This window comes from Phaseolus vulgaris, chromosome 5, assembly GCF_000499845.2.
Source record: "Phaseolus vulgaris cultivar G19833 chromosome 5, P. vulgaris v2.0, whole genome shotgun sequence".
NCBI lineage: Eukaryota > Viridiplantae > Streptophyta > Magnoliopsida > Fabales > Fabaceae > Phaseolus > Phaseolus vulgaris.
In genome coordinates this window covers 25,023,573-25,094,835 of record NC_023755.2, presented here as the reverse complement: position 1 = coordinate 25,094,835, position 71,263 = coordinate 25,023,573, and the positions used below count along the sequence as shown (strand labels likewise).

Sequence of the window (71,263 nt, the reverse complement as noted above, 5' to 3'; positions counted from 1 at the left end):
TTTGCAGGTTCTTGAGGTGGATCTCGAAGAGGAACGGAGGTGAGAAGCGGTGCGCACGTCGATCCTTTGACGAGGCAGTTTCCAGCGTTTCGGTCAACAGGCAGGATCAGCAGGCAAGATCCTCCTCTCCCTCTTCCAGAATTCTTATAAGAACTGGAAAGGGAAGTTCTTCAGGGTGTGCAGCGCCAAGCACGATCCCACAGCTTTGGATGGCTTCCCCCTTTACTGGACGGAGCGCCCTAAATTGCTCAGTGCCAAAACCCTGGAAGAGCTATCTCCTGCCGCTAGCGAGTACAATGCTCACGCCCTGACCACCTACGTTTGTTCCCCCGGACTCTTATACTCATTTTATATTGTGCCATGTTACTTGCATTTCACGCCTCCATGTGTGTTGTAATTTTGCATAGCTGCTTTGGTCCCAATTCTTGCTGTTTGGTCTGTCTTGATGTAGGATCGGTGATGGGCGCTTCCAAGAGAATGATGCTGGTGAAGGCAATGAAGGAGGCACGTGCCGCCAAGGCGGGCGCCTCCTCCACCCCTGCTACTGATCCGGTTCCCCCACCGACTCTGTCGCTGCCTCCTCCGATCACCGCCGAGGCTATCTTGAGTTCACCTCCGTCGTCTCCTCACAGCCTTGCAGCACTTCAGACTCCTCGCTCTCCTCTACCCATCGCCGCTGTTCCCCTAGCTGCGGCCTCGTCACCGGCTCCAACCCCCCTTGACAAAGGGAAACGGGTTTTGGAGATTCTATCAGATGATGAGGACTCAGAAGGCGTGGCTCCCTTCAGAAGAAGAAAATCTGCGCGGGTTCCTCTTTCGGTAGAGGCGTCGCCCCCGGGAGGGAACCCCTTCATGGATAACCCCCCGAGCGACCTCACTCCCTCCCATGACACTCCAAGAGGAAAGGGGGGAAGGCGCCGAATCTGCCCCGCCTCCACCGCCGGCAGAAACCATTGCTTCCCCTGCTTCCGTCGCTGTCGCCCCTGACTTCATCGCCATCCCTCCTCCGATTATGCATCTAATGAGGGGCTTCAACGGCGGGACTCTGCCAAAGGGCACCGACAGGAAGGAAGGCATGCCCTTCTACTTGGGGGCCTTCTTGGCGGTGGCCCTTGAATGGCCAGGCCAGAAACGCGGTCATGCAAGCTCAAACTCTCCAAGCCTTGGAGACAAAGGCGACTACTCTGGAGGAGGAAATGAGGACCCTGGGGCGCCAGAACGAAACTTACCAAACCTCTCTGAAGCAAGCGCAAGAGTCCAAAGCAGAAACTGAGAGGCAACTGGCAGAGGCATTGGAGCTCCAGGCTGGCTTTTTTACTCGTGAAGTCGCCCTCCAAGTCCAGGTAACGGGCCTTCAGGAATTGCTCAAAGCTGATGCAGAAATTCAAAAGGACCTGAAGGACCGTTGCCGTGAGCAGACTGACAAGACGGAGCGGAAGAGGGGGAAATGGCCACCCAGGCCAAAGCTATGGACCTTCTCCGGGCTGACTACGACAAACTACAGGTCGAGGTCAGTCGACTTCGCGTTGAGAAAGAGGCTCTGGAGAAGCAGGTGACCTCTGGGGATGCCGCCGTTGAGGAGCTGGAGAAGGAGAAAAAGTCCCTTATCCAGGAGATGGCGGGTACTTTCGAGGAGGGGTTCCAGGAGGCTCTGACCCAGGCGTCCTATGAGAACCCTGGCATCAATATTTCGAACTGCGACCCCATGCACCATGTCGTCGACGGGAAGGTCGTGCCCATGGACGTGGATGACTGAACCGCTGTCTCTCAACCGCCACCTTCACTTTCAAGCTTAATTCCTTTATTCTTTACGCTTGCTTTTGACTTTCTCTGTTCAAACTTGTAATTCTTTGAACTATCCGTACTCTTGCTACAAACTTGGGTGTTCGTATGATTGCTTTTGTGTCTTTGCCATATACGATTCTACTTGTGCGATCTTATTCTCATCTTTTGCCTTCTTATGCTTCGGTTGTTCTGTTTGTATCCCATTCGCTTCTTTGCTTCGTCGGGCGGCCTTGTGTGACCGGGAAAGATCGCGTGCCAACCCTCACGCCCATGGAGAGGCTCACCTAGTGACGCCGTATCGTCCACGGGGTGTCTCTAACACCGAAACGGTTCTCTCCCTGATTCTTAGCCTCCGGCGCCCACGCCTAAGGAGAGGCCTGCTACAGCAGTGCCGTATCGTCCCCGGGTGTCTAAAACGTCGAGTGCTTTGGGGGGGGTCGTTCCCTCTATGGTCTTTCCTTCCCATAGGTATCGGGGAACACCCTGCCAGCAATTCGCTGGCGTTTGGCGATCTTATCTCCCTCCACAGTCTTTCCTACCTGTGGGTATCGGGGAGATAACGCCAGCAACTAACTCTGCCTCCTTCACTTTCGTCTCCCTCCACAGTCTTTCCTACCTGTGGGTATCGGGGAGGCGACCCTGCTGATATTTGGGTTGGCGATGCCCGCGACGTCTCATGCCGGCGTCGTCCTTTATGTCATTCTAGGCGACGCCTCGGGCGTCTCACGCTAGTGTCGCCTCGGGCGTCGTCCCTAACTTGACATTGACTTTGACCTTGGGCTTGGTCGATGCCTGGGGGCGGCGAAGAGCTCAAGGCCCTTCCCGTATCTTCCACGAGGCGCTCCCTGTATAGCTGATGAGACGTTCAGTCATTCAACTTGATCCACGTGGCGCTTTCTGTATGGCTGATGGGACATTCAGTCATTTCACTGAGTTCTGACTCCTGCTGTGCCCCTGACCCACTTTCGACGGCGCATCGTACCCCTGGATACTCTATTGATACGACGCGCTCAGATCTTCACCAGTGGTGCCAGGGTCATCTTTTCATCTTGTGCCACGTGGATCAATCGTGCAGTGCATCCATTCGCGTCGTTTGACGCTCTAACCGCTTTATTTAACTCTTCAAACTCTGAAACTATCCTCATCATTTTCCCACTCTTCATAACCTACTTACGTTCTCTCTTCTTGCACCCTTCCCTCTTGCACCCTTTCTTTCTCACGAAGGGTTGTTCCGGCAATCGCTCCCCTCGCTCGACTCTTGCATTTCCGGCAGTCCCCACACCCTTGAAACCCCTGATCTTGTTAAAGAATGTCTTCTCATGCTGCTTCGTCCAGGGTCAATCCCAAGGATTTGTACCCCTGGGCTTCGAGTGAACTTCTTGATGAGTGTTCATGCTTACTCCCTACCAGGGCCATACGGGAGCACAAAGGGGAGTCGTGTTCTTATGACCACCGGGCCTTCGCAAGGAGGCACGATGACGATATCGCTGTGCTCCCTTGCACTCTAGGGGAGCCAGTATGTGGAGACGAACGGGCCAACGACGGGGTCCCTTTCTTTTACTTTTACCAGGTGGTGTTCAAAACCATCGGAGTGCGCCTACCCTTCTCCTGGTTTGAGTAGGAACTGCTGTCTGAGATCAACGTTGCTCCGGCCCAGTTATACCCCAACAGCTGGGCCTTTATCAAAGCCTTCGACATTCTCTTCGGGTTTCTGGGTTGTGCACCCTCGGTTGACCTCTTTCTTCACTTCTTCGAGGTGAAGAGGCAGAGACACAACCTCTGGGTAACTCTCAGTAATGTTCCCGGGAGAGTTCTCTTTACACCCTTCCAAAGCTCGTTCTCCGGGTGGAAAGGCCAGTTCTTCAAGATCTGCCGTACTGACCTGGTTCCCGACGCTCTGGATGGGTTTCCGCTATACTGGGTGGGAGAGACGAGGGCCCTCAAAACCAAACCCTTCAAGAAGCTGGCTCCAAGTGGTCAAATAGCTTGCCAGATTCTTGCTGAGGCGGGAGGTTTTGACTCTGCCACTTTGATCAGCCTGGAGTCCAACGCTGGGACTCTCGAAAAGTACATAGGTAAGAGTCGCTGCCCTAGAAACTCCAGCCCTTGTTGTTCTCTGTACGTGCATGTCTTGCCTCATGGCATCTCTGACACATTTATCTCCCTTGGCGCAGGTTCGAAAATAAACCGAGAAAGAAGGACACGACTTACCCGAGCTCTGCGGGCTGGGAAAGGGGCTTCGCCTTCCTCCAGTGCTGATTCTGATGACCACTGACAAGTGGCTCTTTTGTGATTTGCACGATTTGTAATATTCGCCCCATTTGGGCTACTTCAATTGTATTGATCATTGCTTGTAGCACCAACTTTTTCTATATCAATTGATTTTTTGCAACGTCACTTTACTCTGCATACATTTCACATATTACGCGCTTTCCTTCGCCCTGCTCATCAGCGGCGCCCGCCTCCATCCAGGCGACGCCTTCTTTCTTGACGACGCCTTGACCTAGGCGGCACCTTCTTTCTTGGCGACACCTTCTGTCTTGGCGACGCTTTCTTTCTTGGCGACGCCTTCTTTCTTGGCGACGCCTTTCCTTACTTCAAACGGAGAAAGATACAGGCTAAAAACCAAGGCACTTTTTTTTCTCAAATTGGTTTTACCTTTATTAGGGTGACCTCATTAAAAAACCCCCGAGAGGGAAAAAGAGCGTCCCCTTCAACTAAATTATTACATCACTGGTTACATAAGTCAATTGAAATAAAATTTTAAGTTAGCTGCATTCCAACTGCACGGAATAGGACCTCCATCTAAAGTTTCCAGGTTGTACGAACCGTTGCCCTTAGCCTCAGTAACTCTGAAGGGTCCGGTCCACTTGGGAGACAGCTTATTCTCCAACTCGTATGGGTGAGCTTTCCTCATCACTAGGTCGCCGACTTGAAACTGTCGCGGCTTCACCTTAGAGCTATATTGCCGCTCTACTCTTCTCTTCGTCGCTTCAGCCTTTATTCTAGCTTCTTCCCTGGCCACGTCTAGCAGATCCAGGTTTACCCGCCTCTCTTCATTGGATTCCTCCGCCACAAATTTTTGAAAACGTGGTGAGCTTTCATGTATTTCTACTGGGATCATCGCGTCCGACCCGTAAACCAAACTGAAAGGCGTCTCCATAGTAGAGGATTGGGGCGTGGTGTGATAGGCCCATACGATCCTTGGTACCTCTTCCGCCCACGCCCCTTTGGCTTTCTCCAACCTTCTTTTTAACCCCCTCAACAGAACTCTGTTTGCCGATTCTACCTGCCCATTAGTTTGGGGGTGCTCAACTGATGCAAACACCTGTTTAATGCCTACCTCAGCACATAGGTTTCTCAACTGTTGACTGGCGAATTGGGTTCTGTTGTCGGATATCAGCCGCCTAGGTACGCCAAAACGGCACACGATGTTCTTCCACACAAAGTGTTGTACTTTGTGCGCTGTGATTTGTGCCACGGGCTCCGCCTCTATCCATTTGGTGAAGTATTCGATGGCAACGATCAAATACTTCATCTGCCTGATCGCCAGTGGAAAGGGGCCCAGGATGTCGATTCCCCATGTATGGAAAGGCCACGGGCTGTATATGGACCGCAACTCTTCTGGCGGCGCCTTGTGCCAGTCGGCGTGCTTTTGACATTGCCTACACCGCTGGGCGTGCCGTGCGCAGTCCTCTTTCACTGTTGGCCAGAAGAAACCTGCGCGTATTACCTTGGAGGCTAAGGATCTTCCCCCTACGTGGCTCCCGCAGATGCCTTCGTGTAGTTCCGCCATTATCCTGGTGCACTCGTCGCCACTGACGCATGTTAGGATAGGGTGAGTGAAATCGTGCCTGAACAGCACCCCATCCACCAAAGTATATCTTGCGGCATTTCTTTTGACTTTTTTACCTTCTTCAGGCTCCACTAGGAGAGCCCCATCCGCCAGGTATCGCTTGTAGGGTGTCATCCAGGTGTCTCCCCTGGCCAGAACGCATACCTGCATCTGCTCTTCCTCAGGCACACTCGCGTACATGCTGATGCGGGGCGCCCTCTGCGTATCCTGGGTCAAAGAGCAATGACTCCTTGGCCTTCCCCTGGATGTATGAATCTGGAGGACGCCCACCCTGTTGTCTTCCACGAATCTACGCGGGGCTTTGAGAGTCTCCTGGATCACTGTCCTCTGTCTACCCCCCTTGCCTGAGCTGGCCAGCTTTGCAAGCAGGTCAGCTCTGGCATTCTGCTCCCTCGGGACATGTATCAGCTCAAGAGCGTTGAATGCTCCCTTCAACAACTGGACGTATTTCATATACGCCGCCATTTGTGGGTCCTTTGCCTGGAACTCACCCATCACCTGCCCCATAATCAGCTGGGAGTCGCTCTTCACCAAGAGGTTATGCGCGCCCATCTCCTTGGCCAGGAGCATACCTGCTATCAGGGCTTCATATTCTGCCTGATTGTTGCTTGCCTTGAAAGCAAAGCGCAGGGCCTGCTCGATCAGTATGCCGTCGGGTCCCTCCAAGACTATTCCCGCACCGCTCCCTTGTTGGTTTGAAGAGCCATCAACCGAGAGCAGCCACTGCGAACTCGCTTCCACCTCTTGCTCACCTCCGGGCGAAAGTTCCGCTACGAAATCTGCGTACACCTGCCCTTTGATGGATCCTCTAGGCTCGTACTGGATGTCGAATTCTGACAGTTCCACCGCCCAGCGTACCATTCTTCCTGCCACATCAGGTTTCTGCAGCACTTTCTGTATAGGGAGGTTGGTCATCACCACCACCGTAAAGTTGTGGAAGTAATGACGGAGCCTCCTAGCAGAGAACACTACCGCCAGCGCCGCCTTCTCTAGTGCTTGGTACCTCGTCTCAGCCCCCTGTAAGGCCTTGCTTACGAAGTAGATGGGCTTCTGACTCTGGTCCTGCTCTTGGACCAACACGGAACTGATGGCCCGCTCCGTTACAGTAAAATATAACTGGAGGGGCACGCCCGCTACCGGCTTGCAGAGGACCGGTGGCGTCGCCAGGTACTCCTTCAGCTTAATGAAAGCTGCTTCGCATTCATCAGTCCATGCAAAGCGACTGTTTCTCTTGAGGCACTGGAAGTACGGGTGCCCCTTCTCTCCTCCGGCGGAAACAAACCTCGAGAGCGCCGCCATCCGCCCTGTCAGTTGTTGCACCTCCTTCACTGATGTCGGGCTCCGCATGGCGATAATAGCCGCACATTTGTCGGGGTTCGCCTCTATCCCCCTCTCGGTGAGCAGAAAACCCAAGAACTTACCGGCCTCTACCCCGAAAACACACTTCTCGGGGTTCAACTTAAGGCGGTACTTGGATATTGTGTTGAACAACTCCTCCAGGTCTGCCATGTGCTGCACCCTATTCTGCGACGCCACCACCATGTCGTCCCAAGCATTCCTCCCAAGCATTGGCGCCAGGACCTTGTCCATTAGCCTCTGGTACGTGGCGCCCGCATTTTTCAGCCCGAAGGGCATCACCTTATAGCAGTAACTGCATGTCTCAGTCATGAATGCAGTCTTGCTCTCGTCTCTTGGGTGCATCTTGATTTGGTTGTACCTTGAAAAGGCGTCCAGGAAACTTAGCACCTTGCTGCCGGACACACTGTCTACCAAGGCGTCGATGCTAGGTAGCGGATACGAGTCCTTTGGGCATGCCTTGTTCAGGTCCGTGAAGTCAACACACATCCTCCACTTTCCGTTCGCCTTTTTCACCAAGACGACGTTGGCGAGCCACTCAGGGTACTGAATCTCCCTGATGTGGCCAGCACTCAGCAGCTTCTGCGTTTCGTCTTTCACCACCTGTTGTCGTTCCTCATTGAACTTTCTCCTTCTCTGACGCACGGGGCGGACCGTGGCGTCCATGCTGAGGTGGTGACATAGGAAATCAGGGTCGATGCCTGGCATATCCGAGGTGGACCATGCGAAGGCATCCAGGTGGCGTGAAATCACTTCTGCCACCCCTTCCTGTTCTTCTGGGCTTAGCGAACTTCCTAACTTGAAAGTCTTGCCGTCAATCTCCCTTTCGACGGCGTTAGCCGCAGGCTGCTCCCTGCTATCATCTTCGACGGGCGCCGCCTCTTCCGCCGGCGCCGCCTCTTCCACGGGCGCCGCGTCGTCAGGGCCTTCCTCCATTGGCACATCTGCTTCGGGCATCGCCCTCTCCGCTATGGCCTCTTCAGGCGTCGACCCAGCGAGCGGCGCCTCAATCATCATCGCGTCCACGCTCGGCGGACGTTCATACACCATGAATACTCCTCTCTTCGTTTTCAGGCTGTTTTCATAGCATTTCCTCGCCTCCTCCTAGTCTGACCTGATGACTATCACCTGGCCATTGAGGTCCGGCAGCTTCATCTTCATGTGGCGTGTGGAGAACACCGCGTTCAGACAGTTTAACGCCGGTCTGCCCAGCAAAATATTGTAGGCGGAGTTGGCGTTCACGACCAGGTACCGGATGCTTTCGGTACGGGAGGCCTCTCCGTCTGTGAACGTAGTCCTCAACTCCAGGTACCCCCGGACTTCCACCTGGTTATCCCCGAACCCATAAAGGCACCCCGTGTAGGGACTCAACAGATCGGGGGACAGCCGTAACTTGTTAAAGGTCGACAAAAACATGACGTCTGCCGAACTTCCTTGGTCGACAAGCACTCTGTGCACCTTCCTTCCGGTTGTGACGACTGAGATGACAACGGGGTCGTTGTCGTGGGGTACCACATCTCGGAGGTCTCTTCTCGTGAACACGATATCCGACTCCCACGGATCCCCTGAGAACCTCTCTTCAATCGAATTCACCCCCCTCGCGTATTTCTTCCGCTGGGAGGCGGTGGGTCCCCGCCGGAAAAACCTCCAGCAATGGTGTGGACCTCGCCAAGCACAGGCATCTTGTGTGCTGGTTCTTCCGCCGGCGGCGGCAAGGTGGCGGTCGTTGTGGGATCTGCGACATAGTCCTTCAAAAACCCAGTCCTCACCAGCTCATCTAGCTGGTAGCCCAACGACAGGCAATTATCAATTTGGTGCCCGAAAGCCTCGTGGAATTCGCACCAAGAGTCTTTACGGGGCCCTAACACCTTGTCGGTCTTCGCCGGTCGCCTTAGCCTCTCAGCTATGTTAGGCACGGCGATTAAATCCTTCAACTCAACCACGAAGTTGTACCTCGCCGGTCTTGCTCTTTCTCTGGCGGGGCGTTCGCCTCCTGCTGGACCCCGGGGCTGGGGCTTTTTGGCCTCGTAGGGGCGTCTCGCCTCTGGCTTCTTTCTCCCCGTCGTGGTCTCATTGACCCTGACGGGTTGAACTCGCGCCGGTCCCCTCGGGCCTGAGGGCACGGCGCTGGTGCGCTTCACACATACCTCCCCTTCAGAAGCAATATGCTCTACCGCCCTACGCCGTAGTTCAGCGAAAGTCCTAGGGCGATTGCGGATAATGGATTCTCCAAAGGGGTCGGGGCATACGCCTTTCACAAATGCGTACACGATCATAGGCTCCTCTGTTGTACCAACCTTCACGACCTGGGCCCCGAAGCGATTGATTTACTCCTTCAGGGTCTCCCCCTGATACTGCTTCACATCAAACAGATCGTAGGAGACCGGCGGCGGGGCCTTGTTGGCTAAGTACTGTTCCCGGAACAATCGCGACAATTGGCGGAAAGATGTGATATGACCCTCTGGGAGGCTAATGAACCAGTCCATAGCCATCCCAGTCAGGGTGCTCATGAAGAGCTTGCACTTGGCAGCATCAGAACCGCCTATCAGGACCATCTGTGTGTGAAATGCAGCAAGGTGCATCTTTGGGTCCTCCATCCCGGTGAAGATCACTTGGGTCCCTCGAACGTGTTCGGGATCGCTGCGTCTAGGATCTCCTGTGAGAAAGGAGTGGAAAACTCCCTCGGTGGGGAATGGTTCTCCATCTCGTCATGCCCAGGCCGCCTCCGATCGTTTCTCAGGCCCTGGCGCAACTCCTCATTCACACGGTGGAGCTCTTCGTTCCGCTCATGCGAGGCATCAAGGTCTGCCTGCATGCGTTCCTGGTCCATTTTTGAATCCGCCATGTCCTGCTGCAGCCCCCTCATTATCTCTAGGACCTGCTGCATGGATAGTTCTGCTGGGGCTGCGCGTGCTGTGCTTCGTCTGGTGGGGGCCATTGTCGCTCCAACCTCCTTCAACGTTACTGTAACTTGGTAGATTTCCTCGAACTTGTGATGGGACTGATGTTTTATATCGGCCCCACGGTGGGCGCCAAATGTTCCGTCCGGTTGACCGGGACGTCTTCGTGCGCGACCTCAACCGTCGGCTAGGGACTCCTTCCCACAGATTGCCTGTGGATTCCTGCAAAAAAGAGGACAAAGAGGCGCCCTAGCGGCCGTTTGCACTCCGACGCTCAAGTAAGCCAGCAAGAAACACCAAAACTATTCACCTCCGTCTTTGAGGACCGCGTATGGCACTCTGAAGGTGGTAAGAAATAACTGTGTACTGTGTATCTATGTTCTCTCTTTCAGGCAAAAATATTCCCCAGTCCCTTGTTCGTAACTAATGAAGCACGAGCAAGCAACTAGAGAGCTCTGGTAAATTTGCAGAAAGTTCGAACCCTTTTTCCAACATTCTCTGCGCTATTTAAACTACCCAAGCATTTAAAGCGCTTTTAATCACAAACGTAACGCACTCATTAAAGCGCTTAATTAGAAAACGTAGCGCATTTAAGACGTTGAAACGCTCGGGAGCCATTATAGTACCTGAATGCTCGAAAGGGAAACTGTATTGAATGACTTTTAATTACCTGGCACCTGACTAAAGGGTGTTTCTATTCTGGCATGGCTGTCGTACACGTGGAGGGCCTCACGACGCCATGACCCCATCTGGGGGCGTTTCTGCCCATCTGGGGACGTTTCTACGTGTGAGTCCTCCTGCTTGGGAGTGCTACTGCGCTAGGGGTGACTTTTTGGGTGCCAACTCATGCCCCCAAGTATCTAGTCACTTACTTTGAGAGCGTATCTGCCTTCCTCTTGTACCCTGCACCCGGTTGCCCTGGGCGTGACTTTCCTCTTGAGTCGTATCTGCCCCACAGGCGTCTCTGGGGCGTTTCTGCCCATCTGGGGACGTTTCTACGTGTGAGTCCTCCTGCTTGGGAGTGCTACTGCGCTAGGGGTGACTTTTTGGGTGCCAACTCATGCCCCCAAGTATCTAGTCACTTACTTTGAGAGCGTATCTGCCTTCCTCTTGTACCCTGCACCCGGTTGCCCTGGGCGTGACTTTCCTCTTGAGTCGTATCTGCCCCACAGGCGTCTCTGGGGCGGGAGGAGCACTTCACGAGTCAGGCTGCCCTACACTGGTACTATTACTATGGCCTTGAAGCCACCTTTTCCTTCTCTTTATCACTGCCCCGGGTTATCGGGACCTGAGGCCTTCCCACGGCATCGCTCCCTCAATGGTCTTTCTTACCCATGGGTATCGGGGAACCACACCGTGATTGCCTTGCTTCAGCACTGTTTGATATGGCGACGCCCTGGTTGGGCGACGCCTTTACCTAGGCGACGCGACGCCTGGCCTTGGCGACGCTTCCTCTTGGCGTCTCTCCACCTAGGCGACGCCTTGCGTTGACTTTGACTCTCCAGCCGTTGACTTTGACTTTGACTTAGTCAACGCCCCGGATACGGGACGGTACAACGACCATAAAGTTTTAAGTCCTCATCGCCATCCGGCGATTGGAGGCACAAGCATAATGTTTCAAACCCTCATCGCAACCTGGCGATCGGAGGTGAAAGTCAAGTTTTAAGTCCTACTCGCCTAGAGCGAGTATAGGCGAGAGTTCAGAACAAGATAACAGTTAAAATTCGGGCGCCTAGTCCTTGAGCAGGGGTTAAAGGATTCCTTCGGGACGCCCCCTCCTCAGGTATGAATAGCTAGCCCCGATACCTGATGAGTTAAAATCCGGGCGCCTAGTCCTTGAGCAAGGGTTAAAGGATTCCTTCGGGACGCCCCTCCTCAAGTATGAATAGCTAGCCCCGGTACCAGATGAGTTAAAATCCGGGCGCCTAGTCCTTGAGCAGGGGTTAAAGGATTCCTTCGAGACGCCCCCTCCTCAAGTATGAATAGCTAGCCCCGGTACCAGATGAGTTAAAATCCGGGCGCCTAGTCCTTGAGCAGGGGTTAAAGGATTCCTTCGGGACGCCCCCTCCTCAAGTATGAATAGCTAGCCCCGGTACCAGATAAGTTAAAATCCGGGCGCCTAGTCCTTGAGCAGGGGTTAAAGGATTCCTTCGGGACGCCCCCTCCTCAAGTATGAATAGCTAGCCTCGGTACCAGAGAAAGTCCTCCTCGCCCTCGAGTGAGTTCAGGCAAGATGAGATTAAAAGTCCTCGGTGCATCCAAGGAAAAGGTAGCCCCTGGGCAAGTTGAGGCACCAGATAAAGTCCTTCTCACCTCAGAGTGAGTTCAGGCAAGAACAGAATACAAGACCTCTTTGCTTAAGCAAATTGAGGCAAGTTCGAAAGTCCCAGTGCAGAATCAGGCCGGCCCAATTTAGGCGATGACCTGGAAATGCACATGTCACTTGGCAGATCAAGCAAGCGAGATTTCAGATACTAAAAATGACTCTCGCCTACTGCTCAGTAAGTAATTTCGTGTCAAATGTTATTGCTATAGACTAACCGTTTGTTTAAAATAAGTTGATTGCCAGAAAATTAAACATCAGTCTGCGCTAAGTTAATTGGGTTGAGTGAGAGCCCACTAAATTATCAAGTGATCGCACAACAGGTAAAAGATGAGCATAAGTTAACACGGTCCGAAGAAAAGAAGTCATTACAAACAGATTCGTTGCACATAGACAGAGGGCGAATATGTAAGTCTTTCAGAATGTTTCTAAACAAAACGTCAAATGAAAACAAATGAAAACGTTAATCTGAGGGTACAATTTTGCCGTCTACCACTTCATGGCAAATCGAGAACTAGGAGAGATCTAAGTCGGGGTAAGCACAAGCGAACTGCTCCAAGGCCGCGCCAAACCCGGAAGTCAGAACGTTTGCGGCGTTGAGGTCGAGTTCTTCACTTTGTTTCTTCAGCTTTTCGTTCTCCTCAAGCGCCTGGGCAAGTTTTGCTGCAGATTCGTTCAGCTCCTTATCTTTCTCGCTCAGTTCCTTGGCCTTTTGGTCCATGTCAGCTTTGATGTTACCCAGCAGATCCTCCCTCTCAATTGACTTGGCCTCGAGCTCATCCGCGTAGGCCCCTTTAGCCTTGAGAGTCTCCTCAAGGCCCGCTATCTTCTCCTGCTGATGCACGAGTCTGCCCTCGAGTTCAGTGACCTCTAAGAGTTTGGCGTTGAGCTTTTGGTCTTGTTCAGCGCTGTTTTTACGTTCGCTCCGCAACTCCTCCTTCAGAGCATTCTCTAACCGCGAAAACTCCAATCCCCGCATCGTAAGATCACGCTTAAGTTGTTGGACTTGGTCCTTCGCAACACCGGCTTCGGATTCATACTGGCTCAAGGAGTCCCTTAAAGCCTCGCCCATCATCTGGTAAAGGCGTTTCTCTACGCACTCGGTAGTCATAGCGCTAAGGTAAGCGGCGTGGGCTTTCAAGACCTCCTTGACAGGGGCTGGAAGAGCAGGGATTGGAAGAGGAGTCGGGGGTTGGTTCTCGTCGCCGCCTTCATAAGTATGGACGACCAGGGGAACATCAGGACATGGCGGCGACACGTCTGGCTCCACTACAGGTTGGGGAGACCACTGAATGTCCGCAACTTACTCTAGAACGCCCCCAGCAGCTGAGGTGTTTGATGGTAGAGCATCCCCAGCACTCTCAAAGGGTGTAGAGACGCTGGGGGGATTCTCTGCATAATCTGGGCCCGTACTCTCATTTGCGGGTAGCTCGGTGACGGTTGCCCTATTCCTTTTACAGATAAGTCCATCTTCAGTGCTCTCGTCATCCTCCTCATCCGACACCATTATGGGATTCTTCCTCTTGGCCCTCTTTGACGGCAGCTTCTTTCTCACAGGGACAAGAGGGGCGATAAGGGAAGATGAGCCCACGGGAGGAAGCTCGCCTCGGGCAACAGCGGCTTCCGCTACAGAATTCGGGACGGTTTGAGAACCCGCAGCGAGTTTGTGGCGTTTGACTATAGAACGCAGTCTGTCCATATGATCTTTTCCCAGCATTGTGTCTGCACGAAGTGATCAATGTTCACAAATCAATCCAATTACAGATACAGGTAATTAGCAGTGCAAGGGTAAGCGCAGGACATGTAATGCGAACTGATCCTGCTGACAACTGGAACGTGGAGGAATCGCTTTGTAGCACTCTCCGCCCCGTCTACACGACTGTGTTATCTGCAAAATCACCCTCAGAACCTTCTCTAGGATCTCCAAACGCGACCTGCAAAACACATAGACGGTGCCTCTAGCGGCCGTTTGCACTCCGACGATCAAGTTAGATCACAGAACCACCAAATGAGAAAAACTAGTAGTGTGTGTGAAAACTCTTGCTCTCTCTGTTCTATCTCCTCCTCCGACTCTCACCCTGATTCTCTCTTTTATGTCTCTGCCTGTATCTGGGCCTAACAGAATTCTGTTATGCCTCTCTGACATGTGCCAGAACCCTGTTATGCTTTTCTGCGACAACGTACCTCTAGAATCAGTAGAGTGAGAGCGTGAGTGTCTGTGCGTGTCTGCGTGTCTCTGCGCTTGGCTGCGCCTGTCTGTACCCTTAGCGGTACGGAGTGCACCTTTATCTGGACCGCGCCCTTCTCAGATGATGACACGTGGAGGCATGCAACTCACATCTAACCACCCACGTGTCACTTACTTGAAGGGCTCTAGCGCTTCTCTTTGTGCTCCTAAGTTATTCCCTTGCGGAGTAACTTAGGATATTTCTTCCACCTGGGTAAATCGCATACTCTCAGGAGAACGCCAGGTATGGCTGGTCTAGGCAAACTCACCAAGCGTTGCTCTCTGCGTAAACGGCTTACCCTTCACGGTGTCGCGCACGTGATGGGTTGAGGGAATCACCAATCACTGACCGGTTTACTAGCTCCCTCAGGCCACTCTCGTGCACGATTCCCTGAGATGTGCTCATGCGAGGTCCATGCGTAACGCTCTCGCTGGGAACCTCAGTCCCAGTTTAACTGCGTGTAACATGAGACCCCGATGACCATGCACCCGATGTTCTACCCCCAGGCGTTCATCTGGGAACTGGTCTGTTGGTGGCCACTTGGTTACTGACCACCGATCACCGTTCTGGGTGATCTGTCCCCTGACTTCGCTGCCGTCTGATCTGTCGGTGGTCATTTGGTTAGTTACAACCGATCACGTTCACCCCGATTTATCTGTCACCTGGTCCGCGTGTCACCCCGCGAGTGGTCCACGTGGTTCTCTGCTGCTGACGTCATCAACTACCGATGACCGATCGGATCACGAACAAACTTGGTAAAGAAGTAAAACAGATTTGGCACAGGAAGAAAAATCCAAGTGGAGTGGAGGGACAGACCTATGTAAAAGTCTAGTTGATCCTCGTAGAATTCGAACTTGATGATTGAGGAGGTAGGTAAGGTAGTATTGGTGGAGGCAACTTCCTTCCAGAAGTTGCACAAGTCTCTATCGAGCTCCCCCATCTTCTCTGGACTCCTAGCTTTCCGAAAATGATCCTGGGAATCCTTTTTTCCCTTGTCAACCCAGTACAAGGGGAACCCATCGAGAAGTGTGGGACTCTGATCATTACAGCAAACACGAACGAACTTACCCTTCCAATCTTTATAAGATTGTTGGAAGATGGAAAGGATGGATCTCCCAGCAATCCCATTGAAGCTTACCCATAGGCGGTCCCCCGGGTTTTTGGCTTCAAACAGAAATAAGAACACATCTACAGAGGCTGGATGGCCTAAATGTGCACAAACAATTTGGTATGCCCTGACAAACGCCCAGCCGTTGGGATGCAGCTGAGCAGGGGCAATATCAAGCTCGGTAAGGAGCTCCCTCTCAAAGCGAGTAAAGGGGAACCTGAGCTTAACCTTCTTAAACACGGTTGCATAAACAAAGCAGAAAGGGTGGCCATCGTTGCCATCGCTATCAGTACAAACAGGTTCCCCGGGAGGACAAGGACGAATAACAACCTTGTTGTCATGCTCCTTATGGAATGTGAGGTGGGTCTTATCCCTCAAGCGAAGAATATCGGCTTCAGAGTTAATCAAGGAAGTCTCGTTCAGCAGAGCTGGAGGAGCCCATGAGTACAACAGTTTGTAATCAGGAATGGGGCGGGCGGTGGCGCTAGTTTGTGGGGGAGTTGATTGCGATTGGTTGGGACGAGAGGGCGCAGGCCTCTGAGCCCAATTTGAAAGGATGCCAGGATCTCTAGGTGGGTTACGAGACGTGGAGGGGTTTCCTGACGAAGGTTGTTTGCGAGATTTTGAAGGAGGGTTTCAAGAGGGGGCAGGGGTGGCACCTGTATGAGCCATCGAGAACTGCAGGAAAGACGAAAGGAAAGTAAGAAAAGGAAAGCGGAGGGTCGCTAAAAGGAATGATTCGATTCGAAAAATAGGAAGGGAAATCAGCATGAACAACAGGGGTCGTAGGAAGGGAAAGAAAAACCTAAAAACGCAGGAAAAAAGCAAAACAGAGAACAAACAACCCACAACGTATGCGTCAAGCAGTTAAGGGATGATGCAAGTCGATCAAAATGCGGTGAGCACCAACAAAGTGATAAAGGGCTTACCTTTTTTATGATCGAGGGAGCGTGCGAGGAAATGATGATTAGGGAGACGAAGCGTTCACCAGAGCGTATCTAAAGTTTGAAAGTGAAGCAGGAAGATAATGTAACAGTGGAGTGGCGCGAGAAGTTTAGAGTTTCGAAGGTTATGGGAAGCGCAAACAACACGAAATAACAACCATCGATGAATCCACGTGTCATTTGATGGGAGGGGGTTGGTGAAGTGTCAAATCAGTAACCGGCGTGCGCATTAGCGCGCGGAGCCACGTAGATCGCCGAAGTTTAAACTCACCCTCCCCGAGTCGCCAAGGGCGATGACGTGATCAGGAAGTGCGAAGGGCGGTCTGCAAAATGTACACGACCACCGACGGGGTCGTCGTCAAACAAAAGACTAGGCGGTCTGACATCGCTACAAGCAGTACGTCGCCAACCATCCCAATGAGCTCGGGCGCGATAATGCTGAAGGTTCGAATAAGAAAGCTCAAACGGAAAGGCATCCCTCTTAAAAGCGAAGGCCGAGCAGAGCCATAAACAAGGCAACCAGAAACAGGATGTTTAAGGAATGGGAAACAAACAAATGCTATCTAAGAAATTCATGCCGAGCGTAAAGGTAATATCGGAGTGACGTGCGCGGCATGGCAAAGAACGCAAGCATGCTAGATAATTTGAACAGCATTCGACATAAAGAAAAGTGCAGAACCAATGTTAGGGTTACAGACGAAGTTTGTAACATTTGCAAAATGGAATTGTAGTCCTATACACATCCTAAATATCTGCACAAAAAGCAAGAACACATCACTCATTAGTGGCCCCAGGCTTCGAGCAATGCGACGAAAAGGCCCCGTCTCCGAACCGCAAAGCCCGAGTCAGAAGCGTCCTCTGATGATCGTTTATCTTTGAAACTATGTGAAAGAAAGGAGTAAAGTATAATAAGAGACATACGGGAAACAAAGTATTTCTAAGCGAAATCATAACAAGAAGTGGGAAGGTCATGAGAAAAGCCTCACACACATATATATCTTTCCAGATGCTCGGCATTATACTCCAAGCTTATTAAAGCAGCCGCATCAAATCCTCCAACACTCGCTAGGATCTTGCAAGCTTCCTGATCCCTTGAAGACAATTTCTTAAAGGGTTTAGATTTCAAGGCTCTGGCGTCCTTTGTCCAGTACAAAGGAAAGCCGTCCATGGCAGAAGGCACCAAGCTGGAACAACATATCTTAAAGAACCTGCCTTTCCACCCTGTGAAGGCTTGCTGAAAAGGAGTCAAAAGAATCCTACCAGGGACATTGCTAAGAGTTACCCAAAGATTGTTTCTCTGCCTCTTCACCTCAAAGAAGTGAAGAAAAATGTCCACAAAAGGCGCACATCCAAGGAAGCCAAACAAAATGTCAAAGGCCTTCACGAAGGCCCAACTGTTAGGGTACAGTTGGGCTGGAGCGGTGTTCATCTTTGTTAACAGCTCCCTCTCGAACCTGGAAAAGGGAAGGCGTACGCCGACGCACTTAAAAACTACTTGGTAAAAATAGAAAAAGGGGACCCCGTTATTGGATCGTTCATCCCCGCACACCGGCTCCCCTATGGAACAAGGAAGCACGACGATGTTATCATCGTGCCTCTTTGCGAAGGCACGATGGTGATAGGAGCACGCTTCCCCCACGTGTTCCCTCAGGGCCCTAGTAGAAAGTAAGCAAGAGTACTCGTCGAGGAGTTCACTCGAAGCCCAAGGATAAAGGTCCTTGTGACTCACTCGGGAGGAAGATGGGTTGGTGGACATCTTGGTGTGTGCTGGCAGTAAGGAAACTGGGGGTCAAGGGTTCAGTAACGCAACAAAGGGAAAGGTTGCAAAGAAAGAACGTGGAGCAAGGAGTTCTTGGGAAGAAGATGAATAGCGCAAGAAAGATACGAAAGAAGCAGAGACAATAAGTTGAGATGCGGGGTTTTCAAGATTCGAGCCTCATGATTGAAGCGGTAAAGCAAGCGCCTCGTGAGTGGGCCACATGTCGCGAGGTAAAGGTACGGATTAAAGTGTCATTTGTCTCACTCAGAGAATGTCACATCGTCAGAGCCCTTGAGGGTACGTTGCGCCGGCGATACAGAAATGTCACGTCAATCGATCGGAAGGTGGCATGTCATCAAAATGCCGCAAGGGCAGTAGGGGGGCAAGCTTTAGTCTTTTCGCTGAAAGCAAGTTATCAGATCAAGACTGGGGGGCTTGTGTACCGACCGGGTCATCGGGTGTGATGACATGGACAAAAGAAAGGTAGGTAGTCAAGGAGTCAACGTAGTCGCCGTATATAAAAGCGGCGGTCCACAGTATAAATAATCGGTTATCGCCGAGATGTGTCACCACCAAGACGGATCATCGCCCATCGCCCAAGAGAAGAGACGTCGCCTAAGTAAGACATCGCCTGAGTAAGACATCGCCCGAAGAGTCAACCCGCATGACGTAAGCATTTCACAGAGAGGGGGGGCCACACGATGGGATAACCCTAAGTTGGGTGGCGGCACTGTGGGTCCCTATGCACAGAATAAATGGTCAAGTCAAAGGGGCACGTGGCAATGCCCACGTGCTCTCTAAAGGTATCCAGGGAAAGCTGCATGCATGACACGTGTTTAATTAGGGCCCTCGAACAGTATGATGGCGCGATGAATACAGCGCTCAAGTTAGAGCCGAAGTGTCCAGAAGGTTATACATTGCACTCCAAATAAGGGAAGTCCATGAGCCAGATACGCTAAGATCCTAAAGATAGCGGCGCAAGGACCTTCTCCAAGGAACCCTAGATAATAGCCAGCAACGCATAGGTAAACCCTAGTTTTTCACCTATATATAGGGCACGAGTAAGCCCTAGAGAGGTACGCTTTTCACAGTTGCATGAGTTTTAACCTAGTTCTCAGATAGACATACAGAGGGAAAACCCTAATTGTTCTTGATGGCGCATCCGTTGAGAGCACAAGACAATTAGGGCAACACAGTTTTAGCCATACTGTTTCAGTCATTGAGAGTGTTATACAGTTTCTAGTTACTTTGGTGTTTCTTGCTAGCTGACTTGATCGTCAGAGTGCAAACGGCCGCGAGGGCGCCCCTTTGTTCTTCTTTTTCAGGTACACACAGACGAGGCAGAACGAAGCTACCCTAGCTCGTTAGAACAAGCCACGCATAAAGACGACCCAGGTCAACCGGCCAGAACACACCCCGTGAAGGAGCTTTGAAAGGGAGTCAGGAGAACCCTACCAGGAACGTTGCTGAGGGTCACCCAGAGGTTGTTCCTTTGACGTTTCACCTCGAAAAAGTGAAGAAAGATATCAACCGAGGGCGCACACCCCAGGAACCCGAACAGTACATCAAAGGCCTTAACAAAAGCCCAGCTGTTGGGGTACAGTTGGGCTGGTGCAGCGTTGATCTCCGTCAGAAGTTCCCTCTCGAACCTGGAGAAGGGCAGACGTACGCCAACGCTCTGGAACACCACCTGATAGAAGTAAAAGAAAGGAATCCCGTCGTTGGCGCGTTCGTCCCCACACACCGGCTCCCCCAGGGTGCAAGGGAGCACGGTGATGTCATCGTCATGCCTCCTCGCGAAGGCACGATGATTATAAGAGCACGACTCTCCTTTGTGTTTCCTGATGGCCAGGGTGGAAAGAAGGCACGAGCACTCGTCCAGAAGCTCGCTTGAAGCCCAGGGATACAGATCTTTATGGTTAACCCTGGGGGAAGGAATGTGAGAAGACATGACGGAACAGTGTCGGAAAGAGAGTTGGAGGGTCGAAAGAGGATGGTTCTCTGGAAAGGCGGGTAATACGTTGGTTAGAGAAGACACCGGAGTGACTCTTTGAGAGGAGGAAGATGGTCTAAGTATGTTGCGAAAGCACAGAGATAATGAAGGCAGTTTCAAGATTTTGAAGAATTAAATATTACGGTTAGAGCGCCAAACGACGCGAATGGGTAAACCATGCAACTAAGCCACGTGGCAGAGAATGAGAGGATGGTCCTGGCACCACTGGTTAACACTCAAAAAACGTCGTATCGACAAAATGCTTAGGGGTACGACACGCAGTCGAGAATGGGTCAGAGACTCAGGAGGTGTCAGAACCTAGTCAAGTAGGGGAACGTCCCATCAGCCATACGAAAAGCGCCACGTGGACGGCACGGGCGAGACCTAGGGTCCCTCGCCACCCCGGGCGTCGACCCGAGCCAAAGTCAGAGCCGATGTCGAAATAATGTCAACGGTTTAGCCGCCCCAAACGTCGCCAGTGGAAGGAGCTGATGGCGTTGCCACCATGAGACATCGAGGGCGTCGCCAATACAAGAGGGCGTCGCCGAGAGAGGTGGCGTCGCCAAGAGAGGGCGTCACCAAGAGAAAGCGCAGCCAAAGTAGAAGGTATTACCATTGTGAAACATTTAAAGGCGTCGTCAATACAAATATCAGCAGCTTGACCTCCCCGATACCCACAGGTAGGAAAGACTGTGGAGGGAGATGAAATTGAAGGAATCAAAGCTAAACACTAGCGGCGTCGCCTCCCCGATACCCGCAGGTAGGAGAGATTGCGGAGGGAGGCGAGATCGCCAAAGGCTGAGTGAATTGCTGGCAGGGTCGTTCCCTGATACCCATGGGGAGGAAAGACCGTGGAGGGAACGACCCCTGGAGGGCTTTGAGCTTTCCCAGCGACTGGCGTTTTTAGACACCCTGAGGACGATACGGCGCTACGGTAGTAGGCCTCTCCTCAGGCGTGGGTGCCGGGCACCGAGAATCAGGGGACAGGCCGCTTAGGTGTTTGAGGCACTCCACGGACGATACGGCGCCGTTAGGCAAGCCTCTCCGTGGGCGTGGGCATTGATGTGCGGCCTTATCCCGAACGTTTGAGGCCTGGAGTACGTCTCAACTTTTGCGTGGCGGCAACGGCAAAGCCACGGACGCCTTCACGAGGCAAAGGCCTCATAGATACGAAGGCGGAACAAGCTACGAAGGAACGCGATGGGGGGCAAAGCAATCGGAGCACGTGGAAACGAGAAAGGAAGGTAAAATCATACAAACAGAATTTGATAACGCAATGCAAAATCCAAAGTTCCAACAAAAGTGCAAAGGAGTTACAAGTTTATCACAGAGAGGCAAAAATAACTATAAAGCTCGAAAGGTAAAGGTGGTGGGTGAGAGGCGGCGATTCAGTCATCCAATTCGAAGGGCACGACCTTCCCGTCGACGACATGGTGTGTGGGGTCGCAGTTTGAAATGTTGATGCCAGGGTTCTCGCAGGACGCCTGAGTCAGAGCCTCTTGGAAGCCCTCTTCAAACGCGCCCGCCATCTCCCCAGTTAGTCCTTGGACCTCCCCTTCTAGTTCCGCAACCCTAGAGTCCTTGGATGTCAACTGTTTGTCCAGGAATTCCTTCTCCACGCGGAGCTTGTTAGCCTCGGCTTGGAGAAGGCTCAAGGCTTCGACCTTCGCAGCCAAGGTGTTCTCTCTCTCGCTTAACTTCTGCCTCCAAGCAGCGTCCAGTTCTTCAAATTTTTTCCGCTGTGCTTCGGAGGCAAGAGCCGCCTCTTGCAGGCCAAGGCTTTGGATTTGGTAGGAAGTGAGCTGGGCCAGCTGATTGACATGCGCCTGTTCAAGTTCGCGCGCGTACGCCTCGGCCCCCTCCCTGCCCTCGTGGGCCAGTTTTATCAAGGATTGGGAAGCTTCCTCCTTGAGCACCCAGTTTTGTTTCTCCTCCTTCAACGCTCCCACTTCTTGTCTCAATTTGCGGAGAGCCTCCCTCCCCTTGATAGCGCTTCGAGCTTGGTGCGCCACTTGAGTGCCACCGCCAGGAATGCCCCCATATAATAAGGCATGCCTCCCCCCTTGTGAGGATCAGTCGGCGACATTCCCTCAATGAAACCCTGCATCAACTCCCTATGGATGGGGCGAGGAATTCGGGGCTTTCGAGAAGTCGAAGCTGGAACTGATGCAGGAAGGGCAGAGCCAAAGGCCTCAGCTGCGTCACGAAGCGGTGACGGCGAGGGCGGGGGAACTGAATCAATCCTTTCCATTCGTTCCTCGTGGGCTGGTGGAGGTGGAGGTGATGTGGCACTTGGAGGATTGTCCCTGAGAGAACTCCCACCACCGGGAGACGCGACTGTCAAGATAGGGACGCCCGTAGCCCTTCTCTTACTGGAAACCAAGGCGACGCCCGAATCTTCACTGTCAGAATCTACAACCAGCACCCTCTTCCCTTTGTTAGGGCATGCCGGGGCAGGATTCGACGCCATGGCCAATGGTACCGCGGCAATGGGAGAAGGAAAGGCGGACGGAGGAGGAGTCGGCAGGGAATCGACGGTTGGCACGGTAGGGGTGACAGCGTCTCCACCCTCTTTGGCTGACCTTGCCTTCTTCAAGAATTTGGCAAGGGCGAGTCGCCTCGACGAAGTCATCACTGAACCTGCAGCAGCGAGAATAACAGAGCAAAGACCAATTCAGATATAGCAGAATGGGAGTATTTATAGCTAAACGCATGCAGATAACCATAGGGTTTCAAGCGGAGCAAGCGAGTTCGTATAACCACGACAGTATAAACAAGCAGGGGTGGATACCGAAGTAAGTGGAGAGTCCGTGGGCATTGAACTGATTGGCGATGAGCTTGGCAGTATCAAAGACTACCCCAAGCCCCGCCAAGGCTTTGCACATGTCCCGATCAGCGGGAGCAAGTTGGTCCAAGGCCAGGGCCTTCATTGTTATGGGCTTGTCCGTCCAGTATAGAGGAAAGCCGTCCAGGGCGGTAGGATCGTGCTTGGTTGCACGTATTTTGAAAAACTTCCCTTTCCACCCTTTGAATGAATTCTGGAAGAGCGTGAGGATGATGCGCCCGGCGACGCCAGAGAAGCTCATCCATAGGCTTTTCCCTTGTTTCTTTACCTCGAAAAAATGAAGAAAAACGTCCACGGAAGGAGGGACACCCAGATATTCGCAAAGAATTTGAAACCCCCTTATGAAAACCCAGCTGTTGGGGTGAAGCTGGGCGGGGGCGGTGTTGATCTCGGTGAGCAGCTCCCTCTCGAAAGAAGTGAGAGGTAGACGCAGGCCTACTCTTTTGAGTACCATTTGGTAAAGGAAGAAGAAGGGGTTTCCTCTAGTGTCCCTTGAGTCCCCACAAACGGGTACCCCGGGTTTCACCCGGCATACCAAGACGTGGGAGTCGTGAGTTTTATGGAAAGCATTGAAGTTGTAAAGCGCAGGGTCCCCCCTGTGGGCCTCCACGTCTTCAACGGAGTTTAGGGTGGAGCATTCGTCGAGGAGATCGTCGGGGGCCCAGTCATACTCATCTTTGTAGTAAGACCTAGGGAGAGAAGGAGGCGTGTTGGTCTTAGTTTTCGCCATTGATGCAAGAGCTGAAGAGCAAAAGAGAAAAAGAAAGGGTTCAGAGAAAAGGGGTTTGGAGGAGAAAAGGGGGAAAAATGGAGGAATCCTAGGTGAACCCTACCCACACGAGAGAAAAGAGGAACGAGAGGAACGAAGAAGCGAAAGAACGACATTCAAAAAAATGCAGTAACATAAACAGTCCCAGGCAGTTCATGCAATAAAGGAAATCATCGAGGAGAGGAAAAACCGTACCTTTGGGGATTGAAGGGTGTGGAGAGCGGAAGCACGAAAGAGCAAGGGTCGCGAAAGAAGAAATTCGAAGAAGATGAATAGTGAGGAAAGGCAGAGAAAGTGGATGTAACAGTGGTTTCAAGCGCGGGGTTTGGGTAACTTAAACGTTACACCTGCAACTCAAGGGGCGTCAATTGAGGACCGTTTGATTGCGCCGCGTGTCAAGGGATTGGGCGCTCAAGGGGAGCACAAGAGGCTCTTAGGGATGACCGCGTGATGAACCACGTGGCACACGATTAAGCGTGGCCCAAAAAGTGTTGTTTTCCCGTTTCAGAGGATGCCCAATCAGCCATTAAGAGCATCCCAAGGGTTCAGAGAGTGTCATGTCAATGTTTTCAAGGTTGCCACGTCAGAAAGAATGACACATCACCGGGTGCCACGAGGATGGCGTGGGCGAGGCCTTAGTCTTTTCGCTGAAGACAAGTCATCAGCTTAAGACTGGGGGGCTTGTGTACCGTCCCATACCCGGGCGTTGACGAAGTCAAGGTCAAAGTCAGCGTCGAGGCCAAAGTCAACGTAAGGCGTCGCCAAGAGGAAACATCGCCAAGATAAGGCGTCGCCTAGCAGGGCGTCGCCAAGATAAGGCGTCGCCTAGCAGGGTGTCGCCAAGGTGGAATGACACAAAAGCAAGGTGGAATGGTACAATCAATATTATTGCCACCATTAACACTGATGGTACCATCATGATTATTGCCACCAATAACATTGATGTTACCATCAATATTATTCCCAACAATAACACTAATGGTACCATCAGTATTATTCCCACCAATATCACTGATGGTACCATCAGGATTATTGCCACCAATAACACTGATGGTACCATCAGGATTATTCCCGCCAATAACACTGATGGTACCATCAATATTAATCCCACCAATATCACTAATGATATCATCAGTATTATTCCCTCCAATAATACTGATGGTACTGTACCGACCAGGTCATCGGGTATGATGACGTGTCTAGCACGTGACTATGCGGGTCGTGCTCAGCAAAACACGTGGACAAGAGAAATATGAATAGTTTAGAAGTGAGCATAGTCGCCGACTCGTGGAACTGGCGTTCTATAGTGAACATGGTCGGTCGACGCCGGATTTGTGTGTGATCGACGTAGTAGGTAATGGAAGATCAGGTGGTCTGACATCGCCACAAGGAGCACATCGCCGAATCTCCCAGTACGCTTAGTTGAAGCTGCTGGAGGCTCAGAAGAGTAAGTTAAAGCGTATAAGTTCAGTAAGATGATTGTTGCGCCAGCATAGGACATGAAGGTCGTGTGGGTTAAAGGGAACAGCTTGCCCATCAGCAACAGGATTCCCAGAGTGGACATTCGTTGGTGGCAAGGTTTCCTCAGCTAGAACATGCATGGCGTAGCAATAAGGAAGGTGCCACTTGGGACAAGCGATATCACAGAGATGGTGCACTTTGTTGCATCCGATACTCGCCTCGTCAGGTGGTGTTCCAGAGCATATTACGTGCTAGATTACTCCTTGAGTAGGAGACTTAGCCGTGTGACTGGTTATTACACAGAAATGACGCTCAAGTTACCCTAACCCAGATGACGACACGTGTAGGGTTGGATGCTACCTGTTACCCCAACCCGGATGATGACACGTGTAGGGTTGGATGCAATATGGAAATGACGCTCGAGTTATCCTAGCTCAGATGGTGACACGTGCAGGGTTGGATGCGAGCCATGTGTCCAAAGCGTAACTGCCTGGAGAGAGAAAAAACCTAGTTATAAAGGTAAACTTAACAGAATTTGCAGAGGTACGTTTTCATTACGGCTCATTGTTTTAGGTTGAGGGCACTTTAGTACGGTTCTACAGAGTATAGTTTTCTCTCAGTTTTTGGGTGTTCTTGTCAATGACTTGAGCGTCGGAGCGCCACCGGCCGCAGAGGCGCCACCTTGTGTTTTTCAGGTTCGTAGAGAGGCTATCTGTGGTGCGGACTTGAAGAGCACGTGGTGTCAAGCTGGTGAGGAAGATGGTGACGAGGCAACGCTTTTGCGCTAGGTCAATCGGCAGGAACATCTGGCGCCCACCGTGGGGTCGTATAAAAGATGATTCTCAACCACAGTTTGAGTCTGTTGAAGTTTTGGTGTTTTCTGTTCGACTGCTTGTTGTCACAGTCGGTTTTTGAAGTTTTACTATTCGTTCGGAGTTTCTTTGAGTTGCTGAGCTTGCTGAGAAAGGATGAGGACAACGCGGTCCAGTTCAGTCGCGCCGTCAACAGATGAGGATGCTATGTCTATGAAGCAGGTGATGGATATGATGAGGACGCTGCAGGAGAACGTAGCTGCATCACGTTTTGAGCAAGAAAGAATGCACGAGGCACTGGTGGCCTCACAAGCTAGGAATGAAGATCTCAACAGGATCAACGAAGAGCTGCGTAAAGCTCTTCAAGAACGGGAGGAGCGCGCGGTTGGGGACAGATTTGCAACCCCATCCCCACCGCGTAGCTTTCCCATGCCATTTTCTCAGGAGATCATGGACTCGGTGGTCCCTGCAAATACGGTGGCGGTGAAGGCGTCTTTCACCGGAGTGGAGGACCCTGAGGCTCATCTCACGGCGTTTCACACTCAGATGATGCTCTCGAGGGGGTCGGACGCAGTCTACTGTAAGGTGTTCATGAGCACACTCAGTGGAACAACGCTGGACTGGTTCGTCAGTTTGCCTACTAGCCACATTACCACGTTTCAACAGTTTTCCAAGATGTTCGTTGAGCAGTACATAGTGAACAAGGCACCGCCGTTGGTGTCTTATGATTTGTTCAACGTGAGGCAGTACCAGGGGGAGTCCCTGAAGGATTTCTTGAACAGATTCGGAGCTCAAATAGTCCGCTTGCCAGGTAAAGATGAAGAGATGTTTGTACATGCCTTCAAAAAGGGCGATCTGGTCCTGTGTCTCGCCGTCTAAGGTTTTCCCCAGTTTAAGAGTCTTGTCGTTGATCTTCTTCTCAAGCCACTCCTCGACCGGCTGGGGCCTCTTCTCGCTGGCGATCAGCTCTCTCGCAATACCTGACTCCCAGGCCGTCTCCGGGTAGTTTTTCTCTTCCTCCACCCGAGCGGCGCTCTCAGACCTCGCCTCGACATCCTCCATTGCCACATCGCCCTCGGCGGCCACCTCCAACGCTGTATCCACAACTCGCCGGTTTCCCTGCTCAGGCTCCACACCAGGGGGCGGCGTTGTGGTTACATGGCATACCGATCTCTTGTTCTTGAGGCTGTTTTCATAACACTTCTTCGCCTCCTTTTGGTCAGAATGGATGGTGATAACCACCCCTTCCATTTAGTGTTGGCCTTCCCAACAGGATGTTGTATGCCGATAGAGTGTTCACAACGAGGTACCTGATCTTTTCTGTGCGCGAGGTCGACCCATTTGTGAACGTCGTCCTGAACTCAATGTACCCCCTGACCTCCACTTGATCACCGGAAAAATCGTACAAGCAGCCCCCATATGGCCTCAGTTGGTCGGGGGATAATTGTAACTTCTCAAAAGTCGGCCAAAACATCACCTCTCAAAAGTTACAATTATCCCCCGACCAGCTGAGGCCATACGGGGGCTGCCTGTACGGTTTCGTCGGGGACCAGGTGGAGATTAGGGGGTATATTGAGTTAAGGACGACGTTCACAAACGGTCTGGCCTCGCGCACAGAGAAGATAAGGTATCTCGTCGTAAATGCTCCATCGGCATACAACATCCTGTTGGGTAGGCCAACACTCAACAGGACACGGGTTGTGCCTTCAACAAGGCACATGAAGGTCAAGCTACCATCAATGGATGGGATGATCATCACCATCCATTATGACCAAAAGGAGGCGAAGAAGTGCTATGAAAATAGCCTCAAGAACAAGAGATATGTATGCCACGTATCCACAACACTGCCTCCTGTCGTGGAACCTGAGCGAGAAAGCCGGCGAGATATGGATATGGCGTTGGAGGTGGCCGTCGAGGGCGATGTGCCCGATGTGCCAATGGAGGATATTGAGGCGAGGTCCGAGAGCGTCGCTCGGGTGGAGGAAGAGAGAAGCTGCCCGGAGATCGCGAAGGAGTCAGGTATCGCGAAGGCGCTGATCGCCAGCGAGAAGAGGCCTCAGCCGGTGGAGGAATGGCTTGAGAAGAAGATCAACGGCAAGACGTTTAAACTAGGGAAAACCTTAGACAGCGAGACACAAGACCAAATCGCCCGGGTTATAAGTAGATATCTGGATGCATTTGCATGGTCTGCTTCTGACATGCCGGGGATTGACCCCGATTTCTTGTGCCATCGTTTAGCTATGGATCCCCAAGTCAGGCCAATCCCCCAGAGAAGGAGAAAGTTCAATGAAGAGAAGAGGCAGGCGAGCAAGGACGAGAGGCAGAAACTCCTGGCAGCAGACCATATAAGGGAGATCTAATATCCATAATGGCTCGCTAACGTCATTCTGGTCAAGAAGAGTAGCGGGAAATGGCGGATGTGTGTTGACTTCACGGATCTGAATAAAGCCTGCCCAAAGGATTCTTATCCTTTGCCAAGTATAGATCCCCTGGTAGACAGTGCGTCAGGGTGTAAGTTGCTCAGCTTCTTGGATGCCTTCTCAGGATACAACCAGATTAAGATGCATCCCATGGATGAGGAAAATACTGCTTTCATGACAGAAAGGTCGTGCTACTGCTACAAAGTGATGCCCTTCGGGCTGAAGAATGCGGGGGCCACGTACTAGAGGCTAATGGACAAGGTACTCGCCCCTATGCTCGGAAGGAATGTGCAAGCGTACGTTGACGACATGGTCGTAACATCCCTGGAAAAGAGCAGGCATGTCACTGACCTAGAAGAGTTGTTCACCATGATAGCCAGGTACAAGCTGAAACTAAATCCTGAGAAGTGTATTTTGGGCGTGGAGGCAGGAAAATTTTTGGGTTTCCTCTTGTCGGAGAGGGGAATCGAGGCAAACCCCGACAAATGTGCCGCCATTCTGGCGATGAGGAGTTCTGCCACTTTAAAGGAGGTGCAGCAGCTCACGGGTCGGATGGCCGCCCTGTCTCGATTTGTATCCGCCAGTGGAGAGAAGGGCCACCCGTACTTCCAATGCTTGAAGCGAAATAACAGGTTCTTCTGGATAAAGCTTTTGTCAAGCTTAAAGAGTACATGGGGAGCCCGCCGGTTCTGTGTAAACCTCAAGTGGCAACGCCTCTCAGGTTATATTTTGTCATAACTGAGAAGGCGATAAGTGCGGTGCTTGTCCAGGATCAAGATCAAGTCCAGAAACCTAAATTCCTAGAAATACTAAGTACATAAAAAGTATCAAACAAGACTAAAGGAAATTCATTGTCAAGGATTAAACGATAAGTCCTGAGAGCTCCCACTACAACCTTCACTCTATTCCCCAGGAATACAAACTTCTCATTTGGGTTTATATATGATCCAGGTTGAAAGAAATCCCTTTCTTTTCTAACCAAGCTTTATGTTTAGAGCAGTTCTTCTAGAAATGTCTAGATTCCCACATAAAAGACATTTGTCATTTTTCTTCTGCATTTTAGTAGAGGACTCATTCATCTTGGATGGTCTTTTACCCTTTCCATGTTTCTTATGAACTTTCTTGCCAACTCCCTGATTATTCACATAATGAATGGAGTGATCTCAATGATTCTTAAGTTTGGTCTCTTCCTGAACTAACATATTGTGTAATTCATGCACATTCCATTTGTCTTTTATGGTATTATAATTCACGTGGCCCTATAAATTGTTTAATCAAATTTCACTAAAAAATAATGATATATACAACTTATATTCTATTGAACTATATCACAATATTCTTAATATTATTATTTTTATATTTTTATATTATTTAATTATAAATTTATTCTTTATTATATATATTTATATATAAATCCGTCACATCAAAAATTATATACAAATGTTAATAATCTTTCTCCTTATACAAAGTGCATATGAAAGCGTTTATAACTTTTGTCTATCATGCAATCTACATCTAAACCTATAACAATTTTGGGAATTGCACCTGTTCCCGCCGGTTGACCAGGATCGTCTTTATGCGTGGCTTGTGCTCACGAGCTAGGGCACCTTCGTTCTGCTCCGTCCGTGAGTACCTGAAAAGAAGTGAACGAAGGGGCGCCCACGCGGCCGTTTGCACTCCGACGATCAAGTCGGCTAGCGAGAAACATCAAAGGTGACACACCTCCGTATCGGAACACTGTGAAAGGATGCTCTGAAGGTGGTCGAAATACTGAATAACTACTACTGTGTTGTCCTAATTGTCTGTGCGCACAGTGGGTGCGCCGTGAAACAACTAGGGTTTTTTGTGACTCTGTGTAAACTGTGAGAATTAGGTTAAAACTTGGCTCCCCGTTTCAAACGTCCCCAGGCCCTTTTTATACACCTCCCGCATTCAAAGCACGTTAAAGCGCATTGAAAGCGTATAAAAATATCCCTCGAAACATTCGAAACGTAATCTAAATTAATGCGTACCTTAGCGAACTTTCAAGAAAACCTTGATATTTCAGTGCTTATCGCCACGTGTCCTTCTGACTTGATCGCTACTCTACGTAGAGGGCCTCACAGCGCCGTAACCCAACTTAGGGTTATTCCATCGTGTGAGTCCTCTTTCCTCGAAGTGCATCTGACGCGGGGGATGACTTTCTGGGTGCCAACTCATGTGCCCCAGCCTCTAGTCATTCACCTTGGGAGGGTATCTACCTTACTCCCGTACCATGCACGTGGTTCTGCCCTGAACGTGGCCCTCTCATGGGTCGTATCTGTCCCAAGTCTCCCAGCGGTAGCGTGGGTACTTCACGAGTCAGGTTACCCCTATTGGTACTAGAACTATGGCCTTGAAGCCACCTTTCTCTTCTCTTCATCACTGTTATGAGGCACTGAGGCCTCTCGCGGTGTCGCCCCCTCCACGGTCTTTTCTACCCATGGGTACCGGGGGTGACCCCATTGATGCCCTAACTAGGCGACGCCCAACCTGGCGACGCCCCTTCTTGGCGACGCCTACACCTGGCGACGCCTACACTTGGCGATGCCTACACCTGGCGACGCCTACACCTGGCGACGCTTCCCTTGGCGACGCCTCAAGCGGTTAACCTGTTGACTTTCTTCCCTGGAAAAGACCCCTTCATACGTTGACTTTGACTTTGACTTGACTTTGGTCAACGCCCGGGGACGGGACGGTACACAAGCCCCCCAGTCTTAAGCTGATACTTGTTTTCAGCAAAAAGACTAAGGCCTCGCCCTATTGTCCACGTGGCACTCTGATGACGTGGCATTTTCTGAGTGGCTGACGTGACATTCCCTTGAAAGGCTGACGTGACATTCCCTTGAGCAGTGGACATGACACTTCCTGAGCGTCTCACGACGTAACATTCTCTGAGCGGGAAAAGTAACGCTTTGGGTCATGCTCTAATCTCTTGACACGTGGCTCAATCGTTCGACTCGCTTGGGGCCTCTTGCGCTTCAAGTTAGCGCTTAATCCCTCGACACGTGGCTTAATCGCACGGTCCCAAACTAGCGCCTCTTGCGCTTCAGTCGTAACGTTTAAGTCTTCGAAATCCCGCGCTTCAACTACTGTTCTATTCACTTTTGCGTTCTTCTTCACTGTTCATTCTACTTCTCTCAGAAGCTCTCGCGATCCCTCCCTTCTTCGTTCACAAAGCTCGTCCCTTTCCATTTTCGAATCACCAAAGGTACGGTTTTTCTGCTATTATCTCGCTCACACTTAGTTGTACCGCTCTCTTAACTGCCTGGGCCTGTTTGTGTTTCTTGTATTTTTGTGTTCTCGCCTTTCCTCCACATTTCTTCGCTTTCCCCTCTTTTCTGGATTTCTCGCGCGGGTAGGGGCTTCCTAGGGTTTCGTCCTGTTCCCGCCAGTTGACCGGGATTGTCTTTACGCGTGGCTTGTCCTCGCGAGCTAGGGCACCTTCGTTTTGCTCCGTCTGTGAGTACCTGAAAAGAAGTGAACAAAGGGGCGCCCTCGTGGCCGTTTGCACTCCGACGATCAAGTCAGCTAGCGAGAAACATCAAAGGTGACGCACCTCCGTATCAGAACACCGTGAAAGGATGCTCTGAAGGTGGTCAGAAATAACTGTACTGAAGGGCTAAAACTGTGTTGCCCTAATTGCCTTGTGCTCACAGCTGGGTGCGCCGTCAAGAGCAATTAGGGTTTGTGCTCTGTGTGACTATGAGAATTAGGCTAAAACTCTCCTCCCTTTCAAATGCTCCCAATGTCCCTTTTTATACACCTCTCATCATTAAAGCGCATTAAAGCGCATTGAAAGCGTATAAAAACATTGCTTGGAATATTCAAATCTAAACTGAATTAACGCGTACCTTGGCAAACTTTCACTGAAACCTTTAATGAGCACGTGTGCATTGCCACGTGCCCCTCTAACTTGACCGTTATTCTGTGCAGAGGGTCCCACAGAGCCGCCACCCAACTTAGGGTTTTTCCATCGTGTGAGCCCTCTTTTCTGCTAAGTGCTTCTGTCACGTGGGTTGACTTTTTGGGTGTCAACTCATGCGCCCCAATCACTAGTCACTCGCCCTGGGGGTGTATCTACCTTTCTCTCGTATGATGCACATGGTTCTCCCCTGGTCATGGCCCTCTCATGGGTCGTATCTGTCCCAGGGTCTCCCAGCAGTGGTGTGGATACTTCACGAGTCAGGTTTACTAGGTACTAGAACTTATGGCCTTGAAGCCACATTTCTCTTCTCCTTGCTACTGTTCTGAACTGTCGAGGCCCGATGTCTCTCTTGGGCGATGTCTTTGCTTAGGCGATGTCTTACTTGGGTGATGTCTTTCCTTAGGCGATGTCTTACTTTAGGCGATGTCTTTCCTTAGGCGATGTCTTACTTGGCGACGTCTAACTTTAGGGCGACGTCTTACTTTGGCGACATCACGAGCGGTCGACCTGTTGACTTTTCTTCCTTGGGTCCCTTGAGGGGTCCCACCATGTGTTGACTTTGACTTCTAGTCAACGCCCGGGTACGGGACGGTACACAAGCCCCCCAGTCTTGAGCTGACACTTGTTTCAGCGAAAAGACTAAGGCCTCGCCCATTACCCGCGTGGCATTCTTGTCTTTACTGAACTCACACGCTTGAACTTCCTCGCCTGAACCCCCAACAGCTTCAACTGAGTTTACTGGGAAATCCGGCGATGTTCTTCTTGCGGCAATGCCAGACCACCTAATCTTCCGTTATCTAACACGACGATGACACCAACTCAGCGACAACCGATTATGTATACTACAGAGCGCCACTTCTACAAACGACGACTATTTTGACTTCTCAACCACCCGCCTTTCTCTTGTCCACGTCATCACACCTGATGACCTGATCGGTACATAAACCCCCCAGTCTTAAGCTGTGACTTGTTCAGCGAAAAGACTAAGAGGTTGCATTTTCGACGACCTACGTGCCTTTAACTTATCTGTTGTGCGATCACCTGATAACTTGGTTGGTTTTCACTCAACCCAATTAACTTAGCACAAACTGACGCTTAATTCTCTGGAAATCAACTTAACTTGAACAAACGGTTAGTCTATAGCAATAACATTTGACACTAAATCACTTACTGAGCAGTAGGCGTGGGTTATTCTTAGTATCTGAAATCTCGTTTGCCTGATCTGCTAAGTGACATGTGTATTTCTAGGTTACCGCCTAAAACTTTGTTGGCTTGGTTCTGCATTGAGGACTTTCAAACTTGCCTCAATTTGCTTAAGCAAAGAGGTATTGTAATCTGTTCTTGCCTAGCAAAGAGGTCTTGTAATTTGTTCTTGCCTGAACTCGCTCAAGGCAAGGAGGACTTTCTCTGGTGCCTCAACTTGCCCAGGGGTTACATCTCCTCTTCCCCTGGATGCACTGAGGACTTGCAATCTGTTCTTGCCTGAACTCACTCGAGGGTGAGAAGGACTTTCTCTGGTGCCTCAACTTGCCCAGGGGTTACATCTCCTCTTCCCCTGGATGCACTGAGGACTTGCAATCTGTTCTTGCCTGAACTCGCTCAAGGCGAGGAGGACTTTCTCTAGTGCCTCAACTTGCCCAGGGGTTACATCTCCTCTTCCCTTGGATGCACTAAGGACTTGCAATCTGTTCTTGCCTGAACTCGCTCAAGGCGAGGAGGACTTTCTCTGGTGCTTCAACTTGCCCAGGGGTTACATCTCCTCTTCCCCTGGATGCACTGAGGACTTGCAACATGTTCTTGCCTGAACTCACTCGAGGGTGAGGAGGACTTTCTCTGGTGCCTCAACTTGCCCAGGGGTTACATCTCCCCCTCCCTCAGATGCACTGAGGACTTGCAATCTGTTCTTGCCTGAACTCACTCGAGGGTGAGGAGGACTTTCTCTGGTGCCTCAACTTGCCCAGGGGTTACATCTTCTCTTCCCCCGGATGCACTGACGTCTTGCAATCTGTTCTTGCCTGAACTCACTCGAGGGTGAGAAGGACTTTCTCTGGTGCCTCAACTTGCCCAGGGGTTACATCTCCTCTTCCCCTGGATGCACTGAGGACTTGCAATCTGTTCTTGCCTGAACTTACTCGAGGCTGAGAAGGACTTTCTCTGGTACCTCAACTTGCCCAAGGGTACATCTCCTCTTCCCCTGGATGCACTGAGGACTTTCAAACTTGCCACGATTTTCTTACGCAAAGAGGTCTTGTAATCTGTTCTCCCCTACGCTCGCTCGCGGCGAGGAGGACTTTTTAATCTCTTCTCGCCTACACTCGCTCGCGGCGAGGAGGACTTTTTAATCTCTTCTCGCCTACACTCGCCCACAGCGAGGAGGACTAAACACTTCATACTTGTGCCTCCGATTGCCAGATGGCGATGAGGACTTAAAACTTTATGCTTTAAAACTTTGTACCGAATGCATGTGATCTGAATTTGCCCTAAATTACATAAGGACGACAAAGTCTTTTCTTCGAAAACTTAAAAACGATAAACATGCAGACTTAATAAACTTGGAAACTTTGATAAACTTCGAAACTTCCTTTATTGGGTGGCCTCGTTAAAAATCCTCCTTAGGAAAAGAAGAGTGCCCCCTTGAAAACTGTTTTAACTGAAACTACTTTAAACTGTCAAGTTAATCGCTACTTACAATGCTTTAACTGTAATAAAACTTGAGGAGGGGGCATCCCGAAGGAATCCCTTAACCCTTGATCAAGGACTAGGCTCCCGGATTTTAACTTATACTGATATTTGGTACCGGGGCTAGTTGTTCATACTTGAGGAGGGGGCGTCCCGAAGGAATCCCTTAACCCTGAACAAGGACTGGGCGCCCGGATTTTAACTTGTACTAGACATACCTGTTATCTTGCTCTAGACTTGACTTCTGCTTGATTATCTGGCGGCAACGCCTACTTCTGGCGACGCTTTATTCTAGTGACACCTTATCTTGGCATTGTTATCTCGGCGACGCCTTGTCTTAGCAACGCCTTCTCTTGGTGGTGCCTTGTTCTGGCGAAGCCTTACCCTGGCGACGCCTTATCTTGGCGACGCCATCTTTGTCCTCTTCTTTGATCTCTGATTTTACAAGAAAAGGAAAAACTAAGGCAAATGTATCTTAATCTCTTCTCGCCTACACTCGCTTGAGGCGAGGAAGGTCTTTTGAAACTCTTCTCGCCTACACTCGCTCGAGACGAGGAAGGTCTTTTGAAACTCTTCTCGCCTACACTCACTCAAGGCGAGGATGTTCTTTTTGAACTCTTCTCGCCTACACTCGTTCGAGGCGAGGAAGTTCTTTTGAAACTCTTCTCGCCTACACTCGCTCGAGGCGAGGAAGGTCTTTTTGAACTCTTCTCGCCTACACTCGCTCGAGGGGAGGAAGGTCTTTTGAAACTCTTCTCGCCTACACTCGCTCGAGGCGAGGAAGGTCTTTTGAAACTCTTCTCGCCTACACTCGCTCGAGGAAAGGAATGTCTTTTTGAACTCTTCTCGCCTACACTCGCTCGAGGCGAGGAAGGTCTTTTTGAACTCTTCTCGCCTAGACTCGCTCGAGGCAAGGAAGGTCTTTTGAAACTCTTCTCGCCTACACTCGCTCGAGGCGAGGAAGGTCTTTTGAAACTCTTCTCGCCTACACTCGCTCGAGGAGAGGTTGGTCTTTTTGAACTCTTCTCGCCTACATTCGCTCGAGGCGAGGAAGGTCTTTTTGAACTCTTCTTGCCTACACTCGCTCGAGGCAAGGAAGGTATTTTGAAACTCTTCTCGCCTACACTCGCTCGAGGCGAGGAAGGTCTTTTGAAACTCTTCTCGCCTACACTCGCTCGAGGCGAGGAAGGTCTTTTGAAACTTTTCTCGCCTACACTCGCTCCAGGCGAGGAAGGTCTTTTGGAACTCTTCTTCCTTCTGCTCGACCCTTAGGCTGGGTCCTCCTTGTCTCGTAGGTGCGCTTCCTATCTTGGTCCTTCCTCCCTGTTGCGGCCTCGTGGACTCTGGCTGGTTGCGCGCATATATGCGCTCTCGGGTGTGAGGGCGCGAAAGTTGTGCGTTTCTCATATACTTCACCTTCAGAGGCAATTGTTCCACCGCATGACGCCTTATTTCAGCAAAAGTCTTGGGGCGATTGCGAATGATTGACTCGCAAAAAGGCCTAGGACACACCCCTTTTCTGAATGCGTACACAATCATGGGTTCCTCCTTGGTGCCAACCTTCACCACATGCGCCCCAAAGCGGCTTATGTACTCCTTCAAAGTCTCACCTTGATATTGCTTCACGTCGAACAGGTCGTATGAAACTGCGGGTGGAGCCCTGTTGGCTAGATACTGCTCTCTGAATAACTGCGACAGCTGTGTGAAAGACATGATATGACCCTCTGGGAGGCTGACGAACCACTCCATGGCCATCCCAGTCAAGGTGCTCATGAAATGTTTGCACCTTACGGCATCAAAGCCGCCTACTAGCATCATCCACGTGTGGAACGCAATGAGGTGCGCCTCAGGGTCCTCTATCCCTGTGAAGGTTACCTTGGGCCCCGTGGATGTGTTGGGGGTCGTTGTCTCTAGGATCGCCTGTGAGAACGGCATTAAGAATTCTCTTGGTGGGGTGACAGTCTCAGGCGCAGCTCCTCGTTAGTACGGTGGAGCTCGTCGTTTCTCGCCTGAGATGCTGCGAGATCCGCTTGCATGCGCTCTTGCTCCGCTTTCGACGCTGCCATTGCTTCTTGCAATCCCTGCGTCATACCCATGAGTTGCTGCATGGTCATCTCTTCACTCTCAGCGTGCGTCGAACCTTGTCTCGTGGATCTCATCATCTAGAACTTCTCCTAGCCGTCATGCAACTCCAAAGGGCAAAGGAACTCGAACTCGAACGAACGCGATCGCACAGAGATTCAACCAAAATCAATTGGCGAAAACTGTACCAATTCCTCAACGAACAATGGCTTTTGGTAAAATCTCGAAGGAACTGGGTTGAAAACTGCAACTGGAAATGAGAAACTTGCGTGGTGGGACTGATGTTTTAGATCGAGCCCCATGGTGGGCGCCAAATGTTCCCGCCGGTTGACCGGGATCGTCTTTGCGCGTGGCTTGTCCTCACGAGCTAGGGTTTTTCCATCGTGTGAGCCCTCTTTTCTGCGAAGTGCTTCTGTCACGTGGGTTGACTTTTTAGGTGCCAACTCATGCGCCCCAATCACTAGTCACTCGCCCTAGGGGTGTATCTACCTTTCTCTCGTATCATGCACGTGGTTCTCCCCTAGTCATGCCCCTCTCATGGGTCGTATCTATCCCAGGGTCTCCGAGCAGTGGCGTGGATACTTCACGAGTCAGGTTTACCCCCACTGGTACTAGAACTTATGGCCTTGAAGCCACATTTCTCTTCTCCTTGCTACTTGTACCGCCCTGGTGGTCGGGTGTGATGACGTGGCATCCTGCTACAGTGTAGGCGTGTTGACAAGGCGCCAGGTTGGCAGAAGGGAAGGAAGTCGGGGGGCACGCGTAGTCGCCAGTTGTTAAGTTGGCGTGCTCCGATTTCCAGCTTACCAGAATCGGCGATCGCCAGGTTAAAGATGAAGTCGCCAGATGTGGATTCAGGCGACCTAGTCATTGGAGATCGCCAGAACGAGCACATCGCCGAAGATGAAGGAGAAGCAGATTATGAAGGCGGCCGGCGAGACCACAAGGAAGGTGTATGAAGGCCCCTAACTCGCAAGTTCCAGTAGAGATCGCACTCCTAAGTTAGCTATGCACTGGGCAGTACCATGCATAAGTAACTTAGCCAAAATGAGAGTAGAAGCAGCGTCAAGTCAGGGAGCCTCCAGATGATGGCACGTGTACAGTTGGATGCGAGCCACGTGTCCGAGTCTGTAACTGCCAGGAGAGAGAAAGCCACCAGGTATATAAGAGTTCTTAACACACTTTCTGAGGTACGCACGTTCAGTTCATACACTTTACGCTTGCGAGTTAGAGTTTGCTGAGAGAGAGGATTTGCACGGTTCTAGTTCTCTTAGTTTTTGGTGATACCGTCACTGACTTGAGCTTTGGAGTGCGATCGGCCGCAGCGGCGCCACTCTGTTTCTTTGCAGGTTCTTGAGGTAGATCCCGAAGAGGAACAGAGGTGTGAAGCGGTGCGCACATCGATCCTTGACGAGGCAGTTTCTAGCGCTCCGGTCAACAGGCAGGATCATCAGGCGCCCACCGTGGGGCCGTGTAAAACTTGCTCCCATTCACAGCGTGAGTTTGGAGGTTTTCGAAGTTTTCTGCGTGGTTGTGTGCTGGTGCAACCGTCGTTCGCGGTCTGTTTGAGTTTCGTTCGGTGAATTTGCGTTTTGTACCGTTTGTTTGGCTTTTCGATCGGTGGAGTGGGGTTTTCTGCTGCTTACGCGTAATCTGTTTGGTGGAGGTTCGAGTTCTTTCGCTTGTTTGGTTGATTCGCGGGGAAACGGTGGTTTCTAGCGAAGTTGTGGTTTTCTTTGAAGGCTTACGGTGTTCTTGAGTTTTCTTGCGCAAGTTTCGCGCTATTTTCTCCGACTGATCGCTGATTCGATCGAGGCTGAAGTGTTGTTCGCTGCATTCCTGTGATTCGCTGAAGTTAATGAGAAAAATGAGAAGCAATCGTTCCAGTCCCGTGGCGCCTGTCGCTGCTGAAGGCGACGCCGCCATGACCATGGCGCAGATGGCAGAGATGATGCGCTCGTTGCAGGCAACTGTGGAAGCCTCGCGCGTAGAGCAGGCGAGGATACATGAGGACCTGGTCGCCTCTCGCGCCAGGAACGAGGAGCTCAGCAAGGTAACTGAGGAGCTGCGTCGAGCTCTTCAGGAGCAGCAAGGACGTTCTTCTGTTGAAGAGGTGGCGCCGTCGACGCCACCTCGTGTTTTCCCAATGCCTTTCGTTCAGGCGATTACCGACACGCCAATTCCCACGAGCGTGGTTCCGGTTAAAGCTGTCTTTACCGGCGTGGAGGATCCAGAGGCTCATCTGACCACGTTCCATACGCAGATGATGCTGTCGGGAGGGTCAGACGCCGTCTACTGCAAGATGTTCGTGAGTACACTCCAGGGAACGGCGATGGAGGAAAGCCGCCAGGCCACGCGCCCAGACCAGGATCCAACCGCAGAGGGTGCTGGAAACGGCGGCGGTGGCCAGGAAAGACCAAAGGACTCGCCATCCTTACGATAGGAGAAACAAGGGAAGGAGCCAAGCACGCCAGCAACCAGCACGCCGGGAATACAATCGCCCGCCTAAGCACAAATTTGTCATGGGACTAGCGGACCTGATCGCTATTCCTAACATATCTGCTAGGTTGAAGGCGCCTGAGAAGGTGGGCGACAAGGTGCTGGGGTCAAAGCCGGACGCCTGGTGCGAGTTCCACCAGTGTTTTGGCCACACTTTGGACTCGTGTTTGTCTTTAGGATACCAGCTCGACGATCTGGTTAAGAGCGGGTTCCTAAATGATTATCTGCTGGACAGGAGGACGGGGGGAGCGTCGAGTTCCCAGCCAGCAGGTGGAGAAGCCCAGCAACACGAGATGCCTATCCACGGGGAGATCCACACCATTGCAGGGGGTTTCTCAGGCGGTGGATGCACCGCATCGCAGAGGAAGAAGTATGCGCGGTCGGTGATGACAGTGGACATTACGTTCACAAAGCAGGATCTTCGGGACGTTGTGCCTCATGACAACGATCCCATAGTTATTTCGTTGATTACAGCGGGAAGGAAGGTCCACAGAGTTCTGGTGGACCAAGGAAGTTCGACACACGTGATGTTCTGGCCGACTTTCACGCAGCTGGAGTTGCCCCTTGACCAGTTAAGGCCCTATGGAGGGTGCCTATATGGGTTCGCTGGTGACCAGGTGGAGGTCAGGGGGTACATTGAGCTGAGAACCACGTTTACAGATGAGGCTGGGTCGAGGACGGAGAAAATCAAGTACCTCATCGTAAACGCCCCCTCAGCATATAACATCCTGTTGGGAAGGCCCACGCTTAACAGGATAGGCGCCATTCCATCAACTCGGCACATGAAGGTGAAGTTGCCGTCCATGGAAGGGGTGGTGATCACGATCAAGTCTGATCAGAAAGAAGCGAAAAGGTGCTATGAGAATAGCCTGAAAAACAAAAGATCAGTGAGCTGTGTCACAACCACCCCACCTCCCGGTGTGAAGCCCAGATCGACGGCAACAGAGGAGGCCGCCGAAAGAGATGTGGAGATGATAGACGCTGAGCTAGGGGAGAGGAATGCTGTCCTGGAGGAGGAAGAGGCGCGGAATCGCCCTGAGGAAGCAAGGGAGCAGGGAATCGCCAGGGCGGTGATCGCCAGAGAATCCAGGCCTAAACCTGTCGAGCAGTGGCTCAAGAAGGAGATCGGAGGAAAAATCTTCAAGCTCGGAAGATCTCTGGAGGTCGATCTCTAGGACCAGATCGCCAAGGTGATTGAGCGGCATCTGGATGCGTTTGCATGGTCCGCTTCGGACATGCCCGGGATCGATCCCGACTTCTTGTGCCATCATCTGGCGATGGACAATTTGGTGAGACCGGTGCGACAAAGGAGAAGAAAATTCAACGAGGAGAGGAGGCAGGCGATCAGGGATGAAACACAGAAGCTCCTCGCTGCAGGCCACATCAGGGAAGTCCAGTACCCTGAATGGTTGGCAAATGTCGTGCTGGTGAAGAAGAGCAACGGGAAATGGCGCATGTGCGTCGACTTCACCGACCTGAACAAAGCTTGCCCGAAGGATTCGTATCCTTTACCAAGCATTGATGCCCTGGTTGATAGTGCTGCAGGGTGCAAGTTGCTGAGTTTCCTGGATGCCTTCTCGGGCTATAATCAGATCAAGATGCATCCCATGGATGAAGAAAAAACAGCCTTCATAACGGAGAGATCGTGCTACTGCTATAAGGTGATGCCGTTTGGGCTGAGGAACGCGGGGGCCACGTACCAGAGGCTGATGGATCGAGTACTTGCACCAATGCTGGGAAGGAACGTGCAAGCCTACGTCGATGACATGGTCGTGACCTCGCAGGAAAAGAGCAAACACGTTGCAGACTTGGAAGAATTGTTCACGACAATCGCCAAGTTCAAGTTAAAGCTCAACCCGGAGAAATGCATTTTCGGCGTGGAGGCTGGAAAGTTTTTGGGTTTTCTCTTGACTGAAAGAGGAATAGAAGCCAACCCAGACAAGTGTGCCGCCATCTTGGCGATGAGAAGCCCGGCTACGGTGAAAGAGGTCCAGCAGCTAACAGGTCGGATGGCAGCCCTATCTCGCTTCGTGTCAGCTAGCGGAGAAAAGGGGCATCCCTATTTTCAATGTCTGCGGCGCAATAACAAGTTCGCTTGGACGAAAGAATGCGAGGAAGCTTTCGTCAAACTGAAGGAGTATCTGGCGAGCCCGCCGGTTCTGTGCAAACCGCTGGCGGGAATCCCTCTCAGGTTGTATTTTGCTGTAACTGAGAGGGCGGTGAGTGCGGTGCTCGCCCAGGATCAGGATCAGGCTCAGAAGCCTATTTATTTTGTGAGCAAGGTGTTGCAGGGCCCAGAAACGAGATATCAGGCCCTGGAGAAAGCTGCGCTGGCTGTGGTGTTTTCGGCGAGGAGGTTGCGCCACTACTTCCACAGTTTCACAATACTGGTGATGACTGACCTGCCCATCCAGAAGGTCTTGAAGAAACCCGACGTTGCGGGAAGGATGGTGAAGTGGGCAGTAGAGTTGTCGGAGTTTGACATTAAGTACGAACCCCGAGGCCCGATCAAAGGGCAAATCTTTGCAGATTTCGTGGTTGAGCTCTCATCAGAGGCGACGCGGGTTGAAGGGGACGGTTTCCGTTGGGTGCTTTCGGTGGATGGATCGTCGAACCAGCAGGGCAGCGGTGCTGGAGTCATATTGGAAGGACCCAACGGCGTGCTGATCGAACAATCTCTGAGGTTCGCCTTCAAAGCCAGCAACAATCAAGCAGAGTATGAGGCGCTGATCGCCGGAATTTTGCTGGCCAAGGAGATGGGAGCTAGGGTGCTGATGGCTAAGAGTGACTCGCTGCTAGTCACAGGGCAAGTAACAGGCGAGTTCCAAGCTAAAGATCCACAAATGGCGGCTTACTTGGCGTATGTGCAGGAATTCAACAAGTGTTTGCATCCGTCGAGCACCCTCAGACAAATGGCCAGGTGGAGTCAGCTAATCGGGTGTTGTTGAGAGGTTTGAAGAGAAGGCTTGAGAAAGCCAAGGGAAGTTGGGCTGAGGAGGTGCCCCGTATAGTCTGGGCGTACCACACCACCGAGCAGTCAGGAACCCATGAGACCCCGTTCAGCTTGGTCTATGGGTGTGATGCCATGATTCCGGTGGAGATCCAGGAGAGCTCGCCGAGATTCCAGAACTTCGTAGAGGAAGACTCGAATGAAGAAAGAAGGCTGAACCTGGATCTGCTGGATGAGGTCAGGGAAGAGGCGAGGTTGAAAGCTGAAGCTGTAAAGAGAAGGGTTGAACGAAGATACAACTCAAAGGTGATGCCAAGGCAGTTTAGAGAGGGCGACTTGGTGATGAAGAAGGCCCACCAGTACGAGATGGAGAATAAACTGTCACCCAAGTGGACTGGACCGTTCAGAATAACCGAGGCGCTCGGGAACAGAGCCTACCGCTTAGAGACGTTGGAAGGAGGGGCGATTCCTCGCACCTGGAACGCCACACACCTGAAGTTGTACTATAGTTAAAAGCGTTGTAAGTAAAGACAAACACAAAGATTATATTACAATGTCTCTGTTAAAACAGTTTCAAGGGGGCACTCTTTTTTCCCTAAGGAGGGTTTTTAATGAGGCCACCCAATAAAAGAAGAGTTTTCGAAGTATAAGGCGTTTTCTGGTTGCATGTTTGCTGTTTTCCGAAAGTTTTGAAGAAAAACCTTGTCACTTGTAAGTGATTTAAGGCAAGAAAAGATATATCGCATGCTTTCAGTTAAAGTTTTTAAGTCCTCATCGTTTTTCGGCGATTGGAGGCACCAGTTAAAGTTTTAAAGTCCTCATCGTCTTTCGGCGATCGGAGGCACCAGATGAAAGACCTCGACGCCCTCGCGCGTTTTGAGGCAAGTTAAAGACCTCCTCGCCGTCGAGCGAGTGCAGGCGAGAAAGAGAGAAAGTCCTCCGTGCTTCTGGGAGCGAGAAGATGTAACTCCTGGGGCAATGTAGAGGCAAGTTAAAGACCTCCTCGCCGTAGAGCGAGTGCAGGCGAGAAAGAGAAAAGGTCCTCAGTGCATCCAGGGGAGAGGAGATGTACGCCCTGGGCAAGTTGAGGCACCAGTTAAAGTCCTTCTCGCCGTTGAGCGAGTTCAGGCGAGTTAAAGTCCTTCTCGCCGTTGAGCGAGTTCAGGCGAGTTAAAGTCCTTCTCGCCGTTGAGCGAGTTCAGGCGAGTTAAAGTCCTTCTCGCCGTTGAGCGAGTTCAGGCAAGTTAAAGTCCTTCTCGCCGTTGAGCGAGTTCAGGCGAGTTAAAGACCTTCTCGCTTATATGCGAGCTTAGGCAAGATAAAATCCTTCTCGTCTCGAACGAGTTCAGGTATGGCGCAGAGGGTGGAAGAAGTTTGGAAGGTGGCTAAGGTAGGTTCGAAGAGAACGCCTAGTCAGCCGGTCTTTGTTCTGAAGTCCAGGAGGGTAAAGAGAGATCCCTAAAGGCGTCTCTGCCCCCATGCAAAGAAACGATTGCCAAAGCATGAGGCTAGGAAAAGCTAATGTTACCAAGAGTTCTTGGCGATCGGGAAAGGTTCAAACAACGGCGAGAAGGTTAAAAGACTTGTTTGATGAAGCAGGTCGAGTGGGACGGTGTTTGAGCCAATAATTGAGTTACAGTTCGTTGCTTGAAGGGTATTCTTGCGATAAGGTTAGTTGCCTTAAGAGTACAAGTTGGTTAAAGTGACTATTACTTGAGTTTGAAGTGGTTCGAAGCAGTTAAGTCAAAAGATCGTGTTTGCAAAATCGTTAAGTTAAATCCGACAAAGTTAAACATGCAAAAAAGGTTAAAGCGCTTAAAGAAGTCAGGAGAGGGAATATCCAAACTTTGTCATTGAGATAAGTATCTGTTAAAAGCACATATGCACGAGTTTATTACAAGGTATATACAAGGGAAATCATAAAAGTAGCAGATGGAGTGGAGTTGATTAGTCTTCAGCAGGAACGACCTTTCCATCTACCACTTCGTTGTTCAGCGACACCAGGCTGAGATCCAGATCGGGGAATAGGCAAGCGAATTGTTCCCGCGCAGCTTCGAATCCAGCAGCCAGAATCTGAGCAGAATTTAGCTTGAGTTCTTCGATTTGCCCCTGAAGTTCCTCAATCCGCTTCTTGAGGTCTTCGGTTTGCTCTTTCAGCTCTTTATTCTGTTGTTCCAGCTCTTCAACCTGTTTTTTAAGTTGTTCGTTGGTCTCTTGAGCCTGGAGAAGGTCTTCAGTAACCTTCTTTGATTCCGATTGTGCTTGGGCCAACTCAGCAGCCATTTTTCCCTTCTCTTTGTTGGCCTCGACGAGATCAGCCATGGCGTCGTCCCTCGCCTTTTCTACTTGCCCAAGTAGTTTCTCTCGGTCGATCGACCTCTGCTCCAGTTTTTGCACCTTAGCGGCGTCAGCTTTCATGAGAGCCTCCAGGTCGACCACCTTGGCACGAAGGGGTACAATTTTGCTTTCCAGCTCGACCTTCTCTTGGGCAAGATCGTGAACTTTGCGGCGAAGGTCGGTAGCCTCCTTGCGCGCCAGCCTGAGCTCGGTATTCATTGCATCCTCCACTCGGGAGTGTTCGATTTCTGCGAGCGTCAGGCTGAAGGACAACTTCTCCACCTCGATCTTCATGGTGTTGTTTTCGGTTTTGAGGTTGAAGAGGTCGTCTTGGAGCCTCCTGGTTGAGCCTTCCACAGCCCTGGTTATGATCGCTGGGATATCCTCTGCTATGGTTTTCAGTTTGGCAGTTAGAGGTTCCCACATCCTTGTGACCTCAAGGGGAAGGTTTGCCGCTTGGAGAGGCGCCAGGGGGGCTTGTAGAGGGTTCTCGTCGCCACCTTCCTTAGCAGGTTCTTCAGTGGTTGCTTCCTGGCGTGGCGACGCAATCGGGGATTCGGTAATCAGAATCGGAGAGGTATGAGCAACCTTATCCCCGATTGGAACATTTTCTGCAGCTGAAGTGTTTGAAGGGGGGCCCCTCCGGCTGACACGTATGGCGTAGAGGCGCTTGGGGGGTCCTCCAGGAAATTTGGCTCTTGGGCCTCAGCTGCAGGTGGCGCAGTGGCCAGTGGAACCGCTTGGACTGGTGAGGAAGGAGCCTGTGGTGTTGGCGATGATGGAGGAGGAGCAGGCGTTGATGGTGGTGTTGAGCTTGGAAGAGGGGGTGGGGCAGGTGGTGAAGATGGTGCCACCCTTTTCCTCTTCGTAACGAGGCCATCCTCGGTGACCTCGTCGTCCTCTTCTTCCTCCTCATGGATGACTTGAGGGGCTTTCCTTTTGGGTCTCTTAAGGACCAATTTTTTGCGTTGGGCGGGTTCTTTCGGTGGTGATCGCCCATGGACAATGGCGGCCTCCACCACCGAGTTTGGCACCGTTTGGGAACCGGTCGCCAACCCGTGGTTTCGGGCGAGCGCCTTCAGTTCGGCGAGCATGTTTCTGGGCAACATGTCGTCTGCATGGAATGAAAATGCATGGGTTAACTCAAGGAAAACGAATAAGTGCATAAGGTAATAAAACAGCAAAGCAGATGATATATGCAAGAAAGGTAAAACCAAAGTCTTGCGCATAACGCACAAGACGCCCAGAAACAGCTAAACAGAAGCAATATCAAGACAAGAGTTTAATGTCCTAACCTATTCGGATATCTAGCTGATCTTCGTAGAATTCGAAGCATATCAAGGTGGTGGTGAGGAATGTTACATTGGCGTCCGCCACCTTCTTCCAGAAGAGACAAAGGTCTCTGTCCAATGCTCCCATGCTATCAGGACTTCTGGGCCTCCTGAAGCAGCTCTTGGACTCCTTTTTCCCCTTGTCCACCCAGTACAAGGGGAAGCCATCGAGAAGGGAGGTGTCCTTGTCGTTTGCACGTACTTGGACGAATTTCCCCTTCCAGTCTTTGTACGATTGCTGGAAGATGGTAAAGATGGACCTCCCAGCAATCGCGTTCAAGTTGACCCACAAGCGGTCTCCTGGGTGCTTGGCTTCGAAAAGGAACAAAAACACGTCCACCGACGCGGGCAACCCCAGGTGGGCGCACGTTACTTGGAAGGCTCGAACAAACGCCCAGCTGTTGGGATGAAGCTGGGCGGCAGCAATGTTGAGCTCAGTCAGAAGTTCCCTCTCGAATCGAGTGAAGGGGAACCTGAGCTTGACTTTCTTGAACAAAGTCGTATAGACAAAGAAGAAGGGCCCGTCGGCGCTTACTTTGTCATCAGCACACACGGGCAGGTCGGCAGGGCAAGGCAGCACCATCATCTTTTCGTCGTGCTCCTTGTGAAACAATTGGTAGATCTCGTCCCCCTTTGTCAGCCGCAAGACTGCTCCCGCAGTGTTCACGGAGGATATCTCTTTCAGAAGGGTTGAGTTAGCCCAGGGGTATAAAGTTTTGTAGTCTGGCAGAGGAACGGGGGCTCCTCCAGCATTAGGTGGAGTCGCCTGGGCCAGGGCAGGTTGGGAAGACGCAGGCCTCTCAGCCTGCGAAGAGGAAACGCCACGAACTTGTGTTGAGTCGTGTGCTTGTGAAGGAAGGTTTCGTGCTGATGGAGGGGGGTTCGGGGTAATCTTGGTGTGAGTCATGATAGCAGCTGCAAAGGAAGAAGAAAGGAAAAATGATCAGGGGGTTACAAAGGCTGACTCGATCATAGAAGGAAGGTGAAAGACGAACGAATGTAGGTTTGTTGCGACGATTGACGAAGCCCTAAGTTACGCAGAAGAATAAATGGAAAAACAGCCCACAGCGTATGCACCAAGCACTTACAGGATGATGCAAATCGGTGAAAATGCAAGGAAAACCAGCAGATGAAGGAAAGTAGTTACCTTTCGATGATCAGGAAGACGATGGAGGAATTTTAAAAGTTTTTCTTATATGTTTTTTTGAAAAAAATTAAAAGATAAACCTTTTAATATTTTAATAAAATTTTATCAAATTTTAAGAAAACTCTCGTTCTTCTTCTTCAATGGTTCTTCTTCCTCAGTCTCTCAGTCTACAGTTCATTTTGTGGTCATTGATACGTGATTGACTATCTCGTAAGCTTTTCTCATAACCTTATATGCTCTCTACTCTATCTCGTGCTTTGTGACTCGCATTTATTATCAATGATCTCAAACGCATGTACTTGAATCTGGTCTGCTGTATCACTTGTTCTTACAATTAGGTAGGGTTTTTTTTTTCGATTTGATTTGATTTGATTTTAGTTTCGTTTTGATTTTATTTTAATCCATGTGTATCTCTCACATTTAAACCAATGGATTAGTGTTTTTAAATAGATGTTCGTTACGGTTTCGTTTTTTATGATTGATTTCTGTTTGATTTTCACATTAAATTGCTGATAATTTTGTTTTGAGTGATTCTGTCGTTGATTTGGTACAGAACTTGTTAATTCTAATGTTGGTAAAAAAAAATGGGTCTCCATCAGTGCCTGTTCGTGATTTGTTCAAACGAGAAGGTATTGGCTGTATGTTTATCATATTCTGGATTTCAAATACTTTATCTACCAGTTTGAAATATAGCTGGTTTTTTTTATTGAAGATGACAATGCTCACTTCCAATAACCGCAATGTACAGAGTAGCCACCAGTAACGTTGCCATTTTATTACCTTGTTGGTGCTCTCTTGGTCTCTTCTCTCATACTCATTCAAACAATTCTTGTAAAACTGTATTTTTTTAAATTCCTCCACCACTCTAATGTTCCCTTCGTTGATTCACAACCCTGCATACTCTAATCCAATGATGGCAGACCATACTTCATGTGTAATCTCCATATCAACCCCTCTTACATGAGAAACAATGTTATTTCCAACAAATTGAAGGTTGGTATAGAATACCCTTATAAGATCAGGATGTGTTCCCTGACATCTCCAAGAACCTCTTCAGCAACTGTTCTTTGAGAAGACTTCTCAGCTCACCCAGTTTTTGCTCTTTTAACCATGTGAAAGAGATAAGCTTTGGATTGTTTAATGTCTTCCTACTTCTTTCACGAAGATATTTCTCAATCTTTTCATCTTCACCCGAGAACCATGCCTCAATGCGTCCTCCCCTTCTTACAGCCCTTGTTTTGATCCTCTTTGACGAAGGGGGTGTGGGTTCCATGAAGAGAAAGAGAAAAACAAAAAAGCATAATGAGATTCTTGGGAAGATTTTCAAACCAACAAGAGATTGGAAATAGGTTGTTTTTGTGAAGAGAAACAACTGCATATGAGTTTATATATTCACAGAAAACAGTTCCAATCCTTGGCATTTAGTGGGTTTCAGTCTTCAAGAAAGAGAATCTGATCCAAGGTTACACAGTGGCACGTAACTCAATGACAGATTTCACATGGTGACACATGAATACTTTGACTAGTTATAAGGATTCTTAATATTCCAATAAATTATGGAATATATTCCATTTATGACAAAAGTAACACTCTTCTGAACGAAATCAGACACATGATAAATGCACTTTCACCCATAACTGCTTGGGAAAAGAATCTCCAATAGTCAGAATGTAAAATAAATTAATTCAATTTTAATGCAGTGCTGTCTGAGAGAAACAATCGGTTGTTTCGTGAAGACAATCAGTTGTTTTTCTGTGACAATAACTTAAGCATTTCACAGATTCAGAATTAACCGGCAAAGATGAATTAGAAAGGAATGCTTCATATACACATTACATAGATGAAAGATAAAGGCATCAATCAATATTTTTCATACTACACAATTAAAGAAAAATTCAAAAGAAGAAAATAAAAACAAGGAAAGTCTTATCCTTTATTGTTGTCTCCATAAGTCACATGTCCTTCTTGCTTGAAATTGTTGTTCACAAACTTAGATTTATCTCCAGACATGTGCTTGGAACAGCCTCCGTGTTTTTCATCAAGCTTACCTACAAAAGAAAAAATCAAGAAATAAGATTTGGTCCCCTTACAAATGTGAGTCCTTTTATATTAACTTTATCACGAGGAACCTCATAATTCTTGGGAATCCATCTCATAATACCTTTAGGAACAGAATATTTCCTAATATTGCAGAATCTAACAGAGTGGCCTATTCTCATGCAATAAAAACATATAACAACCAATTGTTTTGATTTTTCAATCTGTTGTTTTTCTGGCAGTTTTGAAAAGGACTTTGAACACTCATTTTTCTTGCTCTGTTGATGAAAACCTAAACCTGTTTTTCCAAAAACACAATTTTGAGATGCCAAGACATTCTCAAAGTTGGATTTACCCTTTGAAAGCTTATCCACAGTTTTCACAAGGTAGTGAACCTTCTTTTCAAGCTTTTCAAGAGTTTCACAATTTTCACAAGCAAGAGAGTCACACTTGCAAGAAGAGTTCTTGTAAAGCATTTCAAGATTTTCAAAATCAGTTTTTGAATTTTCCAACTCTTCTTCTAATGCCTTGACTCTATTTTCAAACCAGTTATTTAACCCTTTCAATCAGTTGTTTAAGAGTGTCAAACGATTAGCTTCCCCGTGTGTTTCTTTAAAAGCTTGAAGAAGTTGACTATAATTTTCAGCATTTAAAAAAGTACAAGAACTTACACTACTTGCATCATCTTCTTCCTTGGCCATCAAACACAGATTCACTTCTTTTTTATTTTGCTTTCTTTTCCTTCTTGCTTGACTTCTTCTCCTTGCTCACTTTATTTCATTGGTTCCCTCAAGAGTTACTTCAAATGTATCCCACATCTCCTTTTCAAATATTTAACAGACTCATGATCACTATGAATCACAAACTCTTTAGGAAAAAGATAATGTTGCCAAGTAAACAAAGCTCTAACAAGGGCATATAATTCTTTATCATAAGTGGAATAGTTGAGATGACTCCCCTTCAATTTCTCACTAAAATAAGCTATAGGGTGGCCCTCTTGAAGGAGAACAGCCCCAGTGCCTATACTTGATGCATCGCACTCAATCTCAAAGGTTTTAGCAAAATTAGGAAGGGCTAAAATGGGAGCATTAGTCAATTTTTCTTTTAAAATCTCAAAAGCTTTTTGTTGTGTTTCTCCCCATTGAAAAACCACATCCTTTTTCACTATATCATTGAGAGGTGCGGCTATTGTACCAAAGTTGGGTACAAATCTTCTATAAAAAGAAGCAAGTCCATGAAAACTTCGGACTTCATTCATACATGTAGGTGTAGGCCAATTTTGAATGGCCACCACCTTAGCTTGATCCACATGGACCCCTTTGCTACTCACAACAAACCCTAGGAATTCTATATGATCAAGTGCAAACATACATTTAGCAAGGTTAGCATACAAATGTTCCTTCCTAAGGGTTTCTAAGACTTGTCTAACATGCAACCTATGGTCATTCAAAGATAAGCTATAAATGAGGATATCATCAAAATAAACAACAAACTTACCAATGAAAGGTCTCAAAACATGATGCATGAGGCGCATGAAAGTACTTGGAGCATTAGTCAAACCAAAGGGCATAACTAACCACTCATATAAACCAAAGTTGGTCTTAAAAGCCGTCTTCCATTCATCACCCGGTTTGATACGGATTTGATTGTAGCTGCTTTTAAGATCAATCCTTGTAAATATTTTAGAACCATGCAATTCATCCAACAAATCATCAAGCCTAGGTATGGGATGCCTATACTTAATTGTAATGTTATTGATAGCCCTACAATCCGAACACATCCTCCATGTGCCATCTTTCTTAGGGACAAGGATAATAGGCATAGCACAAGGGCTCATGCTATCTTGGACCCAACCTTTTTCAATCAAAGCCTCTATTTTTTGGCGAATTTCCTTGGTTTCACTTGGATTGGTCCTATAGGCCGGACGATTTGGTAAAGAAGATCCCGGAATCAAATCAATTTGGTGCTCAATCCCTCTCAAAGGTGGAAGGCCTTTTGGAGGATCTTGAAACACATCTTGAAATTCCTTTACCAAATTATCCAAGCAATGAGGACTATCAACAAGTGGGTCTATCTTAAGAGGTCTAGGGATAGCAAAGAAAATAGGATTGTGAGCCACTATCTCCCTTTGGACCTCATGCCTAGACACAAGAAGTGTAGGCTTAGGACTCTTTTCTTTTTCACTCTCCCTCTTTTTCTTCATTAGAATTTGGTCCTCATGGACTTCTCTTGGAGAGAGAGATTTCAAAGTAACCTTGTGACCATGGAAATCAAAAGAAAGTTTGTTGGTAAAGCCATCATGAAAAACTTTTCTATCATATTGCCAAGGCCTTCCCAAAAGAACATGGGTTGCTTCCATGGGCACAACATCACATAATACCTCATCTTTGTATTTTCCAATAGAGAAATGGATGAGGACTTGTTTATTCACAACTATTTCTCCTACCTCACTAAGCCATTGCAATTTGTAGGGCTTTGTATGAGAGATAGTAGGCAATCCAAGTTTATCTACTACTCTTGTACTAGCCACATTAGCACAACTACCCTCATCTACTATTAAGGAACAAATGTTGTTTTGAATAAGACATCTTGTATGGAAAATATTTTCCCTTTGACTTTCATCAAAAGGTTGTGAAACTTGTCCAAGAAGTCTTCTCACAACTAACAAATCTCCTTCAAGTGGACTCTCACTCTCATTCTCACTAGATGCCCTAGAATGTGAAGAATGCCTAGGTGAATTCGAATCATGCTCACTCATGACAATGCCATTATGCACAAACATATTCCTTTTAGAAGGACAATTAGCCGCAATGTGACCATAACCCATACACTTAAAGCATTTCTTACTAGACGATTTAGTTGGTGATTTAGGCATAGAAGTAGAAGGCTTAGATTCCTTTGGTTTGAAAGAAGAATCTTTAGAAGGAAATTTAGAAAAAGACTTTTTGTTCTTCCAAGAATTGTTGTAGTAACCATCATTGGGAGTATTTTTGAAAGTATTTTTCTTAGCAAGTTGGGCTTCCACCTTCATTGCAAGATGAACCAAAGAACCCAATGATGAATACTCTTGAAGTTCAACAATATCTTGAATATCCTTCCTTAGACCACTCACAAACCTAGCTATCATAGCTTCCTCACTCTCACGCATTTTAACCTTAAGCAAAAGCATTTCTAATTCTTTGTAATAAGCATCCACACTTAGCGTGCCTTGTTGAAACTGTTGGAGTCTCAACATGAGGTCTTTCCTAAAGTGTGGTGGCACAAACCTAAGGCGCATTTGATCCTTTAAAGAGTTCCAAGAGTCCACGGGAGGACCCTTGTGATAGATAATGTCCTTTACAACCCTATGCCACCATTTCATGGCATAATCACTAAACTCTAAGGTAGCTAAATTAAATTTGTGCTCATCTTGGATCTCATGGATCTCAAAAATTTGTTCACATTTAGCCTCCCAATCTAGGTACACATTAGGATCACTGTCCCCATTGAAACTAGGAATTTTGACCGAAGGGAGCTTAGCCTTTGCGTCTTGGTAGTAGCCATCTTCATGGTGGCGTCTATCTTCATGAGCATGAGGTCTCTATCCATGAAAGTGGGGTTGAGTTCTCCTTCTTCTATATTCCTCTTCACGGCCATGATCATTGGAAGAGCCTCTAGATGAAGGTCTATGATGATGATGCTCTCCATGGATAGAATGAGAGGACCTAGCTTGCTTCATTTCAATGCTTTGCAATTTTTCCTCCAACCGTCTAATAGCTTCATCTTTAAGTGTAATGGTTCGCTTGGCCTCTTTTAATTCACCAAGAACAGAAGCTTTGCTAGGAGAATGCTGTTTGTAAGACTCATCACTGGAATATGAAGCCATTTGTAAAAGAAAACAACAAACAACAAAACAGCAAAACAAAGTTAAGAAAACAAAGTTAGCAAAAATAAATTGGAACCAAACTGCCGAAGTGAAGTGTCACTTAAATCACTCCAAAGAAAGAATGCTCCCTTTACCAAGCTGATCTTGAGGCCTTGAGTAACCTCAAATGAAATATGTCAAAGCAAGAGCACACAATCTTCAAAGCCAATCACCACAAAACCAATGAATAAAGAAAGACAAGCAAGAAAAGGCTATAACAAAAGAAATACTAGATGTATGACAAACTCAAAGATTAATGAACAAAAGACAAGCAAGAAAATAAGGTACTCAATGAAAAAGAAGGCACACAAAAGATACCTAAAGAAAAGCACTAGATTAGATGAAGAAAACAAAAACAGAACTACTGGAAAAAAAAAATTATGCAAACTGTGCTTGGTGTTCACTGATTTAACTGGAACGATATAAAGCGAACTGGATTTTGAAATTTTAACCACAGAAAGTTCAAGATCTTAGCTCGACAATGGCACTGGAATTACTCAAAAACAGTAAACCAATTAATTGAGATAAAATTTTCAAAATCACTGCCAGATTACCGTATTTTTTTCGGCAGAATTGCACACTTTTTGTTTTTGATTTATCATTTTTTTTGTACTTGGAATTTTGAAGTACTTCTTTTTTCTACTCTTTTATAACACTTTAAAGAACACAAATCCAGAATTTCAGAAATTTCCAGTGAGTAAATCAATTGCAATAAATCGAAACAGTGAGCACGTTTTCAGAAAAACAGAGGAATCCTAACAGGAATGAAAAACAGAATTAAGAACTAGCAAAGACATATTGAAAATTATGTATAAGAACTTGTATAGATCTAAAATACAAGTATGAACTCAATACTAAAACAGAAAATGCACAAAGGATCAAAACACAAGTTCAGAAAAACTGTATTACACCAAAGAAAGTAACAAAAAATACAATAAAAGTACTACAAGAAGTGATGACATTCTTGGAAAAACATGACTATGACAAAACTTGTATGGATTCAAAAAGGAAAAGACACAAACACATGATAGGCACAATTAAGAAAACAGCAATAAAACTCAAAATAAGCCTAAAAACAGAAATGTGAACAACAAGAATTATAGAGCTCTTGAATTAAAAGTGCAACACAACTCAAAATTAAACAAGAACAAACCTAAACTCTAGATACCACATGATATGATTCCACTAGCAAAGTATAGATGATTCTTTGACATTTTATGGAATCAACTTGAGTTGGAGAAAGAATAGGCACTTTTAATAGAATTGGATCAATGTTCTATGTTTCAAGAACTCACCAAAACTTGCACCAAACTCACATGGAAGATCCATCTATTGCCAATTGAACCGATTACAAATGTGTTTAAAAGCAAAAGAACCGAATAGAATGCTTCAAATACAGAATTGAACCGAACAAAACAAGCTAGAACAGAAATGAACCGAACATAAAGTGGAAAGGAAGCACAACACCGAATAGAAAGAAGCTTAAGACATGTTTAACATTTCGTAAAGCATGGAAAATGAAATGGAAGATGAAGGAGAGAAGAACTTATGGAGATGAAGAGCTTGACTAGTGATCACGCCACTTGGAATGTGAAGGATCCAAGATAAGTGAGCAAATGCCGCCACTTGAGAGAGCCAAGGCACTCAAGATAAGACAAGGTAGAGGAGTAAACAAGTTCTCACACAATTCTCTCTTAATTTGAGTAGACTTTCTCTAATTCCAATTTCAAATCTGAATTGTGAAGGACCTAAGCCCTCCTTGTATATGAGCAAGGGCGGTCATTACAAGTTTATTCTAGAAGCTACTTACTTCTACAAACACGCCCCCTACTAAGCTCACTCCTCAAGCTCACGCTCCTACTAAGCTCACACTCCCCAAGCTTCTATATTTTCCTAAACTAAGGCCTAGAGATGCTTTAACAAAAGAGGTGTCTAATGTTTCCCTCTAAGCACCGTTTATTACACAAGAAACTATAAAAAGAGAAAACAACCTCCCACTATTCCCTAATGCTTTGAACTTGCTCCTTGTAAGCCTATGAGGTGGGCTAATGACTCCTTGAGCGTCTAACACTTGAGCCTCTACCTCTTCTTGTCCTTGATTATTGGCCTCCATTTCGTCTTGAGCTTGATCTCCATCATAAACCATCATAAAATGTACCAGATCCAATCATACAAGTACGCTTATACAAATTGAAACAATTATTCCCAAACTTATAAGAGTATCAAGCAACAACCAGTTTAGAAAAAGAAACTAAATTCCTAGAAATACTAAGTACATAAAAAGTATCAAACAAGTCTAAAGGAAATTCATTGTCAAGGATTAAACGATAAGTCCTGACAGCTCCCACTAGAACCTTCACTTTATTCCCTAGGAACGCAAACTTCTCATTTGGGTTTATATATGATCCAGGTTGAAAGGAATCCCTTTCTTTTCTAACCAAGCTTTATGTTTAGACCAGTTCTTTTAGAAATGTCTAGATTCCCACATAAATTACATTTGTCATTTTTCTTCTGCATTTTAGTAGATGACTCATTAATCTAGGATGGTTTTTTACCCTTTCCATGTTTCTTGTGAACTTTCTTGCCAACTCCCTGATTATTCACATAATGAATGGAGTGATCTCAATGATTCTTAAGTTTGGTCTCTTCTTGAACTAACATATTGTGTAATTCATGCACATTCCATTTGTCTTTTATGGTATTATAATTCATTTGAAAGGGGCCATACTCAGATGATAATGAGTTCAAGATGAAATGCACAAGAAAATTTTCATTCACTGTCATTCCAAGAGACTTAAGTCTTGCTGTAATATTTGTCATCTTAATGACATGTTCATGCATAGTATGAGATCCATCAATTTTCATGGTAGTTTAGGAACTCATTAATGTCCTGGCAAGAGACTTATCAGTAGTTTGGGAGCACTTTTCGACAAATCTCAGAAATTCTTTTGCACTCTCAGTTTTGGGAAGAGCTGACTTAATATTATTTGTCACGCTCATTCGCATAAACATCAAGCTAAGTCTCTTGATCATTCTCAAGCCTTATAATGAACTTTATCTTCATTGCTACTAGTATCAATGGTAGTAGTATGTTTCTCAATTTGAAAAGTCAAATTAAGATCCAATACACCTAAGTGAAATTGAACTTGTTCACTCCAATCAGAAAAATTTAATCCATTACAGACTAGAACATACGTGGCAAGCGAATGTAAAGATACAGGAATAGATACTGCAATTAATACATGTTTAATATTAATACTTTGAGTCATAAATTAAACATATAATACATTAATACAAATGGAGATAATAAACAAACATTATATGCGTACTAATGTTCTCCTTTGCTAATACATTAATACACAAAACATAATGAAACTAATAATATTAACATTATTCGACTGCATTAACTAGAAATATTTATTATATTTATATAAATAAAGCTAATAACGCATGCTCACTACCAATAATCATATTCGTTGATGGTAATAACAACTAATAAACCTTTGGATTATCCATAAATGTCTTATAATAATGAATTTCAATTTATCTATAAATCAATCATTTATAATTTAGCATCTATTTTATAGGCAATTAAAATAAAATTTCATCATTAATTTAAAATTAAATAAAACATAAAGATTTGATCAGTTTGATAATTACAAATCTATCCTACAATTAATTCCAACAATGAATATTCATTCACATAAAATCCTTAACCATTTGAGCAAATTCTAAAATTTGCAATTGAGACCAGGACGCAAGAACCTTGCCCCGTCAAATCTGGATCGACTTCTACGCCGTGTTAGCTCCGGTCCTTCGCCTTGATTCACCTCAAGAACCTGCAAAAGACAGAACGGCGCCGCTGCGGCCGATCACGCTCCGACGCCCAAGTCAGCGACTGAACCACCAAATACTAAGAGAAAACTTAAGAACTTTCAGGAACCGTGCAAAATTCTCTCTCAGCGTACTCAAGTTCTCGCAAGCGTAAAAGAAGTAATCTAAAACGCGCGTACCTCAGAAGTTCGTTAGAATCTCTTATATACCTGGGCACTTTCTCTCTCCTGACAGTTACACATCTGGACACGTGGCTCGCATCCAGCTGTACACGTGTCACCATCTGGAGCATCCTTGACTTGGGCGCCACTTCTTACTCTTCAGGCTTTTGGCTAAGTTACTTATGCATGGAACAACTCAGCGCAAAGCTGCCTTGGAGCGTGATCTCTTCTGCGTGGCGAGTACGGGTGCCTTCATACACACCTTCCCTGTGGTCTCGCTGGCCGCCTTCATCATCTACTTCACTTGCTTCATCATGCATGTCCAGGTGAGCTGTTCCCCGACCCCAACCTCTGGCTAGCTAGGAAATGACTATCTGACGATTTTATCCTCTGCTCCGAGAGCCTGGAACAAGCTTCCCTGATCCTTCGGCGATGTCCTTCTTTCGACGATCTCTAACCACTTGGTCGTCTGGGTTCGCATCCGGCGACTTCATCTCAAACCCGTTGACCGCCGGTTTAGGTATGCTAGAGATCGGAGCATGCCAACTTAATAACTGGCGACTACACGAGCCCCCGACTTCCTTCCCTTCTGCCAGCCATGAGCCCTGCTTAACACGCCTACATAATAGCTTGCTGCCACGTCATCACTTCCGACTACCTGGACGGTACAGCAATTATGTTTTCGGATTTCGAAAGCAATATCGGTGGCGGAAAAACCTTTTCATCAAACTCCTCATTTGAACTCAATTAGAAAATTGAACGATTGCATCATGGAATTAATTTTATGTTTGGTCATATAAGTTTTCTATAAAAGAATACAAATTGCATTGCATGGCATAATATAATATGTAAGGTGCTGTAAAGAATTCAATAAAAATAAAAATAAACAAATATGGTCATTCACATGGGCTCCATAATTGATCTTAAGGCATTATATAATAAGTGTAAGGTGCAGTAAAGAATGAGCAAAAACAAATTTGAAGGTTAAATTCTTTTCATTCAATGCACGTGGCCCTATAAATTGTTTAATCAAATTTCACTAAAAAATAATGATATATACAACTTATATTCTATTGATCTATATCACAATTCTTAATATTATTATTTTAATATTTTTTATATTATTTAATTATAAATTTATTCTTTATTATATATATATTTATATATGAATCCGTGACATAAAAAATTATATACAAATGTTAATATCCTTTCTCCTTATACAAAGTGCATATGAAAGCGTTTATAACTTTTGTCAATCATGCAAACTGCATCAAAAACCTATAATAATTTTGGGAATTGCACCTTAATCCAATAATTTCGTAAACGAAAAAATTGATGCGAGAAAAAAATAATTACAAAATTATTGCCAATTTCACTTCATTTTTTATTTATTTATTTAAGTTTATATATTGATAGAATTCAGAAAAGTTGCAGAATTTTAAAAGTTTTTCTTATATGTTTTTTTGAAAAAAATTAAAAGATAAACCTTTTAATATTTTAATAAAATTTTATCAAATTTTAAGAAAACTCTCGTTCTTCTTCTTCAATGGTTCTTCTTCCTCAGTCTCTCAGTCTACAGTTCATTTTGTGGTCATTGATACGTGATTGACTATCTCGTAAGCTTTTCTCATAACCTTATATGCTCTCTACTCTATCTCGTGCTTTGTGACTCGCATTTATTATCAATGATCTCAAACGCATGTACTTGAATCTGGTCTGCTGTATCACTTGTTCTTACAATTAGGTAGGGTTTTTTTTTTTTCGATTTGATTTGATTTGATTTTAGTTTCGTTTTGATTTTATTTTAATCCATGTGTATCTCTCACATTTAAACCAATGGATTAGTGTTTTTAAATAGATGTTCGTTACGGTTTCGTTTTTTATGATTGATTTCTGTTTGATTTTCACATTAAATTGCTGATAATTTTGTTTTGAGTGATTCTGTCGTTGATTTGGTACAGAACTTGTTAATTCTAATGTTGGTAAAAAAAAATGGGTCTCCATCAGTGCCTGTTCGTGATTTGTTCAAACGAGAAGGTATTGGCTGTATGTTTATCATATTCTGGATTTCAAATACTTTATCTACCAGTTTGAAATATAGCCGGGTTTTTTTATCGAAGATGACAATGCTCACTTCCAATAACCGCAATGTACAGAGTAGCCACCAGAAACGTCGCCATTTTATTACCTTGTTGGTGCTCTCTTGGTCTCTTCTCTCATTCTCCTCGGTTTCTCAATTTCATTTCATCAGTTCCTTCTCCCTTCCTTAGGTAATGAATATGATTAATTTTAAACGCTTTGTTTGTTTTGATATGGCTTTAAGAGAATAAAGAGAAATATGAAAAAAATATATTATTGATATGGTTTGAGAGGAAGGACTGATTGCTTTTTACAGGGTACTATAGTTACTTAGATCTAACCAATTTAGTTATTTACAACAGAACAATAACATAAAGAAAAATCACATCCCATTTTTTCCTTTGCTCCAAATTACACCTTTAAATTACTTATGTGATAGGGGTATTTTTGTAAAATATTAGACATAAAGTGAATGTAATTTGGAGCATTGGGTGTCAAATTATCACTACTCTAACATAAAATGACTGTCTGACAAGGACTGCTCTGACTGACAGAGTGAGTATGCCACAGTTTTTGATTTAATGTTAAACTAGCAAGTGGACAATCATGTGAGTAAGGAAAGTGGATGAAGAGGTGAGAGGAAGAGCTAAGAGAGAGGATAAACCATTAAAAAGAAAACCTTCACAAATGGTGTTATTTAAATCTGGATATTAACATAGCTAAGTAGTATTAGATTAGATTGAGTGGTAAATTATTTTAACAAATTCATAAACAAACTAAAGAGCTGGCATAGAAAAATGGAACAAGTACAAATTTAAAACAATTACACCTCATTACATTGATAATTAAACAAGTGAAAGCACTATGACACGACATTTGACGTAGGATGAGTTGATTTTCATAACAATTTATTCCCTTCTTTCATATTACTTTATTTTCTAATAGTATATGTAGTGATACTCTATAATAAGACATGCTCCACTCATTTATATGGCAGATAACTTCTCCTGATCGATGGACACGGGATCCACAAGCAATGAAGAAACACAATCTTTTAGCCATTCTCCATTAGTATATTTATCCTTATAATTTTCATAAGAAACCTCAGACATACCTGCCAAATTAACTATACAATCCAGCACACACTTTGGAATATTACTTGACTTCATATATTCTTCATGTATAACCTTCCAACAATCTTCAACATCCTTGTGAATCAAGTTATAAGCCTCTGCTTGTGAAATGCTATATTGCTTCATGCAACATTCCACAGCTGATGCAACATGTACTCTTTCTTGCTCAAACTATTCATTAGAGAAAATCCTATTGTTAAATTTTGCAGGAACTTGAAAACTGTCGATGAATAAATAACTCTAGCCGAGACAAATGCTCAATTTCAATGAGAAGTCAATTAATACCTTGTGTGAGGCCATGTCATCCATTACTCTCCCAATAACTGATGCAGCTGCAAGGATACTTGGATCACTGAAAATCCAATCCACCACACTTTCTGTTGCAACTTCTATCAGGCTAATAAACGAAGTTATCATACAAGGGTAACAAGAAGTTAAGACTCCATTTGCTTTATACTCATCATATGTTGGAATGTAATCCTCATGACACCATTTTGCTTCAACCATGTAGCCTTTTGTTAAGTTAAAAACCTGCAAGTAAAATAACTAATAATCCGATAAGATAAACTGAATATAATAAAGCATTCAAATCTTCAAAAACTTAAATTAGAATAATCATACGGCTTGTTTAAAACGTGGCACCACAAAACTTGATTTTCCATTCTCTCTTGTCAGCAACTCTATTTCTTCACACAGTTGTAGAACTGTTTCAAATACTACTTTCATACCCTGAGGAAGAGATCGAATGTGGCTAATATCCCATCTGAAATTAAAAGGAAGGAGTTTTTCTTGGAAATCTGAATGTGAGATAATATATATATATATATATATATATATATATATATATATATATATATATACACACACACACACACCACACACAGTACATGTCAATTTAAAAGTCATTTTCACACTGAAATATATAAGCTATAATTTGTGAAACACATCAACCTCTGAATTGCTTTTGTGAAGACTTCAAGTTCTTCAAATGTGCCATAAGCATCATATGTATCATCTAGAAGACTGATACATTGGATCAATTTTCCCACAAACGTTCTTGCATTGCTGTATTCAGGCTTGTAGGATATTGCCAATGACCAAAGATAGCTCTCAACCGACCTATCTCTTGCGTAAGGGACCCGAGTCACATAGTTTGAATTTTTCTTCCACCTATTAAAAGAAATTACACCTCAACAATTTAAGTATACTTTATTCTATATATTCTAAAATTCTGAGATGGACAGTAGCTAGAGAAAGAAATTTAAAGGTAGAAGACTTACTCAGTGATACGACCTATTTCTTTTTTATGCAACTTTTGAAGAAGGTTGAATTCTACTTTTGCAAATATCAATATAGTTTCGTTATGGGAAGGATCTTGTTCAAAGAGAGTCATGTAATGTTTTGTCTCAAACCAAGGTACACTCTTGTTAAGAGGTCGCCTTAAGCAATGATTGATTTGTGCAACAAGAGATGGACTTAGTTGTTTTGCCAAGGACTTAAGTTTAGTATTTGAGAAGTCACATGCTTCTTCCAACACATCATCTCCAGGAATTCTTAGATGTGAAGCTTCATACAAACTACACAAGCCTTGAACATCGTTGGCAAGTGTTTCATTGAAGTTTCCTTGGCCATTTTTAAATTTGTGAAACACATCTGTTCAATTATTTGAACATATATAAGAAACAAAACCTATTTTATAGGATAACGCTGTAGGTGTATATAGAATATATTTTTTTTTCTTAAACATCAAAGACAAGGTTCTACATCTACGTACCTGATGAAATTCCATAACCTTGTTGCCTTAACAAACGAAAGAGTAGAGCAAAAAAGTGATAATCACCATCTTCATTGATAGAGGTATTTTTTGTGTAAGTGTTGTAAATTTGTTCCAACTCTTGATTAATTTCTTGTTGAAAGTGATATGACACGCCTAAACGTTGGACTGAGTCAATGAAGTTTAAGTTTAATTTTTGTACGATGTTTTGATTCATTGATGATTGAAATATTGATTTCACCTCCTCTTTTAGTTTTTCTGCTTGCTGCTTTACCTTGTCATCGGTTTCCTGCAAATAAACCGTTGTAGATAATTTAATGAAGTAATGAATTTACATTTACCTGAATAAAAAAAATTACATCTGTAACTACTGTGATTTTGGCAGAGTTTTATATAACATTTTTTGAAGAAAAAAAACTTTCATTGGCAGAGTATTTGTATTTCCTTTTTACCACAATATTTATCCATCATCCTGAAGAGCTACAACAATCTACTAGAAAATCATGAAATAGAAACTAATTTTTAGAAACCAAAATAATTAGTTACAACAATCTACTAGAAAATCATGAAATAGAAACTAATTTTTAGAAACCAAAATAATTAGTATAGAGACCATTCTATAAACTAAATAAAAAATTGGTTTTTAAATTAGTTTTTATTATTGTTAAATAGTTTCTAAATTGGTATTTAATTAGCAACCCAGGTTTTAGAGACCAAATTTAAAAACTAAATAATTGGTAGTTAAAACCTTGGTGGCTAATTAAATACCAATTTAGAAACTATTTAACAATAATAGAAACTAATTTAGAAACCAATTTTTTATTTAGTTTCTAAAATGGTCTTTAATTTAGTTACTATTGCAACTAATTATTTTAGTTTTTAAAAAAATTATTTTTATTTCATAATTTTCTTGTAGTGGATATTCAAAGACAGAATTTTCATTTTCAACTTTCTACATAAAAAAAAGTAAATACATATATATATATATATATATATAGAATAGAAATAATACCTTGGATTGAGCAGCATACTGAAGGAAAGTGTCTCCCCATATGTTTGGAGCATAACTCACGCAAGGTCGCCTAAGTTCAGATGCAAGAGTTGAAGATGGAAGGGACATGTTTTGCTTCTTACAAAGTGCTTCGTATGATTTATTGATGAAACACCTTCACATTTGGCAGCATATTTATATTAGGTCACAGGTTAACCATTTTTCCTGTAAAACTATTCACTCATAATAACATTAAATTTATCTAATTAGTTTAAAGTTGTGTATTCAATTTATTAGTTCTAAAATTCCAGAACATAATTAAATGTTTGTAAGAAAGAATTGATCAAATATTACATGGAAAGACAAAAATAGAAGCATTCAAAACGATTTAATTACCAATATAATCATAACACTATCAAAAAATTATTAAATAATAACTAAATTAAAGGACAAAAATAATTAGTTATTATATTAACTAAATTAGATATTAATTTAGAAATTGAAAAGTGATTTTTATGATTAATAAAGATTTATAAAATAATTTATAAATTTGTATCTAAATATTAGCTACTTAAGTTTTAGTGACTAATATTTTAGATTTTAAAGTAGTTTCTAAAATACTACAATAGACACTAATTTAGAATATAAAGTAATAAGTAGCTAAAATCTTAGTAGTTAATAGTTAGATACTAATCTGGAAACCATTTTATAAATTTTTATTAATAATAGAAACTACTTTAGATATCAATCTAGAAACCATTTTATAAACTATTTTAGATATAAGTTTTGTCTACTTTAGATATTTTGTTAATTATAAATGGTCTCTAATTTAATCAAATGGTAATTATTTTGGTCTCTAAAATTGATTTTTATTTAATGATTTTTTTGTAGTGTAATACTATCATATTCATATAAATCAATTTCATAAAATTACTGTTTGTGTTGTTTATAATTTTCTTTTATGTAAAAATAGATATTTAGATGTTAAATCAAAGCCTAAATGATTAAATTACAGTAATTTTCGTGAAATTACATAGCATCCCTTCCTTTTTTTTGCAACTCTTCCTTATACACTTTATTTTTTTAAACACTTTTAATTTATTAGTATAATATAAATCAATGTCAGGATAATGATTTTAAAATAATTAAAAAAATAAACGTCTTAAACGAATATAAAATGCAAGGATTATTTATGAAATTTTATGAAATTTTGGGAGGTTCGTTCAAAAATTAAAACAAATAGTTAGTTGTAATATGAAATTGAAGAACTCCTTTGGAAGTTATCTTAAATAAGTTTTGTCTATTTTCAAACAAAAATTTTACACACCAGTTGGACCTATTTAAGCTTTGTTTTCGAGAATCTTATTCATTGAGAATTTTGATTGATTAACGTTGTTTCTTCGTTCTTTGATATTGACATTTTACCTTCTACACTAACTAAGATTAAACTACTAATGGAAATAAAAGTGATCAAACGATATTTGAATATACTTTATTGGCCTGTTATTTTCATGACAAGTGATATTCACCTTATTAGATTATCGATACTGCGTTCGTATGGCTGCTAATCATAGAAGTATGGCTGCTAATCATAGAAGTGTGGCTGCTAATCATAGAAGTTTACGAAATAAAAATATTATACAAGTTGGAATAATGTTTTTTCATTAATTTTTTATTTCAATCGATATACACATTTTTATCTTAAATATACATTTTTCCACGAGCACTCGTAACGAAATTGATCAATACTAACTTATAAGCTAAGAAAAGGATAACATACTCCCTATAGATAATTACAGTTTGGCATATTATGTCAAAGATGAGAAAATAAAATGAAAGCAAAGCCAAATAGAGTCCGGTTGATTATATCAAAGATGCATATCAGAAAAATAAAATGAAGGCAAAGCTAAACGGAATTCTCTAAAACTACAATAGTCTAGAAGAATATTATTAGGGTTTAGGGTTGATTATAAGTGAATGACAATTCAATTTTGGAGAGTTGTAAATGCAAAACTATGCTGATAATTAAGTTCTACTTTTTGGAGAATATTTTGACAAGTACACATTTTTTTTGAAGGAGATTAGCTTTTGCATTTTGCAAAAGCTTTATTCTTTACGGTCTTTTTTAAACGGATTTGGATATACCAAATACCCTTGTTGACTTATTTCGGTAAGTGTATTGAGTAAATAATAATTTGTCTCAAAAGATAGATATTGAACTCACAAAAAATAGTTCTCTTAAAATTTTAATGTGTAACATTCACTAAATATTGAAATATGCACAAAAGTTTAATTCATAATATATTGACATTGTTTTGAATAAAGATTGCATGTAAATTAAATAAAATGTACCGTCCCGTCCCCGGGCGTTGACCAAAGTCAAAGTCAAAGTCAAACGTATGATGGGACCCCTCAAGGGGGCCCAAGGGAAGAAAGTCAACAGGTTGACCGCTTAAGGCGTTGCCAGGATGAGGCGTCACCAGGTGCAGGCATCGCCAAGGCGAAGGCGTCGTCAGGGGTAGGCGTCGCCAAGATGAGGCGACGCCAAGATAAGTCGTCGCCAAGATGAGGCGTCGCCAGGTTAAGGCATCGACGGTGTCACCCCACGATACCCATGGGTAGGAAAGACCATGGAGGGGGCGACACCGCGAGAGGCCTCAGTGCCTCAGAACAGTAATAAAGAGAAGAGAAAGGTGGCTTCAAGGTCATAGTTCTAGTACCAGTAGGGGGTAACCTGACTCGTGAACTACCCACGCCACCGCTGGGAGACCCCTGGGATAGATACGACTCATGAGAGGGCCACGCCTAGGGGAGAACCACGTGCATGGTACGAGAGAAAGGTAGATACACTCCCAGGGCGAGTAACTAGAGGTTGGGACGCATGAGTTGGCACCCAGAAAGTCACCCCTTGCGCCAGATGCACTCCGAGAAGGAGGACTTGCACGATAGAATGTCCCTAAGTTGGGTTACGACGCTGTGAGGCTCTCCACGTAGAATAGTAATCAAGTCAGAAGAACACGTGGCAGTAAGCACTGAAACATCAATGTTTTCCTAAAAGTTTGCTAAGGTACGCATTAATTTAGTTTACGTTTAGAACGCTTTAAAGCACTTTAAATGCTTTAAACGTTTTAAACGCGTTGAACGTTTTTATACGTTTTGAATGCGCTTTAAGACGTTTTAAATGCTTTAGACGTTTTAAAGGGGTTTTAGAGGTTTGAGAGGGGGACCGAGTTTTCGCAGTTTACTCACACACTCTAGTTGCTTGCTTGCGAACCCACTGTACGCACAGGAAATTAGGGTAGCATTCAGTTACTCAGTTATTAGACCACCTTCAGAGCATCCGTTCACAGTGTTCCGATACAGAGGTGTTTCCCATTTGATGTTTCTCGCTAACTGACTTGATCGTCAGAGTGCAAACGGCCGCGAGGGCGCCCTTTGTCCACTTCTTTTCAAGTACTCATAGATGGAGCAGAATGAAGGTGCCCAAGCTCGCGAGGACAAGCCACGCACAAAGACGTCCCTGGTCAACCGGCGGGAACATTTGGCGCCCACCGTGGGGCCTGATCTAAAACTTCAGTCCCACCGCAAGAATTCAGTTCCAGTTGCAGTTTCCAACCCAGTCCCCTCGAGATTTTACCAAGAGCCATTGTTCATTGAGAAATTGGTGCAGTTTTCACCGATTGCTTTTGGTTGAGTCACTGTGTGATCGTGTTAGTTCGAGTTCAAGTTCCTTTACCCCTTGGAGTTGCACGACACCTAGTAGAAGTCCCAGAAATCGCAGATGATGAGATCCACGAGACAAGACTCGACGTGCGTTGAGAGTGAAGAGATGACCATGCAGCAGGTCATGGGCATGATGCAGGGATTGCAGGAGGCAATGGCAGCGTCGAAGGCTGAGCAAGAGCGCCTGCAGGCGGATCTCGCAGCGTCTCAGGCGAGAAATGATGAGTTGTGTCGCATGAATGAGGAGTTGCGCCACGGGTGGCGCAACCACACAGGGCAACGCGACCTAGATGAGCCTGAGCATTCCACTCCACCAAGCAAAAGCTTTATTCTTTACAGTTTTTTTAAACGGATTTGGATATACCAAATACCCTTGTTGACTTATTTCGGTAAGTGTACTGAGTAAATAATAATTTGTCTCAAAAGATAGACATTGAACTCACAAAAAATAGTTCTTGATCTTGCAGGGGATTCAAACGTCGAAGGATTCGCCTCGTCAAACTCTATCTTCCACCTCCGCAACTGTGACAAGTGCAAGAATGCTCTAAGAACTCCACGAGAACTCCAAGCAAACCTGCGAAACACACCAAACTGCGCCTCTAGCGGCCGGTGGCACTCCGACACTCAAGTCAGCCTTACAAAACCACCAAAGAACTGAGAAATGTCTCTCTGCGAGACTCGTGTGCACTCTGTGATTCTCTCTCTTTTCTCTGTGTGTGTGTAAACTGGTAACTTGCAAGAATGAATCTTACCTCCCTTTGCATGAGCGCGGAATGCCCTTTATATACTCTGTTGCGCGCCTAAGTTATCCGTGCATGAAGTAACTTAGCGTGTTTCTTCCACTAGATGGCTCGTGCAACCTCAGTGTGAATACCAAGCGTGGCTTGGCTAAGCGCGCGCACCAGGCATTACCTACTGTGTGAACGATCACCTATGTTTTGCACCATGCACGTTATGGGTTAAGAGAGTACCAATCACCGACTGACTTACTAGCTCTCTTAGGCCACTCTCGTGCACGACACGACCAAGCACCTAGCTTCTCCCTTCTCTGATACTCTGTCACACAAGGCTCGTATGCGACGCTCTCGCTGGGAATCACCCTTCGTTTCCAGCTTAACTGCGTGTAACACGAAACCCCGATGATCATCGCTCAGACCAGATGACCGATCGGTGCACCATAGCACCACGCCTTCTACTTCCAGGCGCTTATCTAGGCGCTGATCCCGCATCCTCTCCGACCACCGCCCCCTGATCACCGATCACCACCCTGGGTGACTTTCTCAATGACTCATCTGCTTCCCTGGCCCACGTGTTCCACTAAGAACGGTCCACGTGGCTATCTGTTGTTGATGTCACCGACTACCGATGACCGACCGGATCACAAGCCCCCCAGTCTCGAGCTGTAAATTTGTTTTCAGCGAAGAGACTAAGTGATCATCTTCCGTGGCCACGTGACAAGTGATGCCACGTCACGTGTCACATCACGTGTTGTGCTTTAAGTGACGTTACGCCTTCCTCCCCTAATCTTGCGACACGTGTACGCATCAACGGCTAGCATGAAACATCATTTGCGCTTCTCACATTCAATTACTTGCGCGCCTCCACTGTTCCATCACCTTCTCCAACGCTCTTCTCTGAAACTCTCGAAGCCCTTCTCTGCGCGATTCGTCTTTCTCAATCTCAAGCTTTCAGAAACCACTTGCGATCATCAAAAGGTACCTTTTTTCTTCATCCATGGCATATTAAATACTTTCTACCGATTGCATCATCCAATAACCGTACTGTGCATACGTTGTGGGCTATTTTCCCTTTCCCTGCACTGTTCTGGGGTTTCTTCTGGTTTTTCTGCATTTCTTTATATTTTCACTTCTTCTTCTTCGTCGCTTTCGCTTCTCCACTCCCTTCAACCCTAGCATTTTCGTTCTCCCCGCCTTTCTCTTGTTTTTTGCTGAACCCTGTTTTTCATTGGTCCCTCATTCCTTCTTTTCTTTCTCCATTGTAGCTACTGAACAATGGCTCGAACAAAAACTACTGCGCGTCTTGCCTCCTCCTCTGGTGCACAGCCTTCCGCAAGTGCACCACCACCGCCTTCGACTAGCGTGCCCCCCCTCAACGAGTGCGCACCCCCAAGCGGTGCCTCCTCAACATAACTACGCGCGGGTGTACCAGTGGGCTCCCCTCCACTTGCTCGCTGAGACTTCTACGCAACTTCCCGACGACCATCTCACCAACCTTCTGAGCAGCGACTCAGACGAACCCACATGCGCCCTTGACAGGGAGGATGATTCACACTTGGACGTGTGCATCCCCCCTCAAGACATGCCAATATGCGTGGATGATAGGGCCACCAATGGAGTGCCCTTCACCTTCATTTACTCCTCCGTCTTCAAGAGGTTGCTCCTTCGACTCCCTTTCACTTTCTTTGAGAAGGACCTCCTCACCGAGTTGAATGTGGCTCCCTGTCAACTCCATCCAAACGCTTGGGCCTTCATCCGAGCGTTCGAGATTCTCTGCTACCATTTCGGACACCCTCCTTCAACCAACGTCTTCCTCCACTTCTTCGAGGCCAAGAACCCAGGCGATAGGTCATGGGTGAGCCTGAACGGCGTGTCAGGGAGAGTGATCTTGGGCCTATACCAGCAATCCTTCAAGGACTGGAAGGGTAGGTTCTTCATGATCACCTCCAACGAGCACAGTCCGACTCTACTTGAGGGCTTCCCACTCTATTGGGTCCCCAAGGTAGAGTTCAATAAACCCCGAGGCTTGGAGGCTATGGCACCTTACGAGCGTGAGCTGTGCGGCCTACTCTCGAGCTTGGGCGCTAAATTCGACTCCTCCACCCTCATCAAGCACGAGTTTGACGCGAAGGCGCTTAAAAAATACATTGGTTTGCATTCTCCTCTTCCCTTCAACTTGTTATTTCTATGAGTATGATAGTGTGACTGCGCTTAACTGCAACTGCCTGTGTTGTTTTCACTCCCAGCTTGCTTGCCACACTTGCACACTTGCACATGCTAATCACTTCTCTTCATGCTAACACTGAACTGATGAGCTCGGTTGACTCTTCTGCACTTGTTTGCTTTCTTGGCTCTTTGTGCACTAACCCTTTTGCCATGCCTAACTGGTGCAGATATGACTTCCAGCAAAGAACGACGCCAAAAACTAATTGAGCTGGCCAAAAGCCGATGAGCTGCCAAGTCGTCTCGGGGACCGAGGCCACCGCCGAGGCCTCCTCCGAGCCCATCTCTGCCTCCCCTCTCTCGGTCGCGCTAGCTGAAGGCCCCGAGACTAGGGGTGAGAGGAAAAGGAAACGGCTGGTGAAGGCTCCCACCACCGTCGCATCTACCGAGGGGGAGAGCTCGGGGTCTCCTCTAGTCCAAAGAAAAAGAAGGGGAGCCGAGGTGGGCGGCTCTTCCACCCCAAGACCTGAGGGCGCTGAGGGGGATGCCTCTCCAACCCCTCCAGCACAGACTTCAACAACGCGCCCTCCTTCTCTAGAACCTCTTCCTTCCCCGCCCCCAGCCAGCCAACCCCTCACCTTGCCATCTCAAACTGCTGGGAGCGGGGCTGCTCGCTCGGAGGGGACCTCTCACCCCTCAACCTCACCACGTCCTCAAGACTCCGCCGCCACGACCGAGGGTGGTGGTGAGAGTTCCCTCCGAGCCTCGGGCTCTAGCACTGAAGGGCTCACCACGGTTATCAAGCTGACCAGGCAACTGCTCCAAAACTGCGAGCTGGTCAAGTGGAGCGGGAGCGAGGTGGACCTTCATCTGGCCCGCCAACTGGTGCTTTCTCTGGAGTTCTCCACCCGGCATCGCCGCATCGAGAAGCTGGAGAGAAAGATGAGCGAGCTGCACGACCAAAAAGAGTCGCTACAAAGTGACTACGAGGCCCTGCAGAACACCAACGGGCTGCTGAGGGACATGGTGGAGGAAGCCAAGAGGGGGCACGCCCTGCAAGTCCAAGAAACCATCAAGACAGAGATGATGATGGGGGACACCGTCGCCATTCTTGACGGTGAGTTGGTCGAGAGCACGGGCATAGCCATTTAGCTTGAAGCCGAGAATGCCTTCCTGCGCCAACAGATCGCAAATCTG

At 46.6% G+C, this 71,263-nt stretch overlaps 3 protein-coding genes across 3 annotated transcripts; all 3 read right to left on the bottom strand.

Annotated features, from left to right (window-relative positions):
• Positions 1 to 12,734: 12,734 nt before the first annotated feature.
• Positions 12,735 to 13,331, bottom strand: LOC137834182 (uncharacterized). The gene has a single exon (XM_068642244.1). It carries the CDS (start codon positions 13,329 to 13,331, stop codon positions 12,735 to 12,737), a length of 597 nt encoding a protein of 198 aa, XP_068498345.1.
• A 16,202-nt stretch (positions 13,332 to 29,533) lies between these two features.
• On the bottom strand, positions 29,534 to 36,939 carry LOC137834181 (uncharacterized). Its single transcript, XM_068642243.1, has 2 exons — positions 36,601 to 36,939; positions 29,534 to 29,692 (listed from the first exon to the last, which is right to left on the bottom strand). Exons 1-2 carry the CDS (start codon positions 36,937 to 36,939, stop codon positions 29,534 to 29,536), a joined length of 498 nt encoding a protein of 165 aa, XP_068498344.1.
• A 23,441-nt stretch (positions 36,940 to 60,380) lies between these two features.
• LOC137834462 (probable terpene synthase 2) lies at positions 60,381 to 63,605 on the bottom strand. Its single transcript, XM_068642508.1, has 7 exons — positions 63,465 to 63,605; positions 62,453 to 62,741; positions 61,959 to 62,331; positions 61,630 to 61,848; positions 61,300 to 61,441; positions 60,964 to 61,209; positions 60,381 to 60,849 (listed from the first exon to the last, which is right to left on the bottom strand). Exons 1-7 carry the CDS (start codon positions 63,570 to 63,572, stop codon positions 60,532 to 60,534), a joined length of 1,695 nt encoding a protein of 564 aa, XP_068498609.1. The 5' UTR covers positions 63,573 to 63,605; the 3' UTR covers positions 60,381 to 60,531.
• Positions 63,606 to 71,263: the final 7,658 nt, after the last annotated feature.

Coding starts and splice junctions, on each gene's coding strand:
- LOC137834462 (XM_068642508.1), bottom strand. CDS start 63,572: ATGTCCCTTCCATCTTCAACTCTTGCATCTGAACTTAGGCGACCTTGC. Junction 62,742..63,464: donor AGTATGCTGCTCAATCCAAG/GTATTATTTCTA, acceptor GTTTATTTGCAG/GAAACCGATGACAAGGTAAA. Junction 60,850..60,963: donor ATGACATGGCCTCACACAAG/GTATTAATTGAC, acceptor TCTAATGAATAG/TTTGAGCAAGAAAGAGTACA.
- LOC137834182 (XM_068642244.1), bottom strand. CDS start 13,331: ATGACTACCGAGTGCGTAGAGAAACGCCTTTACCAGATGATGGGCGAG.
- LOC137834181 (XM_068642243.1), bottom strand. CDS start 36,939: ATGGCCATGGAGTGGTTCGTCAGCCTCCCAGAGGGTCATATCATGTCT. Junction 29,693..36,600: donor TGGAACAATTGCCTCTGAAG/GTGAAGTATATG, acceptor GTGAATAATCAG/GGAGTTGGCAAGAAAGTTCA.